This window comes from Phyllobates terribilis, unplaced genomic scaffold (genome assembly GCF_046119375.1).
Source record: "Phyllobates terribilis strain yellow unplaced genomic scaffold, ASM4611937v1 Scaffold_4__5_contigs__length_816908805, whole genome shotgun sequence".
NCBI lineage: Eukaryota > Metazoa > Chordata > Amphibia > Anura > Dendrobatidae > Phyllobates > Phyllobates terribilis.
In genome coordinates, this window is record NW_027362764.1 from 295,515,926 (window position 1) to 295,588,014 (window position 72,089).

Consider the following 72,089-nt stretch of genomic DNA (forward strand, 5'->3'; position numbering starts at 1 on the left):
AGGTATGGGAGAGCCAGGCGTTTGGACTGTGGGGTGAGAGCGCAGGTATGGGAGAGCCAGGCGTCTGGGCTGTGGTGCGAGAACGCAGGTATGAGAGAGCAAGGCATCTGGGCTGTGGGGCGAGAGCGCAGGTATGGGAGAGCCAGGCGTCTAGGCTGTGGGGTGAGAGCACAGGTATGGGAAAGCCAGGCGTCTGGGCTATAGGGCGAGAGCGCAGGTATGGGAGAGCGAGGCGTCTGGGCTGTGGGGTGAGAGCTCAGGTATGGGAGGGCCAGGCATGTGGGCTGTGGGGCGAGAACGCCGGTATGAGAGAGTCAGGCATCTGGGCTGTGGGTCGAGAGCGCAGGTATGGGAGAGCCAGGCATCTGGGCCGTGGGGTGAGAGTGCAGGTATGGGAGAGCCAGGCATCTGGGCCGTGGGGCGAGAACGCAGTTATGAGAGAGCAAGGCATCTGGGCTGTGGGGCGAGAACGCAGGTAAGAGAGAGCCAGGCTTCTGGGCTGTGGGGTAAGAGCGCAGGTATGGGAGAGCCAGGTATCTGGGCTGTAGGGCGAGAGCGCAGGTATGGGAGAGCCAGGCGTTTGGGCTGTGGGGTGAGAGCGCAGGTATGGGAGAGCCAGGCGTCTGGGCTGTGGGGTGAGAGATCAGGTATGGGAGAGCGAGGCGTCTGGGCTGTGGGGTAAGAGCGCAGGTATGAGAGAGCCAGGAGTCTGGGCAGTGGGGTGAGAGCGCAGGTATGGGAGAGCCAGGCGTCTGGGCTGAGGGGTGAGAGCGCAGGTATGGGATAGCCAGGCGTCTGGGCTGTGGGGTGAGAGTGCAGGTATGGGAGTGCCAGCAGTCTGGGCTGTGGGGTGAGAGCGCAGGTATGGGAAAGCCAGGCGTCTGGGCTGTGGGGTGACAGCGCAGGTATGGGAGAGCCAAGCGTCAGGGCTGTGGGGTAAGAGCGCAGGTATGGGAGAGCCAGGCGTCTGGGCTGTAGGGCGAGAGCGCAGGTATGAGAGAGCCAGGCGTCTGGGCTGTAGGGCGAGAGCGCAGGTATGAGAGAGCTACGCATCTGGGCTGTGGGGTGAGAGCGCAGGTATGGGAGAGCCAGGCGTCAGGGCTGTGGGGTGAGAGTGCAGGTATGGGAGAGCCAGGCGTCTGGGCTGTGGGGTGAGAGCTCAGGTATGGGAGAGCCAGGCGTATGGCCTGTGGGGTGAGAGCACAGGTATGGGAGAGCCAGGCGTATGGGCTGTGGGGTGAGAGAACAGGTATGGGACAGCCAGGCATCTGGGCTGTAGGGTGAGAGCGCAGGTATGGGAGAGCCAGGCGTCAGGGCTGTGGGGTGAGAGCTCAGGTATGGGAGAGCCAGGCGTCTGGGCTGTGGGGTGAGAGCGCAGGTATGGGAGAGCCAGGCGTTTGGGCAGTGGGGTGAGAGCGCAGCTGTGGGAGAGCCAGGCGTCTGGGCTGTGGGGTGAGAGCGCAGGTATGGGTGAGCTAGGCGTCTGGGCTGTGGGGTGAGAGCGCAGGTATGGGAGAGCCAGGCATCTGCGCTGTAGGGTGAGAGCGCAGGTATGGGAGAGCCAGGCGTCTGGGCTGTGGGGTGAGAGCGCAGGTATGGGAGAGCCAGGTGTCTGTGCTGTGGGGTAAGACCGCAGGTGTGGGAGAGCCAGGCGTCTGGGCTGTGGAGCGAGAGCGCAGGTATGGAAGAGCCAGGCGTCTGTGATGTGGGGTGAGAGCGCAGGTATGGAAGAGCCAGGCGTCTGGGCTGTGGGGTGAGAGCGCAGGTATGGAAGAGCCAGGCGTCTGGGCTGTGGGGTGAGAGCTCAGGTATGGGAGGGCCAGGCATGTGGGCTGTGGGGCGAGAACGCAGGTATGAGAGAGTCAGGCATCTGGGCTGTGGGTCGAGAGCGCAGGTATGGGAGAACCAGGCATCTGGGCCGTGGGGTGAGAGTGCAGGTATGGGAGAGCCAGGCATCTGGGCCGTGGGGCGAGAACGCAGTTATGAGAGAGCAAGGCATCTGGGCTGTGGGGCGAGAACGCAGGTAAGAGAGAGCCAGGCTTCTGGGCTGTGGGGTAAGAACGCAGGTATGGGAGAGCCAGGTATCTGGGCTGTAGGGCGAGAGCGCAGGTATGGGAGAGCCAGGCGTTTGGGCTGTGGGGTGAGAGCGCAGGTATGGGAGAGCCAGGCGTCTGGGCTGTGGGGTGAGAGATCAGGTATGGGAGAGCGAGGCGTCTGGGCTGTGGGGTAAGAGCGCAGGTATGAGAGAGCCAGGAGTCTGGGAAGTGGGGTGAGAGCGCAGGTATGGGAGAGCCAGGCGTCTGGGCTGAGGGGTGAGAGCGCAGGTATGGGATAGCCAGGCGTCTGGGCTGTGGGGTGAGAGTGCAGGTATGGGAGTGCCAGCTGTCTGGGCTGTGGGGTGAGAGCGCAGGTATGGGAAAGCCAGGCGTCTGGGCTGTAGGGCGAGAGCGCAGGTATGAGAGAGCCAGGCGTCTGGGCTGAGGGGTGAGAGCGCAGGTATGGGATAGCCAGGCGTCTGGGCTGTGGGGTGAGAGTGCAGGTATGGGAGTGCCAGCTGTCTGGGCAGTGGGGTGAGAGCGCAGGTATGGGAGAGCCAGGCGTCTGGGCTGAGGGGTGACAGCGCAGGTATGGGAGAGCCAAGCGTCAGGGCTGTGGGGTAAGAGCGCAGGTATGGGAGAGCCAGGCGTCTGGGCTGTAGGGCGAGAGCGCAGGTATGAGAGAGCCAGGCGTCTGGGCTGTAGGGCGAGAGCGCAGGTATGAGAGAGCTACGCATCTGGGCTGTGGGGTGAGAGCGCAGGTATGGGAGAGCCAGGCGTCAGGGCTGTGGGGTGAGAGTGCAGGTATGGGAGAGCCAGGCGTCTGGGCTGTGGGGTGAGAGCTCAGGTATGGGAGAGCCAGGCGTATGGCCTGTGGGGTGAGAGCACAGGTATGGGAGAGCCAGGCGTATGGGCTGTGGGGTGAGAGAACAGGTATGGGACAGCCAGGCATCTGGGCTGTAGGGTGAGAGCGCAGGTATGGGAGAGCCAGGCGTCAGGGCTGTGGGGTGAGAGCTCAGGTATGGGAGAGCCAGGCGTCTAGGCTGTGGGGTGAGAGCGCAGGTATGGGAGAGCCAGGCGTTTGGGCAGTGGGGTGAGAGCGCAGCTGTGGGAGAGCCAGGCGTCTGGGCTGTGGGGTGAGAGCGCAGGTATGGGTGAGCTAGGCGTCTGGGCTGTGGGGTGAGAGCGCAGGTATGGGAGAGCCAGGCATCTGCGCTGTAGGGTGAGAGCGCAGGTGTGGGAGAGCCAGGCGTCTGGGCTGTGGGGTGAGAGCGCAGGTATGGGAGAGCCAGGCGTCTTGGCTGTGGGGTGAGAGCGCAGGTATGGGAGAGCCAGGCGTCTGTGCTGTGGGGTAAGAGCGCAGGTATGGGAGAGCCAGGCGTCTGTGCTGTGGGGTAAGAGCGCAGGTATGGGAGAGCCAGGCGTCTGGGCTGTGGGGTGAGAGCGCAGGTTTGGGAGAGCCAGGTGTCTGTGCTGTGGGGTAAGAGCGCAGGTATGGGAGAGCCAGGCGTCTGGGCTGTGGGGTGAGAGCGCAGGTATGGGAGAGCCAGGTGTCTGTGCTGTGGGGTAAGAGCGCAGGTATGGGAGAGCCAGGCGTCTGGGCTGTGGGGTGAGAGCGCAGGTATGGGAGAGCCAGGTGTCTGTGCTGTGGGGTAAGAGCGCAGGTATGGGAGAGCCAGGCGTCTGTGCTGTGGGGTAAGAGCGCAGGTATGGGAGAGCCAGGCGTCTGGGCTGTGGGGTGAGAGCGCAGGTATGGGAGAGCCAGGCGTCTGGGCTGTGGGGTGAGAGCGCAGGTATGGGAGAGCCAGGTGTCTGTGCTGTGGGGTAAGAGCGCAGGTGTGGGAGAGCCAGGCGTCTGGGATGTGGAGCGAGAGCGCAGGTATGGAAGAGCCAGGCGTCTGTGCTGTGGGGTGAGAGCGCAGGTATGGAAGAGCCAGGCGTCTGGGCTGTGGGGTGAGAGCGCAGGTATGGAAGAGCCAGGCGTCTGGGCTGAGGGGTGACAGCGCAGGTATGGGAGAGCCAAGCGTCAGGGCTGTGGGGTAAGAGCGCAGGTATGGGAGAGCCAGGCGTCTGGGCTGTAGGGCGAGAGCGCAGGTATGAGAGAGCCAGGCGTCTGGGCTGTAGGGCGAGAGCGCAGGTATGAGAGAGCTACGCATCTGGGCTGTGGGGTGAGAGCGCAGGTATGGGAGAGCCAGGCGTCAGGGCTGTGGGGTGAGAGTGCAGGTATGGGAGAGCCAGGCGTCTGGGCTGTGGGGTGAGAGCTCAGGTATGGGAGAGCCAGGCGTATGGCCTGTGGGGTGAGAGCACAGGTATGGGAGAGCCAGGCGTATGGGCTGTGGGGTGAGAGAACAGGTATGGGACAGCCAGGCATCTGGGCTGTAGGGTGAGAGCGCAGGTATGGGAGAGCCAGGCGTCAGGGCTGTGGGGTGAGAGCTCAGGTATGGGAGAGCCAGGCGTCTAGGCTGTGGGGTGAGAGCGCAGGTATGGGAGAGCCAGGCGTTTGGGCAGTGGGGTGAGAGCGCAGCTGTGGGAGAGCCAGGCGTCTGGGCTGTGGGGTGAGAGCGCAGGTATGGGTGAGCTAGGCGTCTGGGCTGTGGGGTGAGAGCGCAGGTATGGGAGAGCCAGGCATCTGCGCTGTAGGGTGAGAGCGCAGGTGTGGGAGAGCCAGGCGTCTGGGCTGTGGGGTGAGAGCGCAGGTATGGGAGAGCCAGGCGTCTGGGCTGTGGGGTGAGAGCGCAGGTATGGGAGAGCCAGGCGTCTGGGCTGTGGGGTGAGAGCGCAGGTATGGGAGAGCCAGGCGTCTTGGCTATGGGGTGAGAGCGCAGGTATGGGAGAGTCAGGCGTCTGGGCTGTGGTGTAAGAGCGCAGGTATGGGAGAGCCAGGCGTCTGGGCTGTGGGGTGAGAGCGCAGGTATGGGAGAGCCAGGTGTCTGTGCTGTGGGGTAAGAGCGCAGGTATGGGAGAGCCAGGCGTCTGGGCTGTGGGGTGAGAGCGCAGGTATGGGAGAGCCAGGTGTCTGTGCTGTGGGGTAAGAGCGCAGGTATGGGAGAGCCAGGCGTCTGGGCTGTGGGGTGAGAGCGCAGGTATGGGAGAGCCAGGTGTCTGTGCTGTGGGGTAAGAGCGCAGGTATGGGAGAGCCAGGCGTCTGTGCTGTGGGGTAAGAGCGCAGGTATGGGAGAGCCAGGCGTCTGGGCTGTGGGGTGAGAGCGCAGGTATGGGAGAGCCAGGCGTCTGGGCTGTGGGGTGAGAGCGCAGGTATGGGAGAGCCAGGTGTCTGTGCTGTGGGGTAAGAGCGCAGGTGTGGGAGAGCCAGGCGTCTGGGATGTGGAGCGAGAGCGCAGGTATGGAAGAGCCAGGCGTCTGTGCTGTGGGGTGAGAGCGCAGGTATGGAAGAGCCAGGCATCTGGGCTGTGGGGTGAGAGCGCAGGTATGGAAGAGCCAGGCGTCTGGGCTGTGGGGTGAGAGCACAGGCTATTCCATGCAGTCAGTAAGAGACATACTAATGTGGGGAGGTCATACTGGGGGACCAGAGCCCCACTGCCCAATTCATAGGGTTTACTTATCCTCAAAAATAAGAAGACATAGCACTAGAGCCCAGTTGCCCCAGAAGTGAGGGCCAGGGGGAAGTGTTTGTGCACGACACAGTCTGTCAGCCATGGGATGCCCTTGTACCTCTCAGGCATTTCCCACACACTCGCAATACTCAATAATAAAACAGCCAGGCAATACATAGTCTCTCAGCTGTACCTCACATTCTCCCGCCATACACTACAGTCATTAATGGAGGATGAGCCCCTCAGAAAGCGCGGGAACGATAATGCGGACGTCACGTTTGTCTATCGTCCATTCCACCAATCACAGCGAAGTCTTCACCAAAATGGCGCTTAGCATGGTAGTAGCGGACATTTCCTGTATCTGAGTTACACACATGATTTTGTTGTTTTGAGTGGGATAGTTTAGCAAGTGTGGCTTCGTGTGCCGCCTCTACACTCTCATATTAACGCCTGATTGCCGGCAGGAAGCGACGCGACATTGTGCAGCCTGTGCGCCATAAAGGTGATGTTGTCCTGTACAGGTCAGACTGTGCTGAGCGCCCGCCTGTGGGAAGATGACTTCTGTGAACGCTAGTGTGGTGGATGCGCCCTTCAATCTGCTCTTCTTGTGCATGGATGGCAGTGTGCACAGACCCCGGAGATTAGTCACTACATGCCTCCATTTCTCCCTTTATGATCCTGATCCTTGTGTGGTTAGATCTCACTGTTGTATGTGTTGGGGGGGTGCGCGCACCGTTGTATGTGTTGGGGGGGTGCGCGCACTGTTGTATGTGTTGGGGGGGTGCGCGCACCGTTGTATGTGTTGGGGGGGTGCGCGCACCGTTGTATGTGTTGGGGGGGGGGTGCGCGCACCGTTGTATGTGTTGGGGGGGGGGGTGCGCGCACCGTTGTATGTGTTGGGGGGGGGGGTGCGCGCACCGTTGTATGTGTTGGGGGGGGTGCGCGCACCGTTGTAAGTGTTGGGGGGGGTGCGCGCACCGTTGTATGTGTTGGGGGGGTGCGCGCACTGTTGTATGTGTTGGGGGGGTGCGCGCACCGTTGTATGTGTTGGGGGGGGTGCGCGCACCGTTGTATGTGTTGGGGGGGTGCGCGCACTGTTGTATGTGTTGGGGGGGTGCGCGCACTGTTGTATGTGTTGGGGGGGTGCGCGCACCGTTGTATGTGTTGGGGGGGGGGGTGCGCGCACTGTTGTATGTGTTGGGGGGGTGCGCGCACCGTTGTATGTGTTGGGGGGGGGGGTGCGCGCACCGTTGTATGTGTTGGGGGGGGTGCGCGCACCGTTGTATGTGTTGGGGGGGGGGGTGCGCGCACCGTTGTATGTGTTGGGGGGGGGGGGTGCGCGCACCGTTGTATGTGTTGGGGGGGGTGCGCGCACCGTTGTATGTGTTGGGGGGGGTGCGCGCACCGTTGTATGTGTTGGGGGGGGGGGGGTGCGCGCACCGTTGTATGTGTTGGGGGGGGGGTGCGCGCACCGTTGTATGTGTTGGGGGGGGGGGGTGCGCGCACCGTTGTATGTGTTGGGGGGGGGGGGTGCGCGCACCGTTGTATGTGTTGGGGGGGGGGGGTGCGCGCACCGTTGTATGTGTTGGGGGGGGGGGGGGTGCGCGCACCGTTGTATGTGTTGGGGGGGGGGGGGGTGCGCGCACCGTTGTATGTGTTGGGGGGGGGGGTGCACGCACCGTTGTATGTGTTGGGGGGGGGGGGTGCGCGCACTGTCTGGAGCCGCCTGTGGTCCCGACACAGCGGATTAGCCGGCGGCAGCTTCCTAGCAGCACCGTTTTTTTTCCCACCTGCAGACTTTCCTTGTAGAAGTTAGTGCATGGGGAAAGCACGCATGCGGACCCACCGGAGAAATTGACATGCTGCGGATCTGAAAGACGCATCTCATGTCAGATTCCTCGGGTGATCTGCAGCCTCAGATGCAGACATAGTGGACATGGGATGTCTAGAGATCTCATCCTCTATGCTGGAACATCTGGATGCTGCGGGTTTGATGCTGCATAGACACGCAGCTTCAAACCCACAGCGGATCCTGACCGTGTGCACACACCCTTAAGAAGAACAGGTCTGACTTGCAGCTAGCAGCACAAGCAATATAGGGTGTTGTGTGCCCCCAAATAGTGCGAAAATATGCAGGAAGCCGCATAACTGGCATGCTGCCCCCACCGTGCCAATATCTGTGCCCATATGATGAAGATGGCGGCAGTCACGTGATTATACTGCATGGCCGCCTTCTTGGTTGCCCCACATCTACACATCCGGCGAGCAGTCACCTGGGGAAATTACACAACTGCTCCATTTTGATTGCTGGCACAGAAATCCATTGTGTGCATGGTGATGAGATCGCCCTCAGGTGTTACTGATACAACTGGGGTGTGATGTCAGAGTTCTGCTTCCAGCACAGGGCCCTGATTTAATGCACGACCCAGTGACTGTGGCCATAACACATATTGTGCCGCCAGTGTTCACTATGTGTCACTGCTACATTGTAATATAAGTGAGCGGAGTCGCATTGCAAACCCAAGGGTACAGTGACCGTGACAAGCTTGTTACAAATAATACAACACAGTAGGACTTTTTGCAATTTACTTGTTGCGGCAGCCTTGGAGTCTGCAACACGTGAGTTGCAAAAAGTCTAATAGTGTTGGATTTTGGTTGCGGTACCCCCGGGGTAACAGTGCGACCCCATTCACTGGTATTACATTACATTGTTGCAGTGACACGTAGAAAACATTGGCCGCATAACATGTATTGTGTGGCCAAAGATGCCATATAGCCCCAACCGTACGTGAGCTAGGTGTCATCTGTCAAAATGGATCTGTATTTCTTGAATACAAAAAAAAAACGCTTTATCAGTGTTTTTTACTGGAGTTTAGTCCCTTTATTTGGTCTGTCTGTTTTTACCATCAGTGTGGCATCCGTGTTTGTATTCAAAAACAGAACTAAGGTGCAATACTGATGGCATCCACGTGTAGTCCGATTTTATTCACTGACCCATACACTTGATTAGGCGACTGATCATGAATTGGAGCAAAATTCGTCAACAAAGTAAAATCAGACCTGTAAACTTGCCAATAGGCTATAATGGGTACGCATTATAGATGTGAAAAGCATGGATATACAGTTGTGCTCAAAAGTTTACATACCCCGGCAGAATTTTTCCTTTCTTGGCCTTGTTTCAGAGAATATGAATAACAAAAAAAACTTTTTCTCCACTCATGGTTATTGGTTGGGTGAAGCCATTGATTGTCAAACTACTGTGTTTTCTCTTTTTAAGGCTATGTGCCCACGATGCAGAAATGAAGCAGAAAATTTCTGCAGCATTTCTGCATCTCCCTGGCAGAAAAAAACGCATGCAGATTGTGCATGCGTTTTTCCTGCAGAATACATGCAGATCCACATGCGGATTCACATGCGTTTCCGCATGCAGATTGACAAGCGCTTTCCAGGCGATAGCATCACTTGGAAAGTGCTTGACAACTAGGTCACACTGTATAAATCCATGCAAACAGCATGGATTTATACAGTGTGAACCGTAAAAATTAAAACAAATAAAGCTATACTCACCTCCGAGTCCCCGGTGTGTGCAGCAGCGCTGCTTCCTGGCTGGTTCCCGGCTGCCGGCATATCGCGAGACAGAGCGGTGAAGGGCCTGCGGTCACATGACTGTGACGTCACCGAAGGTCCTTCAGCGCTGCTGGCATTCAGAGAGAAGACGTCGGACAGGTGAGTATAAACTTTATTTGTTATTTTATACTTTTTTTACAGGTACAATGGTACCCAGGTCTGGATGAGAGTCTCCTCTCCTCCAGAACTGGGTACCATCCGCACATAGAGACGCATAGAAGCCGCTTGTAAAAATGTACAGTCGCGGTTTCTGTGCGTCTCAATGCAAGTCAATGGCGGGAGTTCCGCTGCGCTTCCGCAAAATTAAATGACATGCTGCGGATTTTTGTACGCAGCATAAACACTGCGGAAAAATCCGCAGCATGTGCATAGAACATGCGGAATCCCCTTGGGGACCATGGGGTGCGGATTACCTAGTGTTTTACAAGCGTTTCCGCTGCGGAAATTCCGCAGCATAAACGCTTGAAAAACGCTACGTGGGCACACAGCCTAAATCTTAATGACAACCAAAAACATCCAAATGACCCTGAACAAAAGTTCATACCCCAGTTCTTAATACTGTGTATTACCCCCTCTAAAATCAGTGACAGCTTGAAGTCTTTTGTGGTAGTTGTGGATGAGGTTCTTTATTTTCTCAGATGGTAAAGCTGCCCATTCCAGTTCCTGTAAATTCCATGAACTGCATGCTTGAGATCTCCTCAGAGTGGCTCAATGATATTGAGGTCAGGAGAATGAGATGGCCACTCCAGAACCTTCACTTTGTTCTGCTGTAGCCAATGACAGGTCGACTTGGCCTTGTGTTGGAACGTCCAAGTAAGTCCCATGCGCAGCTTCTGGGCTGATGAGTGCAAACTTGCCTCCAGTATTTGCTTATACCGTGCTGCATTCATCTTTCCTTCAACTTTTACCAAGTTTCCTGTGCCTTTTGTAGCTCACACGTCCCCAAAACATAAGCGATCCACCTCCGTGCTTTACGTTAGGAATGGTGTTCCTTTCATCATAGGCCTTGTTGATCTCTCTCCAAATGTAACGTTTATGGTTGTGGCCAAGAAGATCAACTTTGGTCAAATAACCTTGTTCCAGAAGTTTTGAGGCTTGTCTCTGTGCTGTTTGACGTATTGTAGGCGAGCTACTTTGTGGCATCTGCGCCGTAATGGCTTTCTTCCGGCGACTCGACCTTGCAGTCCATTGTGACACCAAGTGGGTGTCTCAATATGGAAACTGCTGGTGGTACCAGCAGCGAAACACCGTCACAATACACACGCGCCGTACGCGGCCCACACACGCGCACTCACTCTAACTATACGCCGTACGCGACACACACACTGTATACTGCCTGCACTATGGCGGCGGTCTGATTTAGTGGGTGGGGAGACAGCTCAAACGAGAGAACACATGAGGGAAGTAGACAGCAGAGGGGTGGGGAGAGCACATGGGGTACACATGTCAAAGAACAGATCACATGAGAGGAGAAGATAGCAAATGGGGGAGAGAGACAGCTCAAACCGGACAACACATGAGGGGAGAACACAGCACAGGAAGGAGAGAGACAGCAGACAAGGGGGACAGCACATGGGGTAGACAGGTCAAAGAAGAGAGCACAGACGGAAGAAGTCAGCACATTGGGGAGAGTGTGGATAGGTGGGTGAGCACATGGGAAGGGGGGGGGAGATTCTCAATGCTGCAAAGCCCCCATCGTGACATTACCGCCCTCCCGATGCGATAGCAATATCGTAAATAGATGTGGTAGACAAATTACATGTAACAAACAGGCAATATCCATAATATAAACAATAATTACCCAGGCCACACTGATAATGATCATGCCGTGACACACTTTTCACACTCTACTTTCTCCTTATTTTGATTGACTACATCAAAATATTGCTGTGCCCGCACTATCGCTGCCAGGAGCTTGACTTAAGTAACCGCAACTTTAGAAGGCTAGGAGAGGGAGGGGGCTCCCTCTCCCGCCCGATCGGCACCCCCATGGCGTAATTGGGTAGTCATAGTAACCCGAGGTCGAATGACGACCTTTGGGTCTGCCAGCTACAGTGGCCTGTTAGATCATGCCAGGAGCACGGTCTAATTGCAATGCATTATACCAGTGATCAGAGTAATAAAAGTAAAAGTCCCACCAAGGGACTAAGTAAATATATAAAAAAAAAAAAAAAAATACCCATAAATATGTATATTTAAGTAAAAATAAATAAAAGAACACACACATTTTGTATTGCCGCGTCCGGAATGACCTAATCTATAAAACTGACACACTAGTTAACCCCTTCAGTGACCACAGTAAAATAAATAAATTAAAAATATTTCAAACTATGGTTTGTCATCATACTGCAAAAAAAAGTGGATTGAAACACGATCAAAAAGACTAATGTAAATAAAAATGGTATCCCTGAAAACGTCATCTTGTCCCGCAAAAAAAGAAGCCGCAGTATAGCTCTGTCAGAGGAGACATAAAAAGCTATAGCTCTCAGAATATTATTATTATTTAACGGCCTTCAGCTTGATCTGAAGCCATGGTGACTTGGTGAACACTCTGTAGGAAGATTGATCTTGTGCAAGCCTAGTTAGGTCCACCTAGGTCTTCTGCGCCGTTATCTTGAATGTCATTTCGAAGGCGTTGATTTTTCTTCTGACTTGTTTCTTTATCGTCCAGGTTTCGCGTCCATATGTTACTACAGAAAAGACCAGACTATGTACGAGCAATGTCTTCGTTGCCAGTGAAATGTTCCTCAATTTGAAGGCCTTGTCCAGTGACTTCGTTGTTGATTTGCCTATAGCTATTCTCCTATTGACTTCCAGTGTCATTGCTGCATCTTGAGTAATCATTGATCCGAGTAGGTTGAAGTCCTTTACATCTTCCAGTTTGTTGCCATCCATCTCAAATGTGTCCCGATCGTACCTGGCAGTAGTCAATATCTTTGTTTTCTTTGTGTTGAGTAGCTGTCCCATATTCTAGCTTTCTATCTTGACACTCCGTAATAAGTTCTTCATTCCTTTTACACTTGTTTCTATCAATGTTGTATCGTCTGTACATTTAAGATTGTTGATAATTCGTCCAGCAACTCTGATTCCTTCTCCTTTTTTCAGCAAGTTCAGCCTTCCTAAAAATTGCTTCTGCATATAAATTGAAGAGAAATGCTGACAGGATGTAGCCTTTTTCTACTTTGAACAATGCCATTTCACCGTGTTCTGTTCGGACTGTTGCTTCTTGGTCGATGTAAAGGTTCCTAATGAGACTGATGAGATGATTTGGCACACCCATATCATTCATGGTATTCCAAAATTTCTGGTGATCAACACAGTCGAAGGCTTTGCTGTAGTCTATGAAGCAAAAATAGATATCTCCTTTTACTCTTTGGACTTTTCCATTATCCAGCTAATGTTAGCAATTACATCTCTTGTTCCTCTGCCTTTTCTGAATTCGGCTTGTTCCTCTGGCAGATTTTTGTCAAAGTAAGGCTGCAGCCGTCTTTACAGGTTCTTCAGTAGTATTTTACTGGCATATGAGGTATAAGCGCAATAGCCCGATAGTTTCCACGGTTGGTTGCATCTCCCTTCTTTGGAATAAGAATGAACAGGGATCTTGTCCAGTCCTTGGGCCATTTACCATTTGTCCATTTTTGTTGACACAGGCGTGTCATGATATTTACTGCTTCAGAAGACTTTATTCACTATTGGAATTCTGTCACATACAGGTCAGGTGCTTTGTTTTTTCACAGAAGCTTTATTGCAGCAATAACTTAGTCTTTCAAAAAGTTCGGTTCACTATCATTTCCAGTCTCCGTTTCTTCCGGTATCACTGAGCCGTTCTAGTAGAGGTGCTCTGTGTATTCTTTCCATCTTTCCTGATCTGTTCTAACTCAGTTCTTCCCATTAGCATCTTTTAACATTCCCACTCTTGGTTGATAGTTTCGTCGTATCTTTTTGATCTTTTGGTATGCCTTCCTGGTCTTGTGCTTCAGATGTTCGCTTTCTATCTCTGTACATAACATTTGATAATAAACTTTTGTCTGTTCGAATAGCTCTTTTTAGTCTTTTACTGATGTCTGCATACTGCTTGTTACCTTTTGCCATTCGTCTTTCTTTGATGATCTTTAGGGTCTCTTCTGCTAACCGTGGCTGTGGGGGTCTCTTCTGCCTCTTGTTTATGGTCTTTATGGTTTCTTCAGTAATAATAGACTTTGTGTACATAATTTCTTAGGTTTTACTTCATCAATGTCCAGTAATATAAATCAGTTGTGCATATCATTCCAAAAACCTTCAGGTATGTTGGTCAAATCGAAGTTGGAAATGACCTGCAAAAGCTATTCTTTTTTTTTTTTCTATAAATTAGTTTTTGTGTAAAAGTTACAAAACATAACAAATTCTATAAATGTGGTATTGCTGTTATTGTACTGATCCAAAGAATAAAGCTGTCATCACTTTTACCACACAGTGAACTGCATTTTAAAAAAAAAAAAAAACTCCTGAATTGCTGGGTTTTGTTCATTCTGCTTCCCAAAAATCAGACTAAAAAGAGATAAAAAAAAAAATGTGCCTGAAAATGGTACAAATAAAACATCAACTCATCCCACAAAAAAACTAGCCCTCACTTGACTGTCAGCAGAAAAATAGATCTTAAAGTATGGCCATGCAGAAACTTCATTTGCAAAAAAAGTGTTTTTTAGTGTGTGATAGTAGCCAAACATAAAAAAAAAAAAAAAAAAAAAAAAACAATATAAATCTTGTTCCACTGTAATTGCACTAATCTGAAGAAAAAAGTCTTCTAATCACTTATACCGCATGGTGAGCGGCATAAAAAGTAAATAGAACAAATTCTTGACCTGATGCTGATTTGTTCACTCTGCCTCATAGAGTTCACGGTAAGGCGTGGCTCACTTTTATCCTGCACTCTTCACTGAGCGCTTACACTGGAGTTTCTTTATAAATCTCTAAAATATATGATTCAGATGGAACCCCCGGTGGAAGATTCCCTATAATGAGGCAGATGGAAACACTGTGGATGCCGTCTGGCCTATGATCCAGCGGTGTCCATCTTTTGAAGTGTGCATAAAAGCTTGGTCAGCCTCCGTTTTGTGCACCTATGGAAAGTGCATTAATGAACAGAGGTCAGTCGGAGTCCAGAGTAACGCTGCTGCCTCATTATAGTGAATTGATTCCTCAGGGTTGTAATTTCCAGAAGGGTGTCACTTGAGGTGGGATTCTGCTCTTCTGGCACTTAAGGGCTCCGTATATATAGTTTGCAAACTATTCTATGAAAATTTGTTCTCCAAGAGTCAATTGGCGCACCATCCCTCTCAAGTCTCGAGGTATGGTTTAGCAGTACTGTACAGCCATATATGGAATATTTCCTCGCTCAGCAGAAATTGTGAAACAAATTTTGTTGCAATTTTTACCTATTTCCCCTTGTGAAAATACAAAATCTGGGGCTAAAACAAAATTTCTGTGGTAAAAATGTAATTATTTTTTTCTTCACTTCTCAATTGTATAAAGTAGTAATTTTCCATTTACTCAGCCCAATGTTGTACAATTCTGTGAATCACCTAAGGGTTAAAAATGCTCACTACACCCCTAAATTAATTTCTCAAGAGGTGTTGTTTCCAAAATGGGGTCACTTGTGGGTGTTTCAGCTGTTTTTGGCATATAGGGGTTCTCCAAATGTGACATGGCATCCGCAATCTATTCCAGCCAAAATTGCTCTCCAGAATTCAATTGACGCTTCTTCCCTTCTGAGCCCTGCCGTGCACCCAAACAGTAGTTTTCCACCACATATGGGGTATCGGTGTACTCTGAAGAAATTGCAGAACAAATTGTAATATTTTCTCCTGTTACCTTTCTGAAATTTTAAAATTTCTGTCAGAAGCAACATTTTCTCTGCAAAATTTTTTTTTTTTTTTCATTTTCACTGCTCAACGTTATAAAATTCTGTGAAACACCATGGGATCAAGGTGCTCACCACACCTCTAGATAAGTTCTTTGAGGGGTCTAGTTTCCAAAATTGGGTCACTTGTGGGGGGGTTTCCACTGTTTAGGCACATCCAGGGCTCTACAAACTCAACATAACTCTATCTATTCCAGACAATTTTGCGCTCCAAAAGCCAAATGACGTTCCTTCCCTGCCATGCGTCCAAACAGTTGCACAAAAGCAACATTTTTGTGGGAAAAATATTTTTTTTTTATTTTTTCCTTCCACGTTCCTTTGATTTCTGTGAAGGACCTAAATGGTTAACCCCTTTACTCCCGAAGGTTGTTTGCACGTTAATGACCAGGCCAATTTTTACAATTCTGACCACTGTCAATTTATGAGGTAATAACTCTGGAACACTTCAACGGATCCCACTGATTCTGAGCTTTTTTTTTGTGACATATTGTATCATGATAGTGGTAAAACTTATTTGATATGACTTGCGTTTATTTGTGATAAAATCAAACCGGAAATTTGGTGAAAATTTTACCATTTTCAAACTTTGAATTTTTATGCCCTTAAATCAGAGAGCTATGTCACACAAAATAGTTAATAAATAACATTTCCCACATCTACTTTACATAAGCACAATTTTGGAACCAAAATTTTTTTCTTTGTTAGAAAGTTATAAGGGTTAAAAGTTGACTATTTCAAATTTTTCCAACAAAATTTACAAAACCATTTTTTTTAGGGACCACATCACATTTGAAGTGACTTTGAGGGGTCTATATGACAGAAAATACCCAAAAGTGACACTATTCTAAAAACCGAATCCTTGAAGGTGTTCAAAACTACATTCAAGAAGTTTATTAACTCTTCAGGTGCTTCACACAAGTTTTTTAGAATGTGGAAGAAAGCAATGCACATTTAACTTTTCTTCACAAAAATGTTAGTTTAGACCCAAGTTTTTTTTTTATTTTCGCAAGGGTAACATGAACAAAAAGGACCCCAAAACTTGTTGTGCAATTTCTCCTGAGCACGCCGATACCCCATATGTTGTGGAAAACCACTGTTTGGGCTCACGGCAGGGCTCGGAAGGGAAGGAGCGCCATTTGACTTTTTGCATGTAAAATTTGCTTGAATAATTAGCGGACGCCATGTTGCATTTGGGGAGCCCCTGGTGTGCCTAAACAGTGGAAACTGTCCACAAGTAACACCAATTTGGAAACTAGACCCCTCTGGGAAATTGTCTAGATGTGTGCTGAGCACCTTGAACCCCCAGGTGCTTCACAGAAGATTATAACATTGAGCCGTAAAAATAAAATTTTCACAATTTCCCCACAAAAATGTTTTTTTAGCCCCCAATTATGCGTTTTCATAAGGGTAAGATGTGTGGTGAGCACTTTAAACCCCCAAGTGTTTCACAAAACTTTATAATGTAGAGCCGTGAAAATAAAAAAAAATCACTTTTTTCCCCACAAAAATAATCTTTTAGCCCCAATTTTTTTTATTTTCACAAGGGTAACAGGAGAAATTGGACCCCAAAAGTTGTTGTGCATTTTCTCCTGAGCACGCATATATCCCATATGTGGTTGAAAACTACTTTTGAGGCACTGTGCAAAGCTCAGAAGGGAGGAAGCGCTATATTGGAGTTCATATTTTGCCTGGCTGGTTTGACGATGCCATGTCACATTGGCAAAGCATCCATAAGAGACCCCATTTTACAAACTACACCTCTCAATGAATTCATCTAGGGGTGCAGTGAGCATGTTGACACCACATATGCCTCACAGAATTTTACACCATTGGGCGGTGAAGAAAATAAAAATGTAATTGTACCACCAAAATTTTATTTTAGCCCCAGATTTTACATTTTCACAGCGGGAAATAGGTAAAAATGGCACCAAAATTTGTCACACAATTTTTTTCTGAAAAAAGAAATACCCCATATGTGGCTGTACAGTACTGCTTAGCCACACGGTGTCATGGGTGTGTCAGGTGTAATAGACAGTTGCTCTGGATCTATCTGTAGAAGGTCACTGTGCTTGGCACTGCAGACACATTCTTAATCCTTCCTTTAAGACCCAGCGGCGACCTCCCTCCTGCTGTTTTGACACACCCTTGCATGGGAGTTGAAAACCCCCAGTTTTCTTCAGGCAATCGCCTGTGATACGTCTATGTTTGTTTGTGCATGCTTGGAGCACTATCTGTTGGTTGGCTTCTTCTGTTGTGCCCTTGGAGGACAGTTGGCGTTTCTCCTCTGGTGTCTGCTCAAGCTAAGTTAATCCCCTTTGTTTGTCTACCTTGTTGTCTTTAATTTGTAGTGGGGCCTGACCAGTGCTCACCCCTCCCCCCTCCCTATCTAGGGCCAAGCTCTAGGAATATACTGGGTTTAGGTTCCTGCTCGGTGATTGGTGTGGAACCAATATAGGGACGGTAGGGTAAGCAGGGTGATATTAGACCTGCCTAGGGGTTTCCACTCTCCCTTTCCCTAATGTCTGGGCTTCCTCCCCCTCTTCCCTTTATGTTGCGCTTAGTCTTTCCCATACTTTGTGTGAGACTCGGGAGGGATGGAGCGCTATCTGCCTCCTGGAGAGCAGATTTTCCTAGAATAGTATGCAGACTCCATATACACAGCTCCTACGTAATTCAGATGAACCCCCGAGGGATCCATTCACTATAATGAGGCAGCAGAGTTAGGCCTCTTTCACACGTCCGTGTGTCCAGTGCGTGTGGTGACAGTTTCCACACGTACCGGAAACACAAACACACGCAGACCCAGTCAAATGAATGGGTCTGTGCACATGTCGGTGTATTTCCACGGCCACGATCGGGACCCCGCTCCTGGCACTGAGTGCCTGGTGTCAGCTGTCAGAATCAGCTGACTTCCGGCGGTGATTTTGTGAGTTCGATCGCCGCGTTGTAATAATATGTACCTGGTCCATAAGGCCCAGGGACGTATTATTACGCACAATGTCAGAAAGGGGTTAATAAACAGCTTGAATGTGGTTTTGAGCACTTGGTGGGGTGCAGTTTTTAAAATGGTGTCACTGCGTATTTTCTGTAAAAAAAAAAAAAAAAAAAACAGGGAAGAGTGGTTAATAAAGTAGGGGAAAAAAGAAACAAAAAGGGGATGGAGAGGGAAGCAGGGAAGAAAGTTAAAGCAATCGAGCAGATTGATATGCAAAATATGAATGTTAAGAATTGTGAAGGGATATAAATATTAAAACTACCGTATTTTTCCGATTATAATCCGAAGTGAGCATACCAGGGGGATGGCGACAGTGGAATTGGGTCTCAGCAGCCAGAGTTGCTGCTTCAGGAGACTGGCGGCAGGAGTGCTGTGGTGCCTGTGCGCTCATTAGATGTCGGCACCAGGGAGCGGAATCCCTTTTCCAACTCAGTTCCCAGTAGTGGGCTTCAGGAGGTGGCTCATGTGCAGATTGAGATCTCGGGAGATGAGATCTTGTGTGTGGCTATATGTTACAAAATGGTAACAGTCAATCATGTAAATGGCTCGATATGCATCATTTGAAAATTGAGCCATTTACATGATTGACTGTTAACATTGACTCTGTGAGAAGGAGCTCTCCGCCTGATTGTCCCAATGATTATGGAATAAAAACAATATGAAAAATACCTGGTCAGTGTCGTATATATTCCTGGACTTCATTTATAAACTACGGTATATGGTTATCCTAGTTACAGTTATGTTCTATCATGTTATGTCATTTAACTATAGACAACTGTGAGAGCGTTTCTTTTTGGCTTAGTCATATGTAGAAGCACTGGCACTTTATCAAGCTATGAGCACTTTAATATTTTTGGGGGTGAAACTACAGGGAGCAAGCATATAGCCCACTTTACAAACTCTGTTTGTGGATATTAGTAAGACGCACTGCCATACTCCTAGGTGATCCCCATATACTGTATATGCTGTTGATATCAGGAATAACAGAAACTCATTGCTGGTCCACCCTTCTGTTGTATATGGTAGACCTAATGTATTGACTGATGGATTTTTTTTCTTTGATCTCTACACCTAGCGATAGGGTTACACATGGACAGCCGTCGTGGAGTGGGGGCATCATTTTGTTTTATCATTTAGTGGGCAGAATGCTGCACTGAGCTGTTTAGCCATCCTAAGGGCGCACTAAGCACCATAATTAGTATATTTGATTAAACTTCAAATTCTGCAGAGTGGCGGCTCCAATTAGAACACTAAAGCCCCTATTCATCAAAGCAATTTCGCTAGAATTCTGCTGTAAATTGCTTTGAAAAGTTTCAAAATTTTAGCGCAACTCGAGTTGCCCAAATATTTTGCAACTTTTTCCATCTTTTACACCAGTTTCTCTCGGCTATGCCAAAATGGGTGGAGCTGGGGCGTGATGCCATGGCTTGTCTTATTCATGAATATCTGTGGCGTTCCTTAATTCAGAAATCCTACCCCAGTCAGGGACTGGTGTAAGATTTGCGGTGCACAGAGGCACATGTTACTTATCAGTCGCTCATGATTCATAAAGAGCAGTGATGAGCGAGTATGTTCTGTTAACCCTTTCGGCGAGCATGCTCAGGTGCTCGCCGAGTATCTTCAGCGTGCTCGGGTGTTATGTTTCAGTCACGCCGTGCACATGATTTGCGACTGTTTGACAGCTTTAATACATGGGAGGAATGCCTAAGAAACGGGCATTCCTCACATGTATTAAAGCTGTCAAATAGTCGCAAATCATGCACACGGCATGACTGAAACTTAACACCCGAGCACGCTGAAGATACTCGGCGAGCACCTGAGCATGCTCGTAAATCTCGAGTAACGAGCATGCTCGCTCATCACAAATAAAGAGGCATGCACCTCTTCATGAATCGGGAGCATCTGACTCTGCTACACACCCTTATCAAGACTAGCAAGAAAATTGTTGGCCTTAATTAATAAGGACATATCGGTGCGATTTTTAAAGAGCCTTTTTACCCACAACAAAAAAAAGACAAAACTATGCCTGGTTAATTATCAGACTTTAATTTCTATGTTACAGTGAAATATTTTTTTGTTTTCATATGTGATTGCTTGTTTTCTTCTTCTCTTGCGGTTGCCTACAAAATTAAAGATGCTATCAACAACAACCCATACAAGTTATCACCGATCATTTGTTGTACATGTTTACAGTGGACAATGATTAAGGAGCATTCACTTGATTTAAAGGGAACCTTTTACCATGAAAATGCAGCCCAAGCTGCAGGCCCCATGTTATAGAACGGGGTAGATGAGCAGAATATGTAGTTTTGTGAAACAAGATTCTGTATAACCTCTGATTTAATCATTTAAACCTCTGATCTTTCTGAGATTTTTGGTGCAGTGGGTGGTCCTATCAGTGACTGAGAGCTATTTCTATATGCACACTTATAGAAAGGAAGCTGTCAGTCACTGATAGGACTGCTCACTCAACCAAAAATCTCAGAAAGCGCCGAGGTTTAAATGATTAAGGCTATGTGCCCACGATGCAGAAATGCTCAGGATTTATTCCTGAGCGTTTCTGCATCTCCCTGGCAGAGAAAAAACGCATGCTAATTGTACATGTGTTTTCCTGCCAGGGACATGCGGAAATGAAGCATTCTTCACTTGCATTTCTGCATGCGGGTTATCAAGCGCTTTCCAAGCGATTTTAGCATCACTTGCAAAGTGCTTGACAACTAGGTCACACTATATAAATCCATGCAAACGGCATGGATTTATATAGTGTGACCCGAGAGAATGGTTAAAAATAAACCTATACTTACCTTCCGATGACCCGCGCTGTCTTGCTGCGCTCCTGTGCTGGCTGCCGGCAGATCGCGGTACGCTGTACTGAAAGACCTGCCGTCACATGACTGACGTCACCGCAGGTCCTTAAGTACTGCACGATCTATCGACAAGCACAGAGGAGGAGTCCGGGGGCCGTCGGAAGGTGAATATAATCTTTATTTTTTTATTTTATTCTTTTTTTTTTTACAGCATTTAATGCTACCTGGGTGTGGAGGAGAGTCTCCTGTCCTCCACACCCGGGTACCATCCGCACATTAGAACGTGCCAATTACGCAAGTACAGATGCAGTCTTGCGGAATTGGCGCGTTGTAATGCAAGTCAATGGCGGCGAAAACTCAGCGCTTCCGCAAAATTAATGGACATGCTGCAGATTTTTGAGCGCAGCATAAACGCTGCGGAAAAATACGCATCGTGGGCACACAGCCTAAATCAGAGGTTATACAGAATCTTTTCTCACAAAAGTACAGTTAGGTGCAGAAATATTTGGACAATGACAGAATGGGTGTGATTTGGGCTCTGCATGGCTCTATTTTTTATTTAAAATGAAACAACTGAGATGCAATTGAAGTGTAGACTTTCAGTTTTAATTAAAGAGGTTGGACAAAGATATATCCTGTGAAATGTTTAGGAATTGCAACCATTTATCTACGAAGCCTCCTCAATTCAGGGACTCAAAAGTAATTTGACAAATTACCTTTACCATAAATAAGATCTTAATTTTTAATACTTTGTAATGAATTCTTTGCAGTCAATGACTGCCTGAATTCTGAAAGCCATGGACGTCGCCAAACGCTGGATTTCCTCCTTGGTGATGCTTTGCGAGGCCTTTATTGCAGCTGACTTCAGTTGTTGCTTGTTTGTAGGTCTGTCTGCCTTAAGTTTTGTCTTAAGCCTCTGAAATGCGTGGTTGATGGGGTTGAGATTTGGTGATTGACTCTACCATTGCAGAATATTCCAATTCTTTGCCTTAAAAACTCTTGTGTTGTTTTGTGTTGGGTCATTGTCCATCTGTACTGTGAAGCGCCATACAATCAACCTTGCTGCATTTTTTTGAATTTGAGCAGAAAATATAGCCCTATACACTTCAGAATTCATCCTGCTGCTTTTGTCTTCAGTCATATCATCAATAAACACTAGTGACCAGTGCCATTGGAAGCCATGCATGCCCATGCCATCTCACTGCCTCCATCATGTTTTATAGAAGATGTGGTGTGCTTTGGATCATGAGCCCTTCCAAGCCTTCTCTATTCTTTCTTCCCATTATTCTAGAACAGGTTGATCTTAGTTTCATCTGTCCAAAGAATTCTTTTCTAGAACTGGGCAGGCTTTTGTAGATGTTTTTTGGCAAAGTGTAATCTGCCTTTCTATTTTTAAGGCTAATTAATAGTTTGAACATTTGTAGTGAGCCCTCTGGATTTGCTCTCATTAAGTCTTCTCTTTATAGTACACTTATATACTGAAACACCTACTTCCTGGACAGTGTTCACTTGGGTGGATGTTATGAAGGGGTATGTTTTCACCATGGAAAGGATTTTGTGAACTTCACTGTTGTCTTTCGTGGAGGGCCGTGCCATTTTGAGTTCCCAAGCTCACCAGTGCACTTTTTTTTTTTTTTTTTTTTTTGCATAATGTACAAAGCTGTTGATTTGGCCACTCTTAACATTTCTGCTACTTCTCTAATTGATTTTCAGCCTAATGGTGGTCTGTTTCACTTCCAGTGATAGCTCCTTTGACCACATTTTGTGGGTTCACAGCAACAGCTTTTAAATACAAATGCCACACCTAGAATCAGCTCCAGACCTTTTATCTGCTTAATTGATGATGGATTAACAAGGGAATAACTCATGAAGCTCATTAAAGAGCTTTTAAGATAATTTTCCAATCACCTTTGGTCCCTTTTAAAAAGAGGCAGCTGCATAGTAAAATAGCTGTAATTCCTAAACACTTACCCCAATTAGGATGTGAATACCCTCAAATTAGAGCCGTGAGTATTCACTTTAAGCCCATATTGATTATAGAACTGTATCTTGAAAATGTTTTGGTAAACAGCTAAAATGCCAAAACTTTTGGCACAGTCCAAATATTTCTGGACCTAACTTTATATGTCAATCAACTTAGCCCCCCCCTGCTCAATAACATGGTGCCTGTAGATTTTACTGCATTTTCATGCTGGTAGGTTCTCATTAATATTTTTTTTTTGTCTGATAATTGCCCTTATATCATAACTATTATGTCACTTAAAACTGGACTAAAAGCTAATGTTGCTGCCCTCATCCCCCGCAACATGTTATAGCTTTATAGCTACTCTTGGTTCAAATACCAGTCAAAGGGACCGATTCGTCAAAGCTTCTACACAAGATTTCTGGCTTAAAAGCTGCAAAATTTTGGCGCCACTGGATTCCTGCATAAAATTGTGCACATTTTTAGTGCTTTTACAGCATTTTTGTCCAGCTCCGACAAACTGGGCAAGACAGGCATGGCAACGACCGCTCATCATGAATCTGAGACGGGAGTAAAATTTGTGGCGAGGTGCACAGCATTTTTCACCTCACCTGATTCATTAAGAGGCGTGTGCCTCTTAATGATTCAGGAGCCTTTCACTCCACCTTGCTCCTTCATCAAGACCGCCGTGAAGAGCACTGGCCTTGTTGAATTGGGGCAAAATGTCCAGGAAATATCTTGTGTCATGCTGTATATCTTGTGTTCCACACCTTTACAGTTGTCCTTTTCTCTTTACTAGTACTCTGCTAGCAAAATACATGCTGGAACTTCCTTTCCTTCATTTCTCAGCATGAATTGCACCTACCCCTGGCTGCAAGAAACCAGTATTTTTGATCCGTTTTTTTTTTTATCAGTATTTGTATGCCAAAACCAAGTGTATCTCCAAAAAGCTAAAAAGGTTTCAATCTTTCAATTAGTTTTATCTTCACACAAGAATTTTTTTTTTTAACATATCCAATTGTGGAACTTATTATTGTTCTAAGATCTAATGTACTGTGTTTGTTGGACAACCCCTTTCAAGCCCATCTATGTGTTTATGCCTTTTAGTGTATGTATACACAACTTCTTTTTCAAGCATATTCCATCTGGAAACCACCTGAACAAGTGCTCAATAAATCTTAAAAATAATGAACATATGCAGAGCAATGTCAAAATGACCTGCTGTGCATATGTTCCAGCATTTATAACTTCTTTTAACCACCTGTCTTCGAAAAGGCTTGACGTGGCTAAAAGTGACCAGACCACTGTTCAGGTGCTGCTATATTATACAGTCTATCACAAAAGTGAGTACACTCCTGACATTTTTGTAAATATTTTATTATATCTCTTTATGGGACAACTCTGAAGATATGACACTTTGATACAATGTAAAGTAGTCTGGGTACAGCTTGTGTAACAGTGTAAATTTGGTGTGCCATCTACATAACTCAGCACACTGCCATTAATGTCTAAACCACTGGCAACAAAAGTGAGTACATTCCAAAGCGAAAATAGACAAATTGTGCCCAAAGTGTCACTATTTTGTGTGACCACCATTATTTTCAAGCACTGCCTTAACTCTCTTGGCATGGAGTTCACTAGAGCTTCACAGGTTGCCACTGGAATCCTCTTCTCTGACATCACGGAGCTGGTGGATGTTAGAGACCTTGCGCTCCTCTATTTTCCATTTGAAGATTCTCCACAGATGCTCAATAGAATTTAGGTCTGGAGACATTCTTTGCCAGGCCACCACCTGTACCCTCAGTTTCTTTAGCAAGACAGTGGTCATCTTGGAGGTGTTTTTGGGGTTATCATGTTGGAATACTGCCCTGCGGCCCAGTTTCTGAAGGGAAGAGATCATGCTCTGCTTCAGTATGTCACAGTACATGTTGGCACTCATGGTTCCCTCAATGAACTGGAGCTCCTCACTGCCGGTAGCACCCATGCAGCCTCAAACTATGACACTCCCACCACCATGTTTGACCTTAGGCAAAACACACTTGTCTTTGTCCTCACCTGGTTGTTGTCACATGCTTAACACCATCTGAACCAAATAAGTTTATCTTGGTCTTATTAGACCACAGGACATGGTTCAAGTAATCCATGTTCTTAAGGCCCCGTCACACATAACGAGATCGCTAGCGATCTCGTTATGTCTGACAGGTAGCAATGATCAGGCCCCTGCCGTGAGATCGCTGATCGTTACAAAGCTTCCTGGACCATTCCTGGGTCGTTGCGCTCCCGCTGGGCAGTGTGCATCGCTGTATTTGGCACCTTATCAACGACCTCGTTAGCGATTCAGAACTGAGACACGTAGGCGTGCATAAATTGGACTTTTCCGCGCCCCTCGTCCCCGATTGGTGGTCGCTACTGCGTTGTTGTTTTTCGGATCCCACCAGCGTTCTCCGGCTGTGACTTCACTTTGAACAAATCAAACATCTTTAGCGAGGTAGGTATTGTTTGGGGTCTCGAATGAGTTTCCATTTTTAATTCATTTATAGGACATATACCAATTATCTGCTATCATTGCTCTTCAGGGAGGGAGGGCTTGGCTTCTATCTGTATATATATGCTTTTGCATGGGCAGATATTTTAGGGGTCTCGTGCACACACACCCACACAGCACATTTTCTGACATGCTGTCCTGGCCAACCGCTTCAGAGTTTTTCACACGCCAGTTAACATGAAGTTTAAATCAATAGACTCTGTTGTTTTGGCCTGTTGCACGGTTCACAACTTTCTTCGTCGACGTGATGCAATTACATACTGTCCGCCTGGCTTCGTGGACTCTGTGGACCTAGCCAATGGAGAAGTGGAGCTCGGTGAATGGCGTGCAAACGATCCTGCAATTGCAGGCTTTCAACCAGTGGGACATGGCAGAAACACCCATGATGCGAAGACCTGCCGCGACAACTACTGCCAGTATTTTAACGGTCCTGGTGCTGTTCCTTGGCCGCATCAGAACCTATAGTGGGCAACTACTCATGTTTCTACACTACTGACATTTCTGTACTGCTGTGTCTAATAAACTGTGTGTTCTACTATGCTACTATAAGCTTTGTTTCTCATTCATTCAGTAGTAGCAGTAGTCACCGCAGTTAGCAGATATATATATATATATATATATATATATATATATATATATATATATATATATATATATATATATATATATATATATATTACAGATGCATATACATTCGTGTACTCGTATGTAAACAGATTCATCCATGTACTCATACATATTTTTAAGTACATAAATATATACACACACTCATATACACATACGTATACAGATAACTATATGTACACATACATACTCCCAAACATACAGATATGCATACACATAAATGGCCATATATATATATATATATATATCTATGGACATTCATACATCTGTACAGGAACAATGCACACACCAGTGTTCCCATCTGACCGGAGACGCAGTAGCGATCCCGTCTGGTGGGCGGTCTTGTGTTAAACCAAGGCCGCCCAATCAGAACGCAGTAGCGTCCACCAATCGGAGATGAGGGGGCGCAGAAAAGAAATTTTATGCACGCCTTTTTGACACAGTACAGTCCCTATCAAGGTGTGGATTGTTGAAATAGCTGCTGTGTGAAAGTGTCCCAACGACCGCCGAGATCGTTAGTTAGATCGCTGGGGCGGCCGAAATCGTTGGGAAGTTCTGCATGTTTGACAGCTCCCCAGCGATCACGAAACGACTCTTCAGCGATCCCAAAACCGTGACGTACTAACGATCTCGCTAGCGATCTCTGTATGTGTGACGGGGCCTTTAGTTTGCTTGTAATCAACAAACTGTTTGCAGGCTTTCTTGTGCATCATCTTTTAGAAGAGGCTTCCTTCTGGGATGATAGCCATGCAGACCAATTTGATGCAGTGTGCGGCGTATGGTCTGAGCACTGACAGGCTGACCCCCACTCCTTTAACCTCTGCCGCTATGCTGGCAGCACTCATACGTGTATTTTGAAAAGAGAACCTCTGGATATGACGCAGAGCACGTGCACTCATCTTCTTAGGTCGACCATGGCAAGGCCATTCTAAGTGGAACCTGTCTTGCTAAACCACTGTATGGTCCTGCCCACCGTGCTGCAACTCAGTTTCAGGGTGTTGGCAATCTTTCTTATAGCCCAGTCCATCTTTATGTAGAGAAACATTTTTTTTTTTTTTTCAGATCCTCATAGTTCTTTGACATGAGGTGCCATGTTGAACTTCCAGTGACCAGTATGAGAGAGTGTTAGAGTGATAACACCAAATTTAACACACCTGCACCCCATTCACACCTGAGACCTTGTAACACTAATGAGTCACATGACAATGGGGATGGAAAATGGCTAAATGGGCACAATTTGGCCACATTCACTAAGGAGTGTGCTCACTTTTGTTGACAACGGTTTAGACATTAATGGCTGTGTATTGAGTTATTTAGAGGGCCCACCAAATTTACACTCTTATACAAGCTGTACACTGATTACATTGTATCAAAGTGTCATATATCTTCACTGTTGTCCCATGAAAAGAATAAAGTATTTAAAAAAAATGTGAGTAGTGTACTCACTTTTGTGATATACTGTATATACAAATTTGAAATTAAGTAGCCGGCAACCAAGCCGTTAAAAGGATGACAAAGAGGACGCTTCAGGAAACATACCACTGACGTTTTCCTGAATTGTATTATGCTTCAAAAACTATGTGGGCAAGCCTGCATCTACAAGAAGCTATGTGCGTTGGGTAGGTGTTTTCTGTACTCTTTGTACCCTTCTCTTCCCCTTATGGGGAGTTCTCAGCTCTTGGGTTAGTGCCTTGATCATTTTGTTTGATGTACTATCATTCAGCTTTCTATGTACTCTCTTGCATCGCCTATTTCCCAATAGTACTTTGAATTTTTTTATATAGAGCATGTGGTACCTTAGCAATATTCATTGCTCCCCTGTGGTTGGGTATGCATAGTGTTCACTATTTGCTGTACATCATATTTTGCACTGTAATGATGTCTACCTGAGGCCTGTTGTTTTGGGGGGGGGTCTTCTGTTCTCTCTTGCACACATCAGTATTTATATTTGTCCTTATGGATTTTACATGTACTTTAATGTATTTATACCAATAATAAAATCTTTTTTCTAATTGCATTTTGCTAAAAGCTCCATTTCTGTCTTCTGTTGTTTATGCTTCAAAAACTATGTGGGCAAGCCTGCATCTACAAGAAGCTATGTGCACATACCCTTAAGTAATTTGACAGTCAGGAGAGTGTGAGCAGGGACTAGAGATGAGCGAATTTGTTCGGCGAACGATTGCAAGTTTCAAATTCGGCACGAATATGGCACATTCAGATTTGTGTTCGGATTACCGAGCTTTTGCGCAAAAGTTGGCCGTGAACATCCCTGACTTTCCACGCTGTCATCTGTGTGACAGCGCTGTAATCAGGGGCTGTGACCACGGCAATATCGCTACTGCCGTAACGGCGCTGCGGGGATCATGCTGCCAGCGTGATCCCCGCAACAGTGACAGTGACCGGCGGTAATATCGCTACTGCGGGGATCATGCTGTCAATGTGATCCCCGCAGCTGTGACAGTGACCCGTGGGTGACAGGCGCCGGCTGATGGAGCTACTACCCCCATCATCCGGCGCCTGCTGTCACTGTACACAAGCACCACTGATAGGAGAAGCAATCCCTCATCAGCGCGCTTGCGCAGTGAAAGTAGAAAAAAATAAAAAGTTCAAATAAATATTTAAATAAAAATAATAAACACATTATACTCGCCTAACACTTACCTGCACCTTGACCCCGATGTTCTCGTCCCCTGTAAAAAATAAAAAAAATGCAGGTAACGAGTTGATTAGGAGCGTCTAACTGTAGGAGCCTGAACTCATAATGGTTTATAGGGGATCAAATACTTATTTCTCACTGCAAAATGCAAAAAAAGTATCTAATTTATACAATGTGATTTTCTTTTTTTTTTTTTTTTCTTTTGGGATATTCTATCTCTCAATGTTAAAATTAACCTACTCTTAAAATTATAGACTGTTCATGTCTTTGTCAGTGGGCAAACTTACAAAAACAGCAAGGGATCAAATAATTATTTGCCCCACTATATGTTATGTGTTGCTGCTCATTCAATGATATCTTCGATAAGAAGGAGTGTCTATAGAATGTAGCTATTAAATGATTTGCAGTAATTAGTATATGGGAGACAATTTTATCAATGCCCAAGGAAAAAATTCTAGGCAAGGGGTGAGTGAGATTTAATTACGTATGACTTTATTAATAAGAGATTCAATTTTTTTCCAAAGTATGCTGATACTACTGCAATCCCTGCTCCAGTTCTTTTAATCCATCTCTACTGCTAAAGACATGTTACACAAGACAGCAGGCAGGCAGAAAGGAGACACCTAGTGGCTGCAATCGTGAAGTGATTTTTAGTCTGAAAATTTCATTTTAAATAAAGTACTTTGCAATTCGATAAGTCATTGCATTGCCCATCAAATGAGCGTGCGTTTATTGAAATGATGATTTCAGAGTTTGCTTTCATAATGAGATACTATCAAGCTGTTGAGTTGTTTGTAATCTGTGTTTTTCTGAAGTAAAAAGGCAAAAATAATAAAAACAACTGCTTACTTTGATAGACATGAAAAATAGATAAAATGAAATCCAGATGACCATTGAGATTGATGTATTAGTGCTGCCTGGGGAAGGCTTGCTGTTAATGACTATGAGAAGATAGGGGTAGACTGAGGTTCGCTTGCTGTTAGCATTTACTGAGGAATGGGAGCTGCTTTGCCCAGTAGTGACATTAGTGATTAGTGGGATAGGTTCTTTGATCAACGGGGAAACAGAAGGACTGTTACAATTGGGAGGGATTGTTATGACTACTGTTAAATTGAGGGGCAGATTGGGGTGCAATTACCAAAGGGCACTTGTAACTACTAGGTAGTCTAAAACTCAAATGAAATGTAAGAGCCAGGGGCACATATCCCAGGCCCTGCAGTATGTTATTTTAATGTTCCATGTGAATGGACTTCTGTGTATGAAAAAAAAAATACCACCATGGGGTTTAAACAGGTAGCAAGCTCTACAGCTTTTTTTGAGAAGCAGATTAATTCTAGTAATGAGGTTGGAATATGTGGTCCTCTCCCAGAACACTCATTAGGACCTCTTATGTCATGCCTTACACTTATATCAGAGGCTCCGCTAGAAGCGTAGAACCTGTGTGGCGGAGCATCATAGAAAACGGTGCCTTCCATTATGGAGCTGAGCTCAATAAAATCACTAAACCAGAAGGGGCCTTCAGAGGCGGCAAGCTGCATCATAATGGTGCCATTTGGTCACAAGTACCAATAATATTCTGTCCCCACCAAAGCAGATCTGTTAAATCAGAGCATCAGGCCAGATTTTAATACAATTTGATTTGGAAAGATGCATAACCTTACAGTTATTTTAGTTTGAATTAATAAAGCTAATGGATATCAATGTTTGTAATTTAAATGTAATTGTTTTTATTTTTGCTTTGATTTTTAGGCAATGCGATGCAGACTCCGGACCCCAGCTCTGTTCATCTCAGTGAATGGCAAAAAAATGCTTTTGCTCTAGATTCTGCCACCTGCTCCCCTGTACAGAAAGCAGATGCATTTCGTGCACACATTTCTCAGATTCAGTATGCATGGGCAAACTCTGAGATCTCCCAGGCATCAGCAGTCCACCTGTTCAAGAAGTATGCCGAAAGGTATGCTGCCATTATTGACTCTGACAAGGGGGGGAATGGCCTAAATAACTATGCAGACAGCATTATGTCTTTGACCAGATGTCCATGCAATGACAGTGACAAGTGGCAGTCATCTTTGACAACCAGTAATGTTTTAAAATTAAAATGTGTACAGGAAATGTTTGAATCTGCTGGATCAGACCTGCACTCCCCGATGAGTTGTGCAGATGCATCACTTAGCGGTCATAATGGGGTCAGCACCTTTGGAAATTCAGTGGTTACAAGTAATAACCTCAACAGTTTAGGACATAAAAGGACAGAACTTTACGCTTCAGAAGAGGCTACTAAAGGAACCTTATTTCAAAATGCTAAATTACCAACAGCACCAGATACCAAATGCGCAGATACAAACATCTCAACTGCTGTTCCTAATGCCAGAACACAATTGGTCACATCTCCAATATTTGGAAAGAATGATACAACACTTTCTGAAAATAGATATAGTGCTCCTGGACAAAGTATGTTTTCTACTGGAAGTTTTGCAAAGGCAGGAAAAAGGAAGACCTTTTATGCACTGGTGGATGAAGATAGAGATCAGAGACACCCAGTGAACAGGCTAAACCCATCCATGTGTGATCCACCTGAAGAAAATTGCTTTAAAACTGCAAAAGAACAACTGTGGGTTGAACAGCAGAAAAAACATAATAACCAGTCCCGTAGCACAGGTCCTGGAGCATATGGAGCTGGTAAAAAGTCACTGGGAGCTGCACGCTCACGTGGACTGCATGGTAAATTTGTTCCTCCAATTGCAAATCAAGATGGTGGCAATAGCCCTTTAGGTGAGAGAAAAGCCTGTACAGCTAGTGATAGTGAATCAAATGTGCCTTCTGATGAGCGCTTGAAAAACATAGAGCCAAAAATGATTGAACTCATCATGAGTGAGATTATGGATCACGGCCCACCACTTAATTGGGATGACATTGCTGGTTTAGAATTTGCCAAAACTACCATAAAGGAAATAGTTGTGTGGCCTATGCTGAGGCCAGACATATTCACTGGACTTCGGGGACCACCAAAAGGCATTCTTCTCTTTGGACCTCCAGGAACAGGAAAAACTCTCATTGGAAAGTGTATTGCATGTCAATCCGGGGCAACGTTTTTTAGTATCAGTGCATCATCATTAACTTCAAAATGGGTCGGTGAAGGTGAAAAGATGGTTCGCGCTCTATTTACAGTGGCAAGATGCCACCAGCCTGCTGTAATTTTTATAGATGAGATAGATTCCCTTTTATCACAGCGAGGTGAGGGAGAGCATGAATCTTCCAGAAGAATTAAAACTGAATTTTTAGTACAGCTAGATGGTGCCACAACTTCCTCGGAGGACCGCATACTTGTTGTTGGTGCTACTAACAGACCTCAAGAGATAGATGAGGCTGCTAGAAGGCGACTTGTTAAGAGACTGTACATACCTCTTCCTGAAGCCTCAGCTAGAAAGCAAATTGTTGTTAGCCTGATGTTTCGAGAAAATTGTAGACTCTCTGAAAATGAAGTAGAAGCTATAGTTCTACAAGCTGAAGGGTTCTCTGGTGCAGACATGACTCAGTTGTGTAGAGAAGCTGCTCTTGGTCCAATTCGCAGCCTTCAAGCCATTGATATTTCAACCATTTCACCTGATCAAGTCAGGCCTATTGCTTACATTGATTTTCAAAATGCCTTCCAAACAGTGAGGCCCAGTGTTTCAAAGCAGGACTTAGAGTTATATGAACACTGGAACAAAACATTTGGTTGTGGTAGATAGAAAACACCTTGTCGGGAAAAAGAGAAATTCCTCATTTTTCAGTTCCAGTCCCTTTCTATTTCTAACAAATTCTCTTCATACTTTGTAAAGAGCTGTACAAAAAAATGATCATCTTTTGACGCCCTCTCATGTTCTCTTTAAAACAAGTGATTTAATAGCACGGTTATTAAAACATTCTGAAATGATACAAGTAGTACAGTATCATCATTTGTGCAAACAGTTTAGATGTTTCAATGCAGTATTCCAATTATTGTCAAAATAAAACACATTGAACCACTTTGCATTTTTTATCTTTACTTGGTCTCCTTTAGTTTTATTGCTAAATTGAAGGGAATCTGTCACAGGATTTTTACTACCCCATCTGAGAGCAGCAGGATATAGGAGCAGAGACCCTGATTCCAGTGATGTACTACTTACTGTGCTGCTTTGTGCAATTTTTATAAAATCTGCCTGCTGCAGACAGATCATTTATGTAAAACTGCAAATTCCGCTCTATTGATGTGTATGTCAGAAGATAGAGAACTATCATATAAATTAATAGAGCAGCATTTGCAGTTTCACTTCACTGAGTTCTAAGCTGAAGGCAACAAACAACTCAACTGATCTTAGCCCCTATACACAAAGCCCCATCCTGCATTGTATATTTCCTCTCTGTTCACTATATAACTAATAACCTGCAGTATATCTCTTTTCTGTCCTTTCTCTATACAGGTCATCTTGCATTATATCTTTCTGTCCCCTGTATATTCAGTCTATCCTGCAGTATATGCTTTCTCTTCCCTCTATAACCACTTATCCTGCAGTATATCTCCCCTTTCTGTCCTCTATATAGAGCCTATCCTGCAATACATCGCTCCTCCTAGTTACCAGCGACCAGGCACACTTCTGCTTCCTGGTATAAGCTCTGCACTGTAATAAAGTAGGGTCCATTCTTTTCCGTGACATCATCCCCCACAGTAGAAGTTCTGCACTAGACATGTCATATGTATGCTGGCAGGATGTTGGCTGAGAGAGAGACGGCACGGTACAGGATCGACCCAAGCCCCTGGTACTACAGGACAGTTCCAATGGCAACTGAAGAGTAAATAGAGCCTAGAGGGTCATCTCCATGGATGTAATAGGTGAAAAAATGTAAGACGTAAGGGGTTATAGTGGCACTAATGGTGTACGTTATTATAAGATCACATTGTGATTTTGGAAATACTTCTTTAAGGGGTTACTACATTTTCTACATACGCTGAGGCCTCATTCAGACTTCCATCTTTCACTTACAAGTGCTATCCGTGATTTTCACGGAGAGCTCTCGTACCTGTTATGGTATATGGGGCTATTCACACGTCCATTATTTTCCGCAGCCCGAGTAGTCCCTGCATAATCCTGGAGACGTCTGAATTTGATTCGAGTGAATGAGGCCTAAAACATAGGAAACTTTAGGAATTATTTTAAATATATTGGGTCAGCTTTATCAAAACAGCATAAAAGAAAAACTGACTTTGTTGCCCATTGAAACCAACCACAGCACAGCTTTAATCTATTCCCAACATCACGGCATGTATACGACACAGTAGGAAGTGTATCCTGGAAACCATCGCACATGTATGGCAAAATGATTTTGCCTGCACGCAAGCACAGCCAGAAAAATTATTAGTGGGTGTCCGCTCTGTATCACAGCTGACACCCTGCTGTTACGGTAAGCCCCATTCAACCCTTCACATACTGCTGTCAATAGCAATAGTGGCATCCATCTGTTTATTTGAGGGAGAAAGCTTCTTTGTCCCCAACCGAACTCTTCAATTTCAATAGCATGATGCTCATGGTAGCCATGATGACCTCAGGGTGAGTAATGGCCACGAGGTCACCCAACTACGGTGGCCTGTAAAGTCCTGCTATAAACAGGACATAATGCGTCTCCTGACAGCGTAAATTTGGTCTAATGCCCTGCAATGCACAGGCATTGCAGGGCATTAGACCAGGTATCATAGCAGTGAAAGTTGATGTAAGTAAAAAAATAAAATATATAAATAAAAGTGAGAGTACAGAAAAAATTGCACAAGTAAAAAGAGTTAATTTCTGTAAAACAGCAAGTAAAGAGAAAAAATACTTAAAATTGGCATCTGGATACGGAACAAATCGATTTAGCAAACTATTTTATTATTTAACCCATTATTTAACTATGCCAAAAATATAGCATTTTCGTCATACTGACACGCAGAACATAGACTAAAAAGTGATAAGAAAATCAGGTACATAAAGAAAATGGTATCACTGAAAACATCATATCATTCCACAAAATAGAGGCCTTCAAACGGCTTTGTCAGCGAAAAAATAAAGTTACAGCTAGCAGAAAAATGGTGAGGCAAAAGCAAATTATTTGTAAAAAAAAATGGTTTCCAGTGTGCAAAAGTAGCAATACATAAAAAAAACTATGCAAATGTGGTATCACTGCGATCGTACTGATCTGAAGAATAAAGTTTTATTATTGATTTTACGGCATAATTAATGTCATGAAAAAAATAAATAAACAATTTATGAATTGCTGTTTTTTGTTCACTCTGCCACACAAAAATAGAAATAAGCAATACATAAATGCAGAAACCTAGCCGCCATCCAGCTCTTTCCATGTAAAAATAAAAGTTCTAGCTCTCAGAATATGGCGAGGCAAACAAAATACATGTTTGTAAATCAGTGTTTTTCATGTGCAATAATAGAATAACAGTGTTGAGGGAGGGCAATGGCCCTTCACGGTTGACCAAGTGAGTGTCAAATTATTATGTTGATTGCGCAATCCAACAGGGAACCAGACAGAGACAGTGTGCTCTGTATGGTAGGATTCAAAAGAATCTCTGATCCTGTTTATTTTGCTTAGCATTTTATATTGTTTTGAGTATGTCAATAGCCAATCAACTACAGCCATACTACAGTACTACAGGCTTGAGCCAATGTTAGTGCAATTATTACGGAAACACATATATGGTCATATTATCATCGTTCGTTCGAAGCACGATGGAAATGTACAAGGTCAATCCTGGCCTAGACTAGTCAGATAACAGGAGCGGGGTGTCTGACAAAATGTTCTTGTGTGAAAAGTTAGTGTGAAAAAGTTCCATGTAAAGCATGAGAAAAGCAGGAAAGAAGTATGTTATGCAAGGAGTGATAATAACATGATTTTGAAACAAGCAGACAAAATGGAGTTGCTATAGCATGAATATCAATACGTCCTTTACAACAGTACATAACCCTGGTGTTGATGTAATTATACTGACCCGAAGAATAAAGCCGTCTTATCACGTTTACTGCACAGTAAAACACCATAAAAATAATTACACTGACGAGCAAAAGGGTAACAATTAGTGATGAGCACGTGTGCTCATTTAACCCTTTAACTGATCATGCTCGGGTGTTATCAGAGTATCTTCGGTGTGCTCGTATATTATGTTCGAATCCCTGCGTCTGCATGACTTATGGCTGTTAGATAAGCGGAGATTGCCTGTTTGTTAGGGAATCCTCACATGTGTTGATGCTGTCTAACAGCCATAAGTCATGCAGACACAGGGACTCGAACATAATATACGAGCACGCCGAAGATACTCGGATAACACCCGAGCATGCTCGCTCATCACTATTAACAATGTTTTCAACTTTTGACTTCAAGGCTCCATCATATCTCACCATCCACTACTGCCTCGAATGTGAGATTACCATCATTTTATAGACAGTCATCTTGGCTCTCTCATATAAATCTGACTTGCAACTATTTTTAGCATATGATAAGTTATGCAGATTCTTGTCATGATACACATAAAACTCAGCACCACGTTTCATACTATATAGCCGTTGCTTGGGTATGGGTATGGTATCCCTTCTATCAGCAGCACTTCTGGATTTCTCGTTGTTGAGGTGTGTATATGCTTAGAATATTGGGACTATAGCTTATACTGTTTTCTACTGTAAGAGGGTGACCGGTATGGTCATGCGCCTCTTTCCCTTTTGTGAATGTATTGTTCTACTGTGTTTATATATGAATATGTAAACGTCTAATGTTAGTTACAGGGACAGTATATGTTAGAAGTGGATAGTATATTATATTAGGAATTGGGTACAGTGCAGTGGTGGGCACAATAGTTTAGGATAGAAATAGTTAATATATTTAGTAATAGCTCCAGTGTAGAAGGAGCCGGAGTAGTAACGGAGTAGTTTGCCCAGCAACCAACAGAAGACTGCTGATGATTGGTCCAGTTGAAAAAGGGGGAGGAGTTTGGGACAGAGGAGAGCAACGGTTATTCCTGTCAGGAAACTGTTGAGTCAGAGCAGTTGTTGCTGTTGGTAACATTAGGGTATGTGCTGGAGGAATACTGAGGAGAAGCTCGGGGCCCTTGGGGCTGAAGGTCAATAAGGATACTGACGGTCGATGATAGAAAGAGTTAGGCAGCTTGGGGAACGTTGAAGCGATAAACTCAGGAAAATTCCCTAAACGTCCGAGGCCTGTAGAAGGAGTGATGGAGCCAGTCTTCACAACTCCCAAAGAGGGGAGAGCGGACGGGGACATACCTGAGGAGAGTAGGACCTGTTCTGGAAAGCTGCGGAGAACCTAACTCTGAAGATAGGACCGAAAGGGACAGCAGAGAGGATGACAAATGTAATTGTGATGTGCAAAGGAACGAGATCTGTGACCAGAATTGAGCAACAAAAGGAGTTTAGTAAAGTTATGTTATATAAAAGAGAGATTGTGTGTGACAATGATTGCTTGCCTCCAACGACTGGATTCCTAAAGAAGATGGAGGAGCAACCAAAAACTGTAAGTGTTTTACACAACATGCAAAGCACAATACAACACGGACATTATCTTGTATCTGTGGGCGGTCAGGGTGAGAATATAATACCACAGCAATCCCTGGACACTACCACCCTGCACCCCTTACACTACCTTGTGTAACCTTGCCCCTAACACTTCCCCAGTGACTTTATATTTGACCTTTAACTATATACATAAGTTGTGCTTTCTTGTCTATGGGGATGTCCAGTAATTTAATGGGATCTATTATGGTCTATTTAATATAATCTATGTGTGTTATTTACATTCTGAAGGGTACCTTTTGAATGGATACTTTTTGTTATTATGTAATGCTATTATTATTTTTTCATCAAGGGGATAATCATTTTCCATGTATGTTATGTTTTTAAGGGTTTTTAATTGTATGTCCATATGTGTTTTTAAATAAAGACCTCCTTTTGTATTATACAATTTATTATATTTGTCTTGCATTTACTCATTGCAGCATGACTGGTGCTAGCTCACCGTTTACTTTCTCTTCCCCAGATTCTTGTCATGTCACTGCATTGTTGCTGTTTTGCTCCTGGTGGTGGAAAAATCTTTTTCTTCCTGTATACTACAAATTACAACCTGTTCTCACATTTCCTAATAGCTCAATGTTTTATTAGGTTGATTCCCAAGCAAAAGGCCACTGGTTCGAATCGAGGAGCAGCCATGAAGAAGATTTACCAAGGTAATTGCCAAACTGCGTCATGTGAGTGGTGTTACAGTTTGAAGAATACAAAGTTAAGTCCTTCCACTCAAAAGCTAAGAGGTGGGCGTCCAGTCAAAATGTCTGAGTCAACAAGTTGGGTCATCACAAGGTCTATCCGTTCTTGCGCGACGAACATGCCAGTGGAGGTGGCTCGGATGTTTTGTAATAGTGAGATCACAGACGCCCATGCAAGCATGTTACACAAGTCTGGAATGGTAGCCCAAAAAAAGGTGAAGAAGCCTCGACTTCAATATCATTATAAGAAGCGTTGGCTCCAGTTTTCAAAAAAGTCAGAAAAGTAAACAGTAGAAGTTTGGAAACGTGTGATTTGGAGCGATGAGTAGACTGTCATGGGTGCAAATGGGTCTGAAAGAAATAAGAAAAAGGGACTAACGTATCAAGAAATTGAAGGTACTGTCAAGTCCTGTGGATGATATTGGGTTGTTTCACAGCCAAAGGTGTGGGATGCTTGACCAGGATCGATGGTGGGCTCAATTGTGAACTATGTGAGTATCCTACAAGATGAGTTACTTCGTACACTCGAGTACTATGGGTATGAAAAGGACGACCCAAAGCATACGTTGAGATTTGCGAAGAAATGAAAACTAAGTAGAGGTGCTGTATTGGCTCCCAAAGTACCCAGACCTCCACCCAATCAAACACTTTTTGGGTAGAGTTGAAGAAAAAGCTGTATGCATACCCAAGTGAGTCGACCAGTATACACCAACTTTAGGATCGTGTAGAAGAGATCTGGGATCAGATTTAGGTGAAACATCCTTAAATCTGATTGAGCGCATGCCCAGAAGCATTCAGGCAGTATTGAAGGCCAAAGGTGGATTTACAAAATACTAACAAAATAATAAAAATTAAAATTTCGATTTTTAGGAGCAAAACCATAACAATGCAGTGACATGACCAGAATCTGCATATAAAATCATATGCTAAATAGTTGCAAGTCAAATTTATGTATGAGCCAAAATGATGGTCGTCACATGTTGGCAGCTGTAGTGGATGTTGAGATATGGAGCCTGAAAGTCAAAAGTTCAAAACATTGTTACCCTTTTGCTCATCAGTGTAAAAACAATTCCTGAATTGCTGTTTATTTTTTTCATTCTGTTACCCAAATGTTGGAATATTAAGTGATTAAAAAATGTTATCTACCCCGAAATGGCACCAATAAAAAGTTAAATTCGTCCCACAAAAAACAAGCCCCTACTCAGATGTCATCTATCAAGGGAAAAATAGAAGTTTTATGTGTTACATGTAGCTTAAAGGCTCTGGAAAAGTAACGTGGCTCCTAAAACCCAATTCATTAAAATGTACATTTGGAAAGCCAAATGGACCTTATTCAGTGAGCCTCATTCTGATGCCTGCAGAGTGCCCAAACCACATTTAACATCAACATGTATGGCATTGCTGGAGAGGGGAGAACACACTTAAAGAGGTTATACAGGTCTAATTGATAACCTATCCGCTTGATAGTTCCTCAATATGATATTGGTGTTGGTCCAATACCAGGCACATCCACCTGTCAGCTAAAAACTGCTCCAGCAGCGGGCTGAACTAAGCAATGTACAGGCAGAACACAGCCGGACCATGCATTGTTTAGTGTTCGCAGATGAGTGCTGTGCTTTTGATTAGCCAAGGCTGGCACGACATCATTACTGCATGTCGCACAGATGACGTCATACCAACCCAACTAACCAAAAGATACGATGGGAATCCCAGAAGGTAAGAGATTCGTGAGCCTCCAGTTCAGTGACCATAAGCTAATGACCTAAAATCTAGGTCCTAGATGATGGACCAGAGTCCCGCGAATCAATCCGCCCATCTGTACGCTACAGCAAAGATGATTTCCCTGAATGTAATTTCTAAATGGGTCACTTTTTGAGGATTTCTACTGTTTTGTCAGTTCGGGTTCTGCAAATGGCGCCCAAATATTACTCCAGGAAACTGTACCCCAAAAGACAAATGGCACTTCTCTTCTGAACCCTGCTGTGTGCCAAAACAGACGTGTACGACAACATACTGTCATACGTGGGAGAAATAGCATAATAAATTACGGGATACTTTTTTGATATTAGCCATGGTAACATTAAACATTTTGATCTAAATCGACTTATTGTAACAAATGTAATTTTTCATTTTCACAAAGCCCAATTGTAAAGGAATCATTGAAACATCTGTGGGATAAATATGCTCATTACACGACAAGATAAATTCTTTGAAGGGGGAGTTTCCTAACCGTGGTCACTTTGGGAGTATTTGCGCAAAAAAAATCATTTTTCAATTTCACGTCCCAATGTGCTTCTCACAAAATTAGAATATCATCAAAAAGTTAATTTATTTCAGTTCTTTAATACAAAAAGTGAAACTCCTATAGAGTCATTACAAACCGTGATCTATTTCTGTTAATGTTGATGATTATAGCTTACAGCCAATGAAAACACAAAAGTCATTATCTCAGTAAATTATTATAATCAACAAAAAACACCTGCAAAAGATTCCTACGCATTTAAAAAGGTTCCTTAGTCTGTTTCAGTACGCTCCACAATCATGGGGAAGACTGCTGACTTGACAGATGTCCATAAGGCAGTCATTGACACACTCCACAAGGAGGGTAAACCACAAAAGGTCATTGCTAAAGAAGCTGGCTGTTCACAGAGTGCTGTATCCAAGCATATTAATGGAAAGTTGAGTGGAAGGAAAAAGTGTGGTAGGTGCACAAGCAATTGGGTTAACCGCAGCCTTGAAAGGATTGTTAAGAAATGGCCATTCAAAAATTTGGGGGAGATTCACAAGGAGTGGACTGCTGCTGGAGTCATTGCTTCAAGAGCCACCACACACAGACGTATCCAGGACATGGGCTACAAGTGTCGCATTCCTTGTGTCAAGCCACTTATGACCAATAGACAATGCCAGAAGCATCTTACCTAGGGCAAGGAGAAAATGACCTGGACTGTTGCTCAGCGGTCCAAGGTGTTGTTTTCAGCTGAAAGTAAATTTTGCATTTCATTTGGAAATCAAGGTCCCAGAGTCTGGAGGAAGAGTGGAGAGGCACACAATCCAAGCTGCTTGAGGTCTAGTGTGAAGTTTCCACAATCAGTGATGGTTTGGGGATCCATATCATCTGCTGGTGTAGGTCTACTGTGTTTTATCAAGACCAAAGTCAGCGCAGCCGTCTACCAGGAAATTTTAGAGTACTTCATGCTTCCCTCTGCCGACAAGCTTTTTGGAGACGGAAATTTCATTCTCCAGCAGAACTTGGCATTTGTCCTCACTGCCAAAAGTACCAATACCTGGTTTAAAAACAACAGTATCACTGTGCTGGATTAGCCAGCAAACTCGCCTGACCTTAACCCCATAGAGAATCTATGGGGTATTGTCAAGAGGAAGATGAGAGACACCAGACCCAACAATGCAGACGAGGTAAAGGCTGCTATCAAAGCAACCTGGGCTTCCATAACATCTCAGCAGTGCCACAGGCGGATCGCCTCCATGCCACGCCACATTGATGCAGTAATTGATGCAAAAGGAGCCCCGACCAAGTATTGAGTGCATTTACTGAACATACATTTCAGTAGGCCAACATTTTGGACTTTAAAATCATTTTTCAAGCTGTTGTTATAAAGTATTCTAATTTACTGAGATAATGAATTTTGTGTTTTCATTGGCTGTAAGCCATAATCATCAACATTAACAAAAATAAACACTTGAAATACATCACTCTGTCTGTAATGACTCTATATAATATATGAGTTTCACTTTTTGTATCGATAACTGAAATAAATTAACTTTTTGATGATATTATAATTTTGTGAGAAGCATCTGTATAAACTTTCTAGGAACAGCTGTGAATTGAAAAAGTTCTGCTGTTTTGGAACCTTGGGGGTTCTGCAAATGTGAAATGGCAATTTATGCCAGAATTTTGGTGAAATTGCTTTGATGAATCAGGGCTCAAAAGTCTAATACATTTCCTTCCCTTCTGTGTCAAATAGTAGATAAAGACCACTTATGGGGTGTAGTGCGGCGGTGTTGACACAATGCGATTTGAAAGATAGTGACCCAAGAACGTCCAACTTAAAGTTTTAATTGTCCAAATAACTCACCCATGGAAGTCAGCTTTATCCTCTGGATCGCAGCCGGGTTGTCCACAATAGTCCGTACAAACAAAACACTGTTGCCATGGGCGATTGCACTGCCGTATCCCTCTGAGATGTGTCAGAAGCTTTGCCTTTCTGTTACTCTGTGTTTACTTCACACAGGCCTTTATAACACAGCCTCCTGCTCTAGAGCTTGCAAACCAAAGACTGACACACACAAACCTTTTCTGCAGGTTTTTAAAAGAAAACTGTGGACATGAGCCACATGCAAGATCAGGGCTGGAGGGAGTGGACCGCCCCACTGCCATCCTGTAGTCCACTCCAAGAATAAAAAGCCCATGCCAGGTTTTGCTAAATCTGCCTTGGTCAAATAGCTTGACCAAGTCCAAACTCACTTTTATTCTGCACTGCAACCACAGCTGTGTCTGTGATTGCAATGCATTCCAGCGGGTTCAATATGCCTCTATGCACATCCTAAAGGATACATACCGTCCCTCGCATATAATTTCCCTCACTACCTCACAGGGGCTATCGGCACATTTAGTAGAAATTGTTTAAAAAAAATTAACGGTGCATTTTTTTCTCATTACAGGTTGTGAGAATGAAAAATTTGAGGCTAAAGCAACAGTTTAGTTGAAAGAATGTCAATTTTCAATTTTTCATTCCACTTTGTAATAATTCCTGTGAAGCACTTGAATGGTTGACATACCTGAAGGCGGTTTAGAATACTTTGAGGGGAGCAGTTTTTAAAACTTTATATTTTTTAGAAACTACACCCCCCAATGGATTAATCTAGGGGTGCAGTGAGCATGTTGACACCACTTGTGCCTTATATAATTTTATACCATTGCGTGGTGAAGAAAGAATTACATTTTTACCACTAAAATGTTATTTTAACCCCAAGTTTTAAATTTTTATGGACTAATAAGAAAAAATGGACCTCACAATTTGTTGTGGAATTTTTCCTGAGTGCCAATACTCTACATGTAATCAGGAAATACTTTTGAGGCACAGTGCAAAACTCAGAAGGGATGGACTCCATAATTTAATGCAGATTTTACTGCTATGGTTCGTGGGTGCCATGACCCATTGAAAGAGCCCCTGAGGTGCCGGAAAAGCAGAACCCCCCCCCCCCCCCATCCCATAAGTGACCCTATTTTACAAACTGCACTTCTCCATTAATTCATCTAGGGGTGCAGTGATCATATTTACTCCACAGGTATTTCACAGAATTTTATACCATTGGGTAGCAAAAAGAAATTAATTACATTTTTACCACACAAATTCTTGTTTTAGCCACAGATTTTTCATTTTCACACAGGGAAATGGGTAAAAATGGCATAAAAATTTGTCACACATTTTCGCTGAACGTGGCAATACCCCATATGTGGCTGTACAGTCCTGCTTAGCCACATGTCGAGACTCTGGATGTAAGGAGCGCTATTTGACTCTTGAAGAACAAATTTTAGTTGAATAATTTGTGGACTCCATATACAGAGCCCCAAGGGCTAGAAGAGCAAAATTCCCTCCTCAAGTGACCCCATTTTGGAAATTATACCCCTTTGGGCTTTTATCTACAGTTGTAGTGACGATTTTGACTCCATGGATGTTTTCCAGAAACAAGCAGCAGTGGTTGTTGCTGAGTGAAAATTGTAAATCTTCTATTTTAGTGCTCATACATTGCAGTCCCCAGTACATTGTAGTGCCCATACATTGTGCTTCTGGTGACATACACCCATAAATTAAGTGGGCTCTTATCGATTCAGAAATACCAAACATGTGGACGCTAACTGTGGTTTAGACACACTGGGGCTCAGAAAGGAGAGGGGCATTTGGATTTATGAGCACAGAATTCGCTGGGTTTCTTATGGGGAGGTGAGAAGCCATTTCGCTTTTCCAGAGCCTTTGTTCTACCAGTAATGGGGAAGTCCCCTGTATTTCCATTGACAGATTACGGACCTGACTGGGGGCTTTTATTGGGAACATTTTGCATAACATTTCGGATCACATTTATCCTGCGCTCTACGCTGAGAATTCATATCGGGGTTTCCAACTAAATCTCTGAATGACGTGATTCAGATGAAACCCCCAAGGGATCCATTCGATATAATGAAGCAGCAGAGTTACTCTGGACTCAGTCTGGCCTCTGTTCAGCAGTGACCTTCTTTTCAGAGGTGCACAAAACTGTGGTTGACCACACTTTTATGGCATGCTTAAAAAGACAGACACTGCCGGATCATAGGCGAGACAGAGCCCACAGTGCCTCCATCTGCCTCATAGGGAATCTTCCGCCAGGGGTTCCATCTGAATCACATATTTCAAAGATTTACATGGAAGCCCTGGTGTAAGCACTCAACGTGGAGCGCAGGATAAATGAACGCCAAGCTTTACTGCAATCTTTGGGATGAGCGATCAAATCAACAGCAGGTGAAGAATTAGTTTTAATTATTTTTACGCCATTCCTCATGCGGTATAAATGATTAGACGAATTTATTCCTTTGCTCAGTGCCATCACTGCGATACCAGATTTATATTGGTTTTTACAGTTACGTCGTATGTCGTGAAGAGACTAATAACATCATTGATAGCATGCCAAGGCTTGTAAGTGCATTGTTACGCTCACGCCCGGACTGACTGGCGTGAGCGTGATTAGTGATCCCACTGTACCATGAACCGAGGAGTGCCTGGAGGGGCTTAACTAAGTATCAACCCGATCCAACCAAGGTCGCACGGCGGCTCAGTCGACTCCGTGAACCAAGGAGGAACCGAGCAGAGGGACCAGGTGCTACTCCAGGTCAGACCCCGGTCACAGCTATTGACCCACACCGGGGAATGCAGGAACAGGCAGGTTAGACTGGCATACAGGCAGGTGGGTATTGGCAGGCACGGCTGGTATGCAGACAGGTGGGTACTGGCAAGCACGGCTGGTATGCAGACAGGTGGGCACTGGCAAGCACGGCTGGTATGCAGACAGGTGGGCACTGGCAAGCACGGCTGGTATGCAGACAGGTGGGCACTGGCAAGCACGGCTGGTATGCAGACAGGTGGGCACTGGCAAGCACGGCTGGAGTGCAGACAGGGAGATACTGGCAAGCACGGTTGGAGTGCAGACAGGGAGATACTGGCAAGCACGGCTGGAGTGCAGACAGGGAGATACTGGCAAGCACGGCTGGAGTGCAGACAGGGAGATACTGGCAAGCACGGCTGGAGTGCAGACAGGGAGATACTGGCAAGCATGGCTGGAGTGCAGACAGGGAGGTACTAGCAGGTTGGAGCGCAGGATGGATAGGGTCCAGCACAGACTGGGAGACAGGAACAGAGCCGCAGATGTGGTAGACAAGCAGAGTAAAGCGAAACCGCCGGAGCGGAGGACAAGGCAGAGCAGAGAGGAACCACCGGTGCGGTGGGCAAGGCGGAGCAGAGCAGAACCGCCGGAGCGGTGGTCAAGGCAGAGCAGAGAGGAACCACCAGAGCGGTGGTCAAGGCAGAGCAGAGAGGAACCGTCGGAGCGGTGGTCAAGGCAGAGCAGAGAGGAACCGCCGGAGCGGTGGTCAAGGCAGAGCAGAGAGGAAGCGCCGGAGCGGTGGTCAAGGCAGAGCAGAGAAGAAGCACCGGAGCGGTGGTCAAGGCAGAGCAGAGAGGAAGCGCCGGAGCGGTGGTCAAGGCAGAGCAGAGAGGAAGCGCCGGAGCGGTGGTCAAGGCAGAGCAGAGAGGAAGCGCCGGAGCGGTGGTCAAGGCAGAGCAGAGAGGAAGCGCCGGAGCGGTGGTCAAGGCAGAGCAGAGAGGAAGCGCCAGAGCGGTGGTCAAGGCAGAGCAGAGAGGAAGCGCCGGAGCGGTGGTCAAGGCAGAGCAGAGAGGAAGCGCCGGAGCGGTGGTCAAGGCAGAGCAGAGAGGAAGCGCCGGAGCGGTGGTCAAGGCAGAGCAGAGAGGAACCGCCGGAGCGGTGGTCAAGGCAGAGCAGAGAGGAACCGCTGGAGCGATGGACAAGGCAGAGCAGAGCGAAACCGCAGGTGCGGTGGACAAGGCAGATCAGAGCGAAACTGCAGGTGCGGTGGACAAGGCAGAGCAGAGCGGAACTGCCGGAGCGGTGGGCTAGGCAGAGCAGAGGGAAACCACTGGTGCGGTGAGCAAGCAGAGCCGAACAGGGCTGAAGGTGCAGGCAGAGAGGACAGGACTCTGTTCACATGGAACAGACTGGAAAATACAGGAAGATGGCTAGAACACAGGAGGTAGATATGGAGGAAGGGAAAAGGGACAAGCAGAACCAGATACACACAAGGTACTTACTATGAAGTAGCGAGTGGACACAAAACTCACAAACAGAAGTACAGAGACAACGAGTTGGAGTTAGGTGCAGGTTCAGACACTGTAAGAAAAGGGAAGGTACGGACATAGAGACAAACAGATAACAGGCTAGGAGACAGTTCAGACAGGAACTGATACTGCAACGAGATACAAGAACGAGCCTGGGTATACAGCCCCCAGGGTGGCAGAAACAGACTAGAAGTCACAGGTAACAGGCCAAGGTATACAGCCCCCAGAGTGGCGGAAACAGACTAGAAGTCAGAGATAACAGGTCTGAGTATGCAGGCCCCAGAGTGGCGGAAACAGATTAGAAGACAGAGATAACAGGCCTGGGTATGCAGCCCCCATGGTGGCAGAAACAGACTAGAAGTCACAGGTAACAGGTCTGGGTATGCAGCCCCCAGAGTGGCGGAAACAGACTAGAAGTCAGAGATAACAGGTTTGGGTATGCAGCCCCCAGAGTGGCGGAAACAGACAAGATACAGGACAGGACCTGGCAATACAGTTGCAAAGACAAACTGAGTGAAGGTGTTGCTCAGGCTCCTCTTTCTGGGTGGAGGGGGTTAAATATCCAGTGACTCACAGCAGTAGGCTGGGGACGCATTAGGAGCGCACCCACAGCAGCTATAAGAATCAGGAAGTAACCGGGCCGCCGCCCTAAGCAATCAGACAAGAGACATGCACACAGCATGAACTGGAGCAAGGTTTGTAGGCTGGACTGATGGGTAAGATTGCGGTCTTGCATAGTGGGAGGTGGTGCACTATGCAAGCACACCGCCAGGGATGTTACATGCATGTATTTCTGCCTGTGAATTTCATACTTGATGCTTAATAAAACAGAGATTTTGAAAATGTTTCCTTTTTTTTCATCATTTGCATATTATTAACATGTTTATTCATCCTGTGATTTTCATAATTCCAGGAATTTTTCTTATTGTTGCAATTTCATTGAGCAGTGTATTTAGTTTCGGTCATTGGAGCAGAGTTTCATTGTGTTTTATAACATCTGTGGCACACAGTACTGCACAGCTCCAGAAACTATAATCATTCAAAAAAATGAGTGATTAACAGCGATACAACTGTTTAGCTGAATAGCTATTTAGGTGTAGTCTTGATATTTTCATCCATTTTTTTTACCTACATGGTTATTTTCGGAAAACTATGGCTGCAGTATAGTTTGAAAGTGGCCACAAGGTGGTGCTATTTACATATTTACTAAGTTTCCTATTGTGTTTCTTTACAGGTTTTCTCTTTATACTTTTGACTACAAGTCTTCATTGCTTGGGATCTATTTTCATAAAGTTTAGTAGTGGGAGCATAAATGGAGAAAACTGTCATCTTAATGTCCTTGATATTACAATTTTTTTGATTTTTGTGTAAAGGTCATGTATTTAGTGCAGAAAACAGTTTATCCATGTTCCCTTGTGTGGGAACCCTGCATTTTTTCTGCTGACTTTTTCTGCTATGTTTTTCTGAATATTTGACGCAGCATGTTTTTAACTTGTTCAGTATACAAGTGTTGCATTTCTGCACTTTTACATCTGTTTTTTTCAAATGTATGGGGAAAAAACAGCTCAATTCTGCAGCATCTTTAAACGTGTTCCTGGACATGGTCACTTTTATTCCTCTTTCCCTTCCTGGAGCCATAACTTTTGTGGGGGTCGTGATGACATTCCACTCGTCCTCCAGTCACTCCAAATTCAAACTATGAGCATGGGTCAACCATTCAAAGAATGAGTCAGACAACAAGCTGGTTCAAGCTCAGAGCATGCTCAGAAGGCTACTACAGACAACGTCCTCAGCAATGTTCTGCCTTTATTTTTTACATGCACAAATCTAAATACACTACATAATGGGAGGGGAAAGAGGTTGTCCGGGGCGGGGTAAGCCATGAAAGTCCAGTGTCTGGCCACTCCTGATTGGTCCTCATCTCCTTATCTCAGTCTCTGGGCAGATATTGCAGCCGTCAGCTTATAATCTTGTTTCGTTTCTCTGAAATAAGTCTTGGCAACACTAGAAATATCTTAGTTTAAGTTTCGATTTGAGCACTACGTAGCAAGGAAAGCTTATTGTTATATGACACAAAATGGTGGTTAGTACATTAGCAAAAAAGCGTATAAAAGTTACAAAAGTATAAAAGTTACAAATATATATATTCTCTTTTACCCCGACATTCCCCCCTAAACACTAAGCTTTCCTTTGCTTCGGGGCCTTTGAGACTGTCCATGTGTGGGGAGAGGGGAGGTGGATTTCTTCACCCAATCATCTTAGAAGCTGCCCCCTTATGGGACGCCCCCAGACAATCGAGCCCTATCCTGAATGACACATGGAGTTCTCCCAACTGATCCTAAACTAAATCTTTCAATTGAACTTTGTTATGGGGGGCTGGTCAGACTTGTTCAAAGGAGTATATTTCTCTATATAAGGGGACTATGCAGCACAGGACCACCAGGCCCAATACTAGTAGGCCTCCCATTACTAGACAAACTTGTTGGAAGAATCCCTTGAGCCCTCCCAACCAACTTGAGAAGAAGGAGGTATCTACCCCTGTGTGGTAGCTGTCCACTCTGGGACAGACAGTAAGCATATGGAAAGGATATAGAAGAAGGTAGTCATCTTTTATAGACTCGTTCTGTCTCTCTTGCAGTGGGAGGCGTGAATCCAGGTGCTCTTGCCCTCAAGCTTCAGAGCCGTCGGGGTGGTGAGAAGCACAGTGTACGGTCCCTCGAACCGCGGCTGGAGGCAGTCTTTCCGGACAAACTTCTTCACATACACTAGATCGCCTGGGATGAAATCATGTACTGCATCACCTGTAGATTCTGGGAGAGAAGCAGATACTGGAGAGCGGGTGTTAGTCAATTCTCTAGACAAGGCAATCACAAATTTTACCACTCTATCATGTGTTTCAGACAACTCTTGGGGCCTAATCTCTCCTATCTTGGGTGGGGTCCCAAACAAAATTCTATAGGGAGTCAGCCCATGTTTGGCCTGAGAAGTGTGTGTGATGTGATGCAATACTATGGGGAGTGGGTCGGGCCAGGGGAGGGGATGATCTTGGGTCATTTTCAAGAGCTGGGTCTTGAGTGTGGAATTCATCCTTTCCACTTTGCCTGAACTGGCAGGATGGTATGGAGTGTGGAGGCCCAAATCTGTTCCCAACATGTTCCAGAGTTCTTCGTAGATATTTGCTGTGAAAGCTGGTTCTTGATCCGATTCTATGACTTGGGGAACTCCAAATCTGCAGGCAATTTCGGTGATCAGTTTCTTGGCTGTGACTTTAGCAGTCATGTTGACAACCGGGTAGGCCTCGGGCCAGGCTGACAACATATCCACGGCTACCAAAACGTACTCCTATTTTCCTGCTTTAGGCATTTGGATATGGTCGACTTGTATTCTCTGCCAAGGGTAGTCTGGTTTAGCCAGGTGTTGGAGAGGGACCCGTGCCGTACACGTTGGGTTGCAGGTAGCGCAGACAGAGCAGGATTTTGAGTATGCAGTCACAGTGGAAGAGATTCCGGGTGCAAAGTACAGTTTCTTGATACATGCCAAGGCTTGATTCTTTCCTCTGTGTGTAGGCCCGTGAGCCCATGCTGCCACAGCTGAGTACATGCGTCTAGGCAAGCAAGGCTTCCCATCCACTTGGTAAAGAGTCGAGTTGACCTTTGAATCTTTGCGACCTGCCAGCACGGCTCCTGCCGCTTTCCATTGCTTGACTTCTTCAGTGGGGGGTCTTCCTTTGTTCCTCACACAATTTTTCTTTAGGCATCCTGACCCCCCTGGATTCCACTCGTGTCTCCGCTGGACTTGTATGGTCTTCCGCCGGCTGTTCCTTGGCTCTTGCTCTAGTGAGCGCCACAGCTACGGTTTGCAGAGTCTCTCCCATCTCTTCTTCCTTTTCCTGCCACTTTGATGACACATTCTCCACTGCTGCAGTCTTGGCTGCTTGGTCAGCTAGGTGATTGCCCCTGGCTTCTCTGGATTCTAGTCTTCCATGAGCCTTGACCTTCATAACAGCAACCTAAATGGGTAGTTCCAGGGCCTTCATTAGGGCCTTAATCCATGAGACATGTTTCACTGGTGTACCTGCAGCTGTGATGAATCCTCTAGACTTCCACAAGAGTCCAGAATCATTGCAAATTCCATGTCCATACCTGGAATCGGTATATACATATTCGCCTTTGTTCCTGCTGCCAGGTGGCAGGCCTCTATGAGAGCCACAAGTTCAGCCTCTTGTGCAGACATGTATGGTGGTAGAGCTTCAGCCTTGAGGACTGTTAGGTCCGTTGTGACAGCATATCCCGTGTGGAACCTCCCTTGAGGGTCTGCGAAACGGGATCCATCAGTCCATAGGTGCAAGGCAGGGTCTGCGAGCGGATGTGCCACCATATTCTCTGGAGCAGAAGTCTCTTCCTGCAAAATTTTTATACAATCATGAGGTTCCACCAATGGATCTTCACCCTCTTCACCTTCCCCCCTAGAAGGTGGAAGCAAAGTGGCAGGATTGATAGTCAGACATCTGGTCAGCTGACTTGTCAAGGAGGATGTGAGCAGCGTGGAACGCCTTAAGGCACGTGGGGGCAGTTCGGGCGACAGGGTCCAGGCGGGCTGAGTAGTAGCCCAAAGGCCGATACTTATGATCATAGCGTTGTGCTAGAACTCCAGAGGCATGACCTTCCGATTTCGAGACAAAAAAGTGAAATGGCTGAGTATAGTCTGGTAAGCCCAAGGCCGGGGCAGAGACAACAGCCTGTTTAAGACGGTCAAAACATAGTCTGTGTTGATGAGAAACATGTGGATCTTCAGCATGAAGCCAAACTGAGCCTTCATCCTTGAGACAGTCGTACAGAGGTTGCATGAGCTTTGAGGCATCAGGGATCCATTGCCTGCAGTAAGTGATGAGGCCAAGGAAAGTCTGCATAGCGGAATAGGTGGTTGGGAAAGTGATATCCATGATGGCTTGTTTTCTTTCTTCAGTCAGATGTCTAGTACCTTGTGATATACAATGTCCGAGGAAAATGACCTTGGGCAGACACCATTGGATTTTGCCTTTCGAGACTTTACAGTTAGCTGAGTGAAGAAACCAGAGAAGGGATGCTGACATCTCTGGCAAATTTTCTTCAGTGCCACATAGCAAAAGATCATCCACATACTGTAGAAGGGTGACCTGAGGGTTCTCTTGAACCCATGGCTCCAGAATAGACTTCATAGAATGAGTGAATTGGTTAGGAGAGTTCTGGGCTCTTTGCGAAGTCCTGGTCCATATAAGCTGTGCTCCTTGAAAGGTGAAGGCAGAAAGAAACCACGAATCTTCATGTAAGGGTATACTGAAGAAGGCGTTGGCCAGATCTAACACCGTAAACAAGGTGGCCGTTGGAGGCACCTGAGACAAAAGGGTGTTTGGGTTGGGTACCACTGGAGTTTCTAAAATGGTAGCTGCATTGACGGCTCTGAGATCCTGAACCAACCGGTATCTTGGAGGCTCTCCCGGAGCGGTTTTCTTTTTTACAGAAAAAAAGGGGTGTATTGCATGGAGATACACATCTGACAAGGACTCCTGATTCCAGGAGGGAAGCGACTTGGGTACTCAAGCTTTGTTCTTGTGCAGCCTTGAGGGGGTATTGTGGCAACCGTGGGTACCTGTGTCCAGGCTTTAGGTGTACTCGGACCGGGGGAACCTGCAGGAGGCCGACGTCCTCTGGCCCACTGGACCACAGAGAGTGAGGTTGTATGGTCATCATCATGAGAGGGAAGGCTTTAAGAACACAGCGGTCTTCAGTCCCTTGTTCGGAATGAGGGTCCCGCAAAAGAAGCTCCATACCATGGTTTCCGAAGGTAATTGTTGCCTTCATCCGCTCTAAGAGATCGGCTCCCAACAGATTGACAGGGCAAGTTTCAGAGACCAAGAATCTTGTGAGCACTCCGGTGAACGGTCCTGCAGACACAGGGACTGTGAGTGGAGAGGAAATATGTTGGCCTTCCACCCCAACACAGGTGAGGGTATCTGGTGATAGGGATATAGAAGGAGGGAGCTGTGCAGAGGAAATGACAGATGTGGCCGCCCCAGTGTCCACCAGGAACTCCAGTGGTTGATGGTCCACCTGTAAAGTGACAGTCTCTGAGGATGTGGTCAAGGCTACCACACTCCCAACATAACATTCATCCTTCAGAATCACGAGATTGTCTTCTGTTTCTAGATGATCCCTTGTCATCTCTTCTGTCTTGTTTTCTATATGTGGGAGGAGTATCATCACCTGTGCCTTTAACCATTACCCACTTGATTCCATGTTGGTTGCCAGGGGGTGGGTAGCTTTCTTGAGCTTGATATACCATGGCAGGAGCGGCTTTCTTCTTTGGCTTAGTATCCTTTTCCATTTTTAGCATTGATTTTTGGAAAGCTTTAACGATATCCACCGCGTCGTTGAAAGAAGAAGAACGAATCTCGGGCCGTACTCTCAGGACTTCATCTCTGAGAGCGTCTTGTAGGCCATCTACTAGGGCCTGAACCAACAGAGCGGCCTGCGTCTTGACGTGAAAACTGTATCCGAGATCCTCAAAATGCATGCTGAGTTTTGCAGCATATCTTTCCACAGATTTAACAGGGTCTTGTTGAACATCTTGTACAGACCCAGCTTGATCTGACAAACGATTCTGAGCCCAGGCTTTTAACTGTTTCATGTATTCTAGGCCGGATTCATACGTACTAAGGAGTCCTGCTTTTGTGGAAACCATGGTCTTTTGAAAGCTCTCCGTTTTCGGCTAAGTGAGCCTGGCATTCTGCAGCCAGAGTAGAACCAACAGCAAGGGAAATTTTGCGAGCCAATCCTCCAACATGGCTCATACAGGTGTTTGCAGGGTTGACTATGGCCCCCACCCGATGTGTAAGGATGTCACCATAGCCTATTGACAGAGTGACAGGGCGTCCTGATGGGTCTACTAGATTACGGGAGCGGCAGGGGTCCCAGACTTCTGAGGGGCTGAGGGGTGGTGCTCTTTCAGCAGTTGCTTGGAGCAAGGGCCGGAGTACGGGTAATGGATATGGGGTGGAGGATGCCATAGGAGACGTATGGGGTAAAGGAGGGGGGGGGCTGGAGTATCTTGAGCCCATCCCTCATCTGGCTCCGTATCGTCTTGAGTAACAGTATGTTGGCGGAGGGAGAGCAGTCTGGCCTGAAATTCTGGGGAGTTGAGGAGGATATCCCCAGGGTTGTGGGTGACTCCCATAGGAAACAGGGGAAGCGTCTCAGCATCGTGGACTGGAGCAGAGGGTGTCACATTAGTTTCAGATGGGTGCTCTGGGACTGCGGGCTTTTCCACCTGTGCTGGTGGCTGGTAATATGCACCGGACGGATCTAGTAGTGGATATAGGCTGGATTGGGGCTTTCCGGGCCTCCCACAACAAGTAAGAGGTGTAGCAAGATGGCTGTGGGAGGGAGGAGTTGGAATGGAAATGGGATAGTTCTTGGAAGCAGGAAAAGGTGTAGTAAGATGGCCGTTGGAGGGAGGAGGGGGGAGTGGGGGTGGGATTGTTCTTGGGGGCAGGCTGGGCATCGTGCCATGGGCGGCCCCCCCCCCACAGACACAGCAGAACTTCGGGTTCTGCTGTCAGCACATACGACACATCCATCCTTCCGATGATTTAGCGTCGGCGCCATTATAGGGTGGTGGCTGAGGGCTCGGTGTAGTGACAGGCATCAACGGGGTTACGGCCAATTTAGGGTCACATAACAAATCACATTCTGCAGCTTTCATGTATCCGAGCAAAGGCTCGGCATTCTCTGTTCCCCCCTGCACCATCTACTCTAAGATGTGCTTGCAGAAATCCTCACCCAACTTTCCCAACTTGTGTGTAACACATTCTTTCTAAACTGAAAACTAAAGCCTGCCTGTACTGGATAAGCTTATCATATTCTACAAATTCCTAACATTCTTCTTGCCTTCTTGCCTTCCCGTAACTCCACTAATTGGCTTAACTCCCACAGCAGCATTCCACAACTTACGAGATCTTTCAAATTTGAATATACTCAACATTTTCTTATAGAATGCAATGATCTGTCGCGACTCAGATCACTGGTGCAGTCCACAGGTCGCCATTCCTCAGTGTAGAGCACACCTCAATACACTGATGAGATAGAGAGACACCTCAATCTAACTCCTTTCCTAGCCTTGAATGGCGACTTTACAGTGCGACTCACCACGGCACCCTGACTACAGGTCACCACCCGTCAGTGTAGAGACACCTCGATACACTGATGAGATAGAGAGACACCTCAATCTATCTCCTTTCCTACCACGGTACCACCCGACAGTGTAGAGACACCTCGATACACTGTTTAGATAGAGAGACACCTCAATCTATCTGCTTTCCTACCACGGTACCACCCGACAGTGTAGAGACACCTCGATACACTGTTTCCTAACCTTGACTATACAGCAGTCTCTGTGTTAGACGAAGAGCACTCCTCAATTCGTCACAGATTCTTTCTCCCTTATACTACAATTCAGGAATGCTTTGTAACCTTGACTATCAGTTACGGGAGGCAGCTATCTAAGAAAAGTACAGTGACCGGGGGAGGAGGAGGTGGTGTGCACACGAGCACGCGCAGGCATGCGACGTCACTCGTTTTAACACTTGCTGGTTCAGGACGTGGTGCGGGACGCCCAAGGTCTCACCACTCGACCGGTCACCCACCCAGATCCAACCTGACAACCCAACAGGAACCGCTGCGGCTGACACACAGGCAAGTGAGACATATAAAATACATCTCAACTTACCGTGTTCGATGGAGGTTGATCAGGCCTCAAATTCAGCCACCGCGGTCACCACCAGGGAAATCAGCAATATGGGTCCGGGAGGGCAGCGTACCGCTAACCACGCCCCACGTTGGGCGCCATTTGTGGGGGTCGTGATGACATTCCACTCGTCCTCCAGTCACTCCAAATTCAAACTATGAGCATGGGTCAACCATTCAAAGAATGAGTCAGACAACAAGCTGGTTCAAGCTCAGAGCATGCTCAGAAGGCTACTACAGACAACGTCCTCAGCAATGTTCTGCCTTTATTTTTTACATGCACAAATCTAAATACACTACATAATGGGAGGGGAAAGAGGTTGTCCGGGGCGGGGTAAGCCATGAAAGTCCAGTGTCTGGCCACTCCTGATTGGTCCTCATCTCCTTATCTCAGTCTCTGGGCAGATATTGCAGCCGTCAGCTTATAATCTTGTTTCGTTTCTCTGAAATAAGTCTTGGCAACACTAGAAATATCTTAGTTTAAGTTTCGATTTGAGCACTACGTAGCAAGGAAAGCTTATTGTTATATGACACAAAATGGTGGTTAGTACATTAGCAAAAAAGCGTATAAAAGTTACAAAAGTATAAAAGTTACAAATATATATATTCTCTTTTACCCCGACACTTTTTTAATCTTTCAACAAATCCATGTGTTGGATTGTTTTTGTAGGTAGAGTTGTGATTTCAAATGACTGCGTTCAAGTTATCATATAATGTATTTAACCCCTTCACCCCTAGATCGGACCTTATCCAAGCATATTACAAGAAATGCAGCAATTACGTAAAGGAGGGCCCACAGCTTAAAAGACATTTTAGTGAAGAGTCATCTTAAGAAACCACAAAAAGGAGGTATTTTTGGATCCAAAGGTCCGAAGTGGGGTTGTTGCTGTTGCGGGTCATATGTGGCCTGTACGTTATAACATAGAGACATCTAATTCATTTACAGATTCATCTGGGACTAAAACCTTTAAAATCACACATGCCATATCTTGTATATCGACAGGCATTGTTTACTGTACAACCTGCCCTTGCCCAAAAATGTACGTCGGTTTGACATCTCGGGAACTTAGACGACGTACGAGAGAACACGTCTCGAACATTAATGCGGCAAAAGAAACAGATGACGTTATAAGTCTTAAAACCCTACCACGTCATTTCAAGACTCCGGACGATTGTGATTCTACTCTACTTAAGGTAAAGGGAATAGATAAGATTGTGACTGATGAGCAGGGAGGAGATTGGAAAAAAACACTGTCTCAGAATGAACTTAAGTGGATAGTGACATTGGAAACTATGGCGCCAAAAGGCCTCAAAGAGACATTAAGTTTTGCCCGTTTTTTATAAAGGTTATAGGCTTTGGGCATAGCCATCTGTATAATAGTAGATTTATCTAATTCTTTGCATTTTAACTGTTTTGAATCATGTTTTTATTGTCTGTATATATCTTTTTTAGATTCTTTAGGGACCAGTTGATATGGATGATGATATACAAACTTTTCATTTTTTTCATGATTGGACATCACTATCACGTGACGGATGATATACACGCTCCATTTATATGAACATTACGCTAGCCTAGGGATTTTCTGAACTCTTTTTGCGGGGGCTAATTTATGATATGAGATAGTCTATTTTATGTATTGTATCTGTTGTTACGTAATTTATTGTATTTATTCAGAATTTAAGATTGCTATGATAGACTCATGCATTATATATTACACTATTCTACATGTTCACTTTAATTTTTGTATATTACTTACATATGTTATATATATGCACTTTTACTTACTATGTATATACAGTATGGGCGGCGTATATGTATGTGTATATGTAGTGTATGCATACATGTATGCTGCTCATTTCTTTATTTATACACTATGCACCTGTATTAACTATGAGGGTCAGTCAATAAGTAATGCCTCCTATTTTTTTTCTCCTTTTAATTGGCAAGAAATTCAAATGCAATTACATAGGTTGAAAACCACAACATTAATGATTAATTTGTCACTTTTCAATATAATCTCCATCCATTTCCACAGTCTTGGTCCACCGTTTAACAAGGGCATGTATTCCAGCATGGTAAAAAGCATTCTTGGGACCCACCATGCACAAACTTTTCTGTATCCCAGTTGTCCAATAATTTTCATCACACTGCCTTTACTGAGGCAGATAATGCCACACAATTCATCTGCAATCACCCGGCGGTCACCACGAATGATGTCATCGACTCGCTGAATGTTGCTTGGAGTCACTGCGGTTACTGGCCTGCCACTCCGCATTTTGTCAGCCAACGGTGATGGCCCTTCAGCTGTGTTACAGCGACGAACTTATCGTCTAACAGTACTGACATCCACTGTTGCATCACCGTACACATTTTTCAGTCTCTCATGAATTCGAATGGGCGTTTCACCTTCTGCATGCAAGAATTCAATCACAGAACGTTGTCTAATATGAACATCGATATCAGCCATTTTGCAAACGGATACAGTCCTGCCACCTGATGGTGCAGGAAGGTGCAATTGCTGTGGATTGGAGAAGAAGGTTTGAGGAATTGTGCCAAATTCGAATATTTAACATAACTACCTTATTTAAGGAGAAAAAAAATAGGAGGCATTACTTATTGACTGACGCTCGTATATATGTGTATATATACGTGGTTCTTCTCTTTTTTATTATGCACTATGTACTTTTCACTAACTATATATATGTATGCATACATATATTGCCTTTTCACATTTTGTGCGATTTTTTTTTTTGCATTTTCCTCATATTTGCCATACTGTGCAACTCATGCAGCCATTGATCGTTACATATATGCGCCCCACTAGGAAATGCAGTGTAAAGTTTCCTCTGTGTCATGCGTCCCACTGTGGCACGCATGACACTTCCAGGCGAATATCATATCCGGTCTGGGTGGTGTCCTCTCACATGGTGCGTGTGTGTTCCATCGTGGAACGCACGGCATTTCTGGCCCAACGTCATATCCAGTCCTGCGGACGCGCACTCAATGAGCAGCGACAGGGACACTGGTATACGGCGGGTCTCATAATAAGCTGCTGCTTACAATAATAATTCTAACTGCTGGTCATTAAACACATATATACTGGTCCCTTCTCTAGTGAAAGCCAGTGAGTCGAAACGTGCGTCGAGATTTGCTCTGCATGAGAGGTTTGTATTACACTATCTACACTCTGCAGCTATTGCACTATTGCCACTTTGTACTCACATCTTCCTTTACAGATTAAGCACTAGCATTTTTTCATGTATATTTATGATTATGTGGATATGTACTAACTTGTTTATTTATATACAGGTGTATCTCACTAAATTAGAATATCATCAAAAATGTAATTTATTTCAGTTCTTCAATACAAAAAGTGAAACTCGTATATTATATAGAGTCAATACAAACAGAGTGATCTATTTCAAGTGTTTATTTCTGTTAATGTTGATGATTATGGCTTACAGCCAATGAAAATACAAGAGTCAATAGCTCAGTAAGTTAGAATAATTTATAACAACAGCTTGAAAAATGTTTTTAAAATCCAAAATGTTGGCCTACTGAAATGTATGTTCAGTAAATGGACTAAATACTTCGTTGGGGCTCCTTTTGCATCAATTACTGCATCAATGTAGCGTGGCATGGAGGTGATCAGCCTGTGGTACTGCTGAGGTGTTATGGAAGCCCAGGTTGGTTTGATACCAGCCTTCAGCTCGTCTACATTGTTGGGTCTGGTGTCTCTCATCTTCCTCTTGACAATACCCCATAGATTCTCTATGGGGTTAAGGTCAGGCGAGTTTGCTGACCAATCAAGCACAGTGATACTGTTGTTTTTAAACCAGGTATTGGTACTTTTGGCAGTGTGGACAGGTGCCAAGTCCTGCTGGAGAATGAAATTTCCATCTCCCAAAATCTTGCCGGCAGAGGGAAGCATGAAGTGCTCTAAAATTTCCTGGTAGACGGCTGCACTGACTGACTTTGGTCTTGATATAACACAGTGGACCTACACCAGCAGATGACATGGCTCCCCAAACCATCACTGATTTTGGAAACTTCACACAAGACCTCAAGCAGCCTGGATTGTGTGCCTCTCCACTCTTCCTCCAGACTCTGGGACCTTGATTTCCAAATGAAAATTGGAACTCTGGGACCTTGTGGAGTGACTGCCTTCTGGACATCTGTCAAGTCAGCAGTCTTCCCCATGATTGTGGAGCCTACTGAAACAGACTAAGGGGCTTTTTAAAAACGCTTAGGAAGCCTTTGCAGGTGTTCTTTGTTAATTATTTTAATTTACTGAGACAATGACTTTTGTGTTTTCATTGTCTGTAAGCCATAATCATCAACATTAACAGAAATAAATACTTGAAATAGATCACTCTGTTTGTAATGACTATATAATATACGAGTTTCACTTTTTGTATTGAAGAACTGAAATAATTAACGTTTTGATGATATTCTAATTTAGTGAGATGCACCTGGATTTATGATTAGTTGCACTGTGGCACTTTTTATGGATATATTTGTCCACTATTGATTTAAATCTAATTGGTGTAGATATGGCTATTTATCATGTAGAACTAAACAATGTTCAATAAATACGTAATTTGTTTGATATTTGTGCAACGTCCCATTTTTATAGGATTTAACATTTGTATGGGTACGTGCTGTATGTAACTAACATACCTATACATGCAATAACTTGCATGTTTATTTTTTGTTAACCCTTCACACAGCTGCCAATTTCTGTTTTTGCGTTTCTGTTTTTTCCTCCTGTACTTCCCAGAGCCATAAATCTTATTTTTCTGTGCACACAGACATACAGAGTTGCTCACCATTATTGGCACCCCTTATTTTTTTTCATAGACTGTACAATATCTTTAGAAATGTACCAAAGTTATATCCTCAGAATTTTTTAATTAGTGGTCCAAAGTAATACAACAATAAAACATTGGAGGGAGAGGAGAGAGGTTTAGTGAGCCCTCCACACATGCAGCATTTAATCCAGTTATCCGTGCTCAAGATTTGAGAAGAAAAGAATATATCACCGGAGGATGCCAATGAAGAAAGACGAGGATATGTTTCCGGCACACCGACAAGGTAAAATCAAAAACCTTTATTAGTCCATCTTCAAAACAGCTAAAAGAAACCTGACGTGTTTCTGGCACAAGAATAACGCCCTTAGTCATAGAATATTCATCGTGGACTAGCAAACAGGTATAAATAGAAACAAAGAACCAATCAACATGACACATGAAAATTTCATTACTAACTCAGCACCTGTGTGAAACGAACCACAGAAAAAAGACCATAATCAGACGCCCATGGTAACTGATATATAGAGAATTGCACATATTCAATGATCATATCATAAAGGGTTCAATATACACAAAAAAATAAAACAAAGAATTTGAATAGGATATTGTAGCATCGGCATCTCTGCCTCCTGCCGGGCAGACACGCCGCTCCCCTCACCGCCGTGGTTCCGGTCCGGCGTCTTCCTGCTCCCCGCCTGCTGCTGCTGTGGCACGCACCGCGCTCAGCTTTCCGGGCACTGTGCTTAGGGCGCACGCTCTCTCCCTCTTAAAGGGGCTGCGCACGCCGTCCTAAAGAGTCCCCGGCCAATGGTCGGAGGACTTCCTCTGTATAAGGCACCTCCTCCAAAATGGAGGTACCTGTGCAAGGTTGCTGTTCCGTGTGCTAACACTTGCTTCAGCCCTCAGGTCCCGCTACCAGTCAGTCCTGCCCGCCAGTCTGTCTAATAGTTCTGCCTGCCAGTCTGCCAGTAACCTGCCGAGCCCGCCAACCTGCCTACCAGGAGCACCTGCCAGTAACCTGCCGTGCCCGCCAGCCAGCCTACCTGGAGCACCTGCCTGTTACCTGCCGTGCTCGCCAGCCTGCCTACCTGGGGCACCTGCCAGTTACCTGCCGTGCCCGGCAGCCTGCCTACCCGGAGCACCTCTCTGGCTATCCGCCGTACCCACCTGCTTGCCTACCCGGAGCACCTGTCTGACTATCTGCCGTACCTACCTGCTGATCTACCCGGACCACCCGACCGCATTCCTGCCGTGATCATCCGCTGTACCGGTCAGTTCCTGTCATATGACCCATGGGAGTCACCTGCTCTCACACAAGGTCGGTCCCAGAGTAGCACCTGGTTCACCTGCCCGGTCCCTCCCTGGTTCACGGAGTCGACTAAGCCGCCGTGTGACCAGGGTCAGGCCGAGTAGGCACTTAGTCACGCCCCTCTGGTCCCTCCTTGCATGGAAGCACAGAGGTTCCACCACCCGGATCCGTAACAGATATATAGAATAGATAATACTTGTAACAAAGTTATCACATTAACACCTATTTATTTATTTTATTTCCTATCTCTACTCCCTATAATGAGGAAAGATAATGCTTTTCAATCTGAAAACAGAAATTTTCATGACAAACACCACAATTACTTTTGAGAGAGACACCCATAATTAATATATATAAAATAAATCATTCTTGAAATTAATTCCCCCAGGATATTTAGTGTCCAAACGTAAAATCCTGAAGGCTTCTCTTGACATCAAATTCAGATACAGATGATTGTTCTCCTAAATTTTTCCTGAAACAAAGAAGATCGGGACGTAATAGAAAATTCATTGAATACCCGTTTGACCTCACGATTTCTATATCCCCTATCAATTAGACGTTGGCTGATAATTTTTCCTTCTTTCATAAAGTAAGTATATGTTGAGCAAATCCGTCTCGCACGGTTAAACTCCCCATATAGTATAGCCTGTATGGTATGATGTGGGTGAGAACTAGTGGAATGCAGAAGGGTATTGCCAGAAATGGTTTTCCTATACAGAGATGTTTCAACTCGATGGGATATTGTATTGCCATTTAGTAATATATCCAAAAAGGATGTTTCAGAACTGGGATCACTGACCATGAATTTCAAGTTCAAATCGTTTGAATTTAGATATGTGGTGATGTCCTGGGTGGCAGGGATGGATCCCTGCCACACGAGGAGAAGGTCACCCCAAATTTACCGTACCATTTGATGTTTGTAAGGTAGGGATTAGTATCTGAAAAAATATAAGTTTCCTCCCACCAGGACGTATAAAGCATAGCAAGAATTGGCGAGAACTTAGACCCCATCGGGGCACCGACACACTGGAGAAAAAAACTTGAGTCAAACATAAAGAAATTATGATGTAACAAATACTGCAAAGCTGTAATAATAAATTCTTTTTACAAGTACCGTATAGTTGCTATAATTATATAAATGATGCTGGATGGCAATGATTGCAAGATGATGAGGGATCGTGGAGTATAGGTTCCCCACATCACATGTCCTGAACCTGTACCCCTCATCCCATGCAAATTTATCAAAAACACTGTATTACTGTCTTTCAAATAACCTGGAATTCGGGCTACAAGTGGACGGAGATGGTCATTTACCCATTGGCTGAGATTTTCATTTAGGGATCCAATTCCAGAGATGATTGGTCGAAGGGGAGGTGGAAAAACCCCTTTGTGTTTTGGGTAAACCATGAAAGATTGATCATATCGGGTGATCAGGTAATAACTAGAGATGAGCGAATATCTTCGAAAAATGATCGCCAATTTCAAATTTGGCACGAATATGGCACATTTGGATTCGTGATCATGACGTACGAGCAATTTTTCTTAAAATCGTCAAAATTCGATAAAAGTCAGTAGAAGTGCGGGAAAAGATTGCGTTGCCGCTAAAGTATTTTTATCACTTTGCCTAGGATAGTGATGGTGTATGATGAGCGGAGGGGACGTGTTTGATGAGGGGAGGAAGTGGGGAGAGCTCAGAGGAGCGGTGTGCTTGTAATTTTTTTTTTTACCTAACTTTATGTGTGCAAATTGCAGCTAGCCAATCAGGGAACCATCCACAATGTCCAGACGCAAGGGCTTGTGCAATTGACTGCTGAAATCACATGTCTCTCTCTCTATAAAGAGCAGACATGTTGTTTTAGTGCCATTTTGTGACTATAGCAGGTCAGAGAGGCTGCTCTCGGGTACTGACAGATTTTAGCTAGTTAGCTAGGCGGTTGCTTCTTGGTCAGATAGTTTACATAGCTAGTGTCTTGTGTGGCTGTGAAATTGACCTTACAGTATTTTTTTTGTTTTGTGACATTAGTGAGGTCCAGACAAAGACAGCAGGGCACATTTCATAGAACTCTGTTGTGCACTGCTTCTATTGTACTCCATGCACGAGTACACCTTTAAAAAATCTATTTTTTTTTCTGTTCCTAAAGTCATACAGTCGCACGCCATATCTCAGTTTGTCATATTGTGGAAGTGAAATTCAGCTGTATGCAGAGTTCGTTCAGAGTAAAAAAATCTATTTTTTCTGTTACTAACGTGATACAGCAGGGGAGATTTCAGTTTGAAATTGTTTGGAGCATACAGTGGGTACAGAAAGTATTCAGACCCCTTTAAATTTTTCACTCTTTGTTTCATTGCTGCCATTTGGTAAATTGTAAGAAGTTCATTTTTTTTCTCATTAAAGTACTCTCTGCACCACATCTTCATGGAAAAAAACAGAAATGTAGAAATTTTTGCAAATTTATTAAAAAAGAAAAATAGAAATATCACATGGTCATAAGTATTCAGACCCTTTGCTCAGTATTGAGTAGAAGCACCCTTTTGAGCTAGTACAGCCATGTGTCTTCTTGAGAATGACGCAACAAGTTTTTCACACCTGGATTTGGGGATTCTCTGTCATTCTTCCTTGCAGATCCTCTCCAATTTCATCAGGTTGGATGGTGAACATTGGTGGACAGCCATTTTCAGGTCTCTCCAGAGTTGTCCCTGGCTGGGCTCTGGCTGGGCCAGTCAAGAATGGTCACAGAGTTGTTCTGAAGCCACTCCTTTGTTATTTTAGCTGTGTGCTTAGGGTCATTGTCTTGTTGGAAGGTGAACCTTCAGCCAAGTCTAAGGTCCAGAGCACTCTGGAAGAGGTTTTCATCCAGGATATCTCTGTACTTGGCCGCATTCATGTTTCCTTCAATTGCAAGCAGTATTCCTGTCCCTGCAGCTGAAAAACACCCCCATAGCATAATGCTGCCACCACCATGTTTCACTGTTGGGATTGTATTGGACAGGTGATGAGCAGTGCCTGGTTTTCTCCACACATACTGCTTAGCATTATCACCAAAAAGTTCTATCTTCCCCTCATCAGACCAGAGAATCTTATTTCTCATAGTCTGGGAGTCCTTCATGTGTTTTTGAGCAAACTCTATGCGGGCTTTCATATGTCTTGCACTGAGAAGAGGCTTCCGTTGGGCCACTCTGCCATAAAGGCCCGACTGCTGGAGGGCTGCAGTGATAGTTGACTTTGTGGAACTTTCTCCCATCTCCCTACTGCATCTCTGGAGCTCAGCTGCAGTGATCTTTAGGGTTCTTCTTTACCTCTCTCACCAAGGCTCTTCTCCCACGATTGCTCAGTTTGGCTGGACGGCCATGTCTAGTAAGACTTCTGGTGGTCCCAAACTTCTTCCATTTAAGGATTATGGAGGCCACTGTGCTCTTAGGAACCTTGAGTAATGCAGAAATTCTTTTATAACCTTGGCCAGATCTGTGCCTTGCCACAATTCTGTCTCTGAGCTCCTTGGGCAGTTCCTTGGAGCTCATGATTCTCATTTGGTCTGACATGCACTGTGAGCTGTGAGGGCTTATATAGACAGGTATGTGCCTTTCTAAATCAAGTTCTATCAGTTTAATTAAACACAGCTGGACTCCAATGAAGGGGTAGAACCATCTCAAGGAGGATCACAAGGAAATGGACAGCATGTGACTTAAATATGAGTGTCTGAGTAAAGGGTCTGAATACTTATGACCATGTGATATTTCAGTTTTTCTTTTTTAATAAATTTGCAAAATTTTCTACATTTCTGTTTTTTTTTCTGTCAAGATGGGGTGCAGAGTGTACTTTAATGAAAAAAAAAAGAACTTATTAGAATTTACCAAATGGCAGCAATGAAACAAAAAGTGAAAAATTTAAAGGGGTCTGAATACTTTCCATACCCACTGTATATATATATACCTGCATTACTATACTGGAAAGTAACTGTGATTGCCACATTGGAATTGAATCTCTGTTAAATCATCGTTTATCTGCATGTAACTGTGTATTCATGCAACTAGTAAAGTTTATCAATAGCCCTTTAGCCTCCCTGTTTTCTGGACTATTTGGAGTGCACTACATTACATCACAAACTTTATTTCCTTTTATTTTTGTCCCCGCCTTCGCAAAGTGGTAATATCCACGCACCACATGGTGTGTGACCTATAGCATAGTAGTGTAATTGGCATTATGACTCGCCCAGGGGAATGGGGATGACCCGGTACCTGGGCCTTTAGCCTGGCCTTGTAGGGATGTCGTGGTGGTCGGCTCCCAGGCCCGTACCCTGGGGGTTGCTCCTTAAAAGCGTTTATGGTTGTTTATTTTATTAAAGAGTTTGTGACTCCACCCGTGGCTTCTGGTGAGGATCACCAGCGCTGCGCAGTCCACTGAGGCCGATGATAAGGCAGCTCGATGGTATAGCCCCACAGGTGGAGCTAGGCCTCAGGGCAGTGTATGACAGGGAAATGCAGGACAGGCGAGACCCAGCCGGGTCAGAGCAAGAACAGGGAAAGACAAGATAGTCACTTCAGTACCTTTTACTGATGGAAATTCAGGCACGTCCCGGAGAACTGTAGGGTAAAGGGTGCATGTCAGGATCCTCCCCAATGAGCGGGTTTTGGGCTTCCTGTTTCTTGCTTCTACGTAGTAAATTTCTGACCTGCCTGGAGCTAGGCCTAACTTTTTCTCTGTCCTGCGCTGGCTGACCTTGTGGTAGGGCCTTTTCCTTGGAGTACACGCTCCTCAGCTTGCGGGGCCTATGTGTCTCCTGGCTCTGTTGCGTATCAGCACTTTAGCGATCCTGGGACTTGTAGTTCCCCAGGGATTCCGGTTATATCTTACTGGGTCATAGAGATCCCGGTAAACTTCGGACCCGGTGTCCGGTAAATGCTTCGGGGTGAGCAAGTTAAGCTCCTCCGCCCCCTTAGTACTAACTCTCCACTCGCCTTCGGCCTACTCGGGCCCTCACTAGGCCCTCACTAGGCTATACACACTAACGGCATCTTGCCGTGCTTCACCGATCTTATGGTGCCGGCACACCTAAAGCTCACTTCTCTGAGCTACAACTGAGTCTCGACTGTGCTCCACTGCAGACTGACCTCTCTCAGGCTTCTTTACTGCAGGAACTCTCTCAACAGGTTTGCTCTCTGTCGACTCCAGTCTAGGCTCCAACTCTGACTGACTGCTGCCTGGCTCCACCTTCTCTATTTATCTATCTCTAACGGGCTCCCTCTGGTGGTCTGAGGTGGAAGGTGAAGATGTGCGAATGGTTATGGGGGCCTCTTGTGGAGGAATCAATCAATACACCCTTCTAGGATCTGTGATACCAAGCGCAGCTGGGAGTCACAATTACACCTATACACCCCTGTATCTATGGATTTTCCCCTTCAGAGGCCGGCCCCAGCTATACTCAGGAGCCATGTACTCTAAGCTGGCCTCCCTCTTCCAAGACTTTTGTTCAAGTGAGTGTTGTGGCTCCCATGCCTGCCTTACTGCATTTCTTACGTTCACCATAGCTATAAATGAATACATTTCTCATGTGTTCAATATTTATGACTTATGCTCTGTTTATTTTACAAGTTAGACTCGCGAACTAGCTAAATTTCTGTGAACTCTGATGGTGTGAGAAGCCAGCTTTTCAGCCATTTTTACACACACATATGTAATTAGTGTAACAGCCATTGTGAAGTCTGGGGGGTGGCAGCCACACACAGGAGAACTACAAGCCCAGGAGAAGCAACCCTGCGCCCCTGGGATTGCGTGGTGCTGGGATCAAGGAGGACAGCCAGTGCCTTTGCTATGGTCACTGTCAGGACTCCAGCGAAATCTGTGCAACCACGTGAACCATAGTGTCCTGCGCGGTTCAAAAAGTGCCCAACTGCCAGATGATATCAGTTAGGGATCAGAGGAGAGATGTCTTGATACGATCCTTAGTTGAAGTGATTTTTTTCCCGTTGCACCTGAGGTCTGGACATTGCTTATTGAGACAGGCTTTTCCTGCATCTCTTCCACAACTTTTCCCGTTGTAGTCAGCCGGCCGACGAGACCACCATGACTGTTGGCCACCATTATGCGCCAACTCAGTGGAGGCCGACCTAGACACATGGAGAGACCTATTACTCCATGGGAGCAGGCAGCTTTTAAAGTATTTTTTCTCTGTAAGACTGGGGTCACAAGGCCATCGATTCTCTTGAGAGAGAATTGGGCCAATTATGCTAATGACACTTGGCTCAAACTCTATCTATCAAATGTCAGTTTACTGTGATCTGAATCTCTTGCATGAGAGAATCACAGCACAGGGACGGAGAACTTCATTTCTACATCATCTCCATTGCCTTGGTGCACATTCATCAGACTGCACTTGGATGTCATCCGAGGGCAGTTTAATGTTTTCCACGCACTCATAGATTTGTATTGGTTCTCATAGTAGGACTTACAGATCCACTCGTGGAGTCATTCATGCTGTGATTTTCTCATGTCTAATCGGCATTAGAAAAAAATCAAAAATCAGCAATGCCCCATTACATAACACTGGGTGTAAAATATTGCATAGCACTCATCCAAGTTATACGCTAATGTGAGCGAGCTCTAACAGAATGAACAGATGATTTATTGGATACCTTTAAATCATGGTAAGGCAGCACTAGTTATATGATTACTTTCGAGCTGTAGTATAAAAATTTGTATGTACTTGCATTTACAGTCCATTGGTTTTGAGGAAACAATGAAACTAGATTAATCTTAAGAAATCAACAAAAGTTACATTTTATTATGCTCTTAATATGGATATTTGCATTTTCAGGAAGGAGTTACTAGCTATTTTGTTACTGGCAGACCAAAAGCTGCGTGGTTGAATCTACTTTGTGCTTCTTTCCTCCAACATCTTCATAGGATCTTTTGCTGTTGTTTTTAGATTGATTCTTATTTTTTATGCAGCTAAGTAGGTTCGCTTCTAGGAGGCAAAATGCATCTCCTTTCTGGCAGCTGCTGGCTCCTATTGCATATAACTTGTAGATTATTGTTTGTTCCTATGGCTGTGGTACCTATGAACATTTGGAAATTGCTCCTACGAGTGTATCAGAATTGTGCACAATTATATTTCTGCTGCATTGGCTGACTTCCTTTAATCTTCCAAAGGTTCAAGTAAAGTGTCAAGCAGGCCTTCAAGGTAGGGCTAAGGCTGTGTTCCCATGATGAGCTTTTGGTGAGTTTTTTACGCTGTGTACTTTCGAAAAAATGCAACTAACCTATTTTACTTAATAGGTGCAGAAAATCTGCAACATCAAAAGCTCATCTAAACCTCATTGGGGGAATATAGCTTAGCATACTACCACATGCAAACAACTCAAATGTCAGCTAGCCTATCCGAACCCTTTAAAGCCAAGGAATGGTTTTCTGGAATTTTCTAAGATATGTAAAGACATAATTAACTAGTTGCATGTAAAATTCTGACCCACTGGAAAATTAATATAGGTAATTAGAAATAAATTGATCCATATATTCAATTGCTTATGATAATGTCCGATAACACCAAGATTTTGGGAGAAGATAAATATCCTCACCACATCACATCTCAATCCAATAATGGGATATTTTGGGATTTACAACAGTACTGCCAGAAACTGGCACTCTTTTTAACAATAGGATTTATTATTGTCATCCAATCCACAGTGTAAAATGTGAATAAATTAATCAGTATTTTAGATATTCATCAAACATACGCTATAAGTTTACAGTTCCAGGATGAGCGATTGGAGAGTTTTTGATGCTGTGTATTTTCGCTGCTTAACAAATGCAGCGTCTTACAGTTCCAACAAAGTGGATGGGATTTTTAGAAATCTCCTGCCCACTGTGCTTCTTTTTACTCAATGTAAACTGACCTGCGCTGCGTGTTTGCAATCTGAGACATGTCAGTTTTTCTTGTGAGTACGCTGAGTTTTATATTTGGATTTTCTTCATTGAATTGCATTAGATGCAGAAAAACCGTAGGTAAAAACTGCAAAAACAAAGCAGTTTTATTTAACTCCTTTACAGCCTTGGGTTTTTCCGTTTTTGCATTTTCGTTTTTTGCTCCCCTTTTTCCCAGAGCCATAACTTCTTTATTTTTCTGTCAATATGGCCGTGTGAGGGCTTGTTTTTTTGCGGGATGAGTTGTACTATTGAACAACACCATTGGTTTTACCATATCATGTACTGGAAAATGGGAAAAAAATTCCAAATGCTGTGAAATTGCAAAAAAGTGCAATTCCACAATTGTTTTTTGTTGTTATTTTTTTACCATGTTCACTGAATGCTAAATCTGACCTGCCATTATGGTTCTCCAGGTCATTACGAGTTTGTAGATACCAAACATGTATAGGTTCTTTTTTATTTATGTAGTGAAAAAAAATCCAAAATTTGTCAAAAAAAAGGCGCCATTTTCAGAGACCCGGGGCCGGGTGAGGGCTTATTTTTTGCGCTGAGCTGACGTTTGTACTGATACCATTTTGGGATAGATCAACTATTTTGATCGCCCGTTATTGTATTTTATTGCAATGTTGCAGCGACCAAAAAGACTTCATTTTGTCGTTTAGATTTTTTTCTCGTTACGCCATTTACGGATCAGATTAATTATTTTTATATATTGATAGATGGGGCGATTTTGAACTCGGCGATACCAATTATGCGTATTTTAATTTTTTTAATTGCTTTATTTTGAATGAGGCAAAAGGGGGGTGTTTTGAACACGTTTTATTTATTTTTTACATGCTTCATTATACTCCACTAGATGGTGGCCCGATTCTAACGCATCGGGTATTCTAGAATATGTATGCGGCCAATCGGGCGCGACTAATCAGCGAAGCAGTGTTTAAATGGGTTGTTGACTACTTTAAATTAACCCCCCAATGTATCCCCTAATGAATTTTGTAATTACGTCATGTTGTCAATACTGCTTGTGACAACATCGCTGACCACGCGGCAAGTGTGAAGGGAGGACCGGGGAGAGAGGCCGCCGGTCGGGGTACTTCTGCTGCGAGCAGCCGGGAGATGACCAGCTAGCACCGGTCATCTCCCGGCTGCGTCGCCGCTGATCTCCCGACGGTGGCCTGTGTGTTTCAAATCCGGCGCCAATTCGCGGCCGGGCTGCGCCAGTCGCTGATTGGTCGTGGCCGGCTGGCCGCGACCAATCAGAGAAGCGGTGTTTTAAATTTCGTGCCAATATCGCTGATTGTTCGTGGCCGGGCGGGTGCGACCAATTAGTGAAGCGTGTTTCAAATCCGGCACCAATTCGCAGCCGGACTGCGCTCGTTGCTGATTGGTCGCGGCCGCCAGCCGCAACCAATCAGGACAGCGGTGTTTTAAATTTTGCGCCAATCAGCGAACTGTGTTAGTGAGGACCGGGGAGCGGCGCTGCCTGTGCGGGTACTTCCGCTGCGAGCAGCCGGGAGATGACTAGCGCCAGTCATCTCTCGGCTGCATCGCCGCTGACCTCCATGCGGCTACCATCGGGAGATCAGCGGCTAGGGCTGCTGATCTCCCGACGGCAAGTTTGAAGGGAGGACCGGGGAGCGGCGCCGCCTAGGCCGCCGGTCGGGGTTCTTCTGCTGTGAGCAGATGAGCCGCTAACGGCCGCCATCTTGTTCTGAAATCCCGCGTCGCTGATTGGTCCGGCCGCAGCCAATCAGCAACGCGGGATTTCCTGGACGGACAGACAGACGGGATAAGCCGATTATATAGTAGATGAGAGACTAGGAAATGCAATCTTCTGATCGCCTGTGCTACAGATAGCAGTGCTGAAGCTCTGCTATGTGTAACAAAAATGCTCATCACAGCATAGACAATTGCCTTCAGATGACCCCAAAGATAAAAGTCTAAGGGGGTCAGATCAGGAGACCTTGGTGGCCATTCAACTGGCCCACGACAACCAATCCACTTTCCAGGAAACTGTTCATGTAGGAATGCTCGGACCTGACACCCATAATGTGATGGTGCACCATCTTGATGGAAAAATCAGGAAACGTGCCATCTTCAGTGCATAAAGAGGGCAACATATCATCATGTAGCAATTTCAGATATCCAGTGGCATTGAAGCTTCCATTGATGAAGAATTGCCCCACTATCTTTGTACCCCATATACCACACCATACCATCAAGATACGAGATGTGCAGCATCTGAAACAACAGATACTGGAAGACTGTGCTAGCATTTGTTCTGCGGTGTTGCTATCAGTGTGTCAAGAGTGGGAGAAGAGGGTTGCATTGACAATCCAACACAATTAGCATGACTTTGAACACATTTTATAAGTGGTCATAATCTTGTAAAAACTCATGAAAAAATAAAGTTATGTTACAACCAAGCACACCGTTGTTTTTCTTATGAAATTCTCAATAAGTTTGATGTCACATGACCCTCTTCCCATTGAAAAAAATAAATTTGGATCCAAAATGGCCGACTTCAAAATAGTCGCCATGGTCTCCTCCCATCTGGAAAAGTTTTCCCCCACCCATATGCTAATGTGCCACAAACAGGAAGTTGATATCACCAACCATTCCCATTTAATTTTAGGTGTATCCATATAAATGGCCCACCCTGTAGAAATGATCTACAGCGCTTCTATAGAAACTTACAACTTAGAACACATTTCTCTAATTCCCCTCCACCGATTTCTACAACTAGCATCCCAACAGCAGTTATTTCTTCTACTAGTCAATGACTAAAGTCAAAAAGTAAATTTTCATCCTCCACTAGGTTCCTCTGCACTTAAGAAATGTATGGAATTGATCAATTTGTAATTTAATTACCTTAGATATAACAT

At 45.0% G+C, this 72,089-nt stretch overlaps 1 protein-coding gene across 1 annotated transcript; it reads left to right on the forward strand.

Annotated features, from left to right (window-relative positions):
- The first annotated feature begins 5,972 nt into the window (after positions 1-5,972).
- On the forward strand, positions 5,973-32,718 carry FIGNL1 (fidgetin like 1). Its single transcript, XM_073676618.1, has 2 exons — positions 5,973-6,092; positions 30,456-32,718. The coding sequence occupies exon 2, from the start codon at positions 30,464-30,466 to the stop codon at positions 32,435-32,437; it is 1,974 nt and encodes a 657-aa protein (XP_073532719.1). The 5' UTR covers positions 5,973-6,092; positions 30,456-30,463; the 3' UTR covers positions 32,438-32,718.
- The last annotated feature ends 39,371 nt before the right edge of the window (positions 32,719-72,089 follow it).

Coding starts and splice junctions, on each gene's coding strand:
- FIGNL1 (XM_073676618.1), top strand. CDS start 30,464: ATGCAGACTCCGGACCCCAGCTCTGTTCATCTCAGTGAATGGCAAAAA.